This window comes from Ricinus communis, chromosome 7 (genome assembly GCF_019578655.1).
Source record: "Ricinus communis isolate WT05 ecotype wild-type chromosome 7, ASM1957865v1, whole genome shotgun sequence".
NCBI lineage: Eukaryota > Viridiplantae > Streptophyta > Magnoliopsida > Malpighiales > Euphorbiaceae > Ricinus > Ricinus communis.
The window spans coordinates 26,396,072-26,461,227 of NC_063262.1; the positions used below are offsets into that span (position 1 = coordinate 26,396,072).

General features: G+C 30.8%; 8 protein-coding genes and 1 long non-coding RNA gene across 14 annotated transcripts in view; 4 read left to right on the top strand and 5 right to left on the bottom strand.

Annotated features, from left to right (window-relative positions):
* Positions 1–772, top strand: part of LOC125370652 (LRR receptor-like serine/threonine-protein kinase FLS2) — a 1,049-nt gene extending 277 nt beyond the window's left edge. Inside the window, exons 2-4 of the mRNA XM_048376953.1 lie at positions 1–77; positions 181–374; positions 512–772. The exon at positions 1–77 is cut by the window's left edge and continues 84 nt beyond it. Coding sequence (XP_048232910.1) covers positions 1–77; positions 181–374; positions 512–772 — 532 coding nt within the window. The remainder of the gene's footprint in view (positions 78–180; positions 375–511) is intronic.
* A 2,157-nt stretch (positions 773–2,929) lies between these two features.
* Positions 2,930–3,929, top strand: LOC8289767 (chlorophyll a-b binding protein of LHCII type 1). Its single transcript, XM_002524570.3, has one exon. The coding sequence runs from the start codon at positions 3,026–3,028 to the stop codon at positions 3,821–3,823; it is 798 nt and encodes a 265-aa protein (XP_002524616.1). The 5' UTR covers positions 2,930–3,025; the 3' UTR covers positions 3,824–3,929.
* Positions 3,930–13,481: 9,552 nt separating this feature from the next.
* Positions 13,482–17,039, bottom strand: LOC8289769 (protein root UVB sensitive 2, chloroplastic). 2 transcript variants are annotated; one of them, XM_002524572.3, is made up of 10 exons: positions 16,879–17,039; positions 16,634–16,777; positions 15,914–16,002; positions 15,718–15,802; positions 15,406–15,465; positions 15,223–15,316; positions 14,992–15,089; positions 14,598–14,777; positions 14,146–14,268; positions 13,482–14,062 (listed from the first exon to the last, which is right to left on the bottom strand). In XM_002524572.3, the coding sequence occupies exons 1-10, from the start codon at positions 16,888–16,890 to the stop codon at positions 13,637–13,639; spliced, it is 1,311 nt and encodes a 436-aa protein (XP_002524618.1). In that variant the 5' UTR covers positions 16,891–17,039; the 3' UTR covers positions 13,482–13,636. The 2 variants fall into 2 exon arrangements, with proteins under 2 accessions (XP_002524618.1, XP_015578086.1); XM_015722600.2 differs by having other exon boundaries at positions 16,634–16,765; positions 16,879–17,038.
* Positions 17,040–18,197: 1,158 nt separating this feature from the next.
* On the bottom strand, positions 18,198–21,901 carry LOC8289770 (chromatin modification-related protein MEAF6). 2 transcript variants are annotated; one of them, XM_048377095.1, is made up of 8 exons: positions 21,711–21,901; positions 21,530–21,624; positions 21,040–21,140; positions 20,351–20,420; positions 18,845–18,872; positions 18,662–18,722; positions 18,423–18,551; positions 18,198–18,332 (listed from the first exon to the last, which is right to left on the bottom strand). In XM_048377095.1, the coding sequence occupies exons 1-7, from the start codon at positions 21,721–21,723 to the stop codon at positions 18,446–18,448; spliced, it is 474 nt and encodes a 157-aa protein (XP_048233052.1). In that variant the 5' UTR covers positions 21,724–21,901; the 3' UTR covers positions 18,198–18,332; positions 18,423–18,445. The 2 variants fall into 2 exon arrangements, with proteins under 2 accessions (XP_048233052.1, XP_025014106.1); XM_025158338.2 differs by having other exon boundaries at positions 18,419–18,551.
* Positions 21,902–25,748: 3,847 nt separating this feature from the next.
* Positions 25,749–28,068, top strand: LOC8289771 (actin-depolymerizing factor). Its single transcript, XM_002524574.4, has 3 exons — positions 25,749–26,084; positions 26,614–26,879; positions 27,655–28,068. The coding sequence occupies exons 1-3, from the start codon at positions 26,061–26,063 to the stop codon at positions 27,803–27,805; spliced, it is 441 nt and encodes a 146-aa protein (XP_002524620.1). The 5' UTR covers positions 25,749–26,060; the 3' UTR covers positions 27,806–28,068.
* Positions 28,069–28,227: 159 nt separating this feature from the next.
* Positions 28,228–31,584, bottom strand: LOC8289772 (inorganic phosphate transporter 1-4). Of its 2 annotated transcripts, none has more exons than XM_048377094.1 (2): positions 31,568–31,584; positions 28,228–30,097 (listed from the first exon to the last, which is right to left on the bottom strand). In XM_048377094.1, the coding sequence occupies exon 2, from the start codon at positions 30,037–30,039 to the stop codon at positions 28,465–28,467; it is 1,575 nt and encodes a 524-aa protein (XP_048233051.1). In that variant the 5' UTR covers positions 30,040–30,097; positions 31,568–31,584; the 3' UTR covers positions 28,228–28,464. The 2 variants fall into 2 exon arrangements, with proteins under 2 accessions (XP_048233051.1, XP_002524621.1); XM_002524575.4 differs by lacking the exon at positions 31,568–31,584 and adding an exon at positions 30,545–30,636.
* Positions 31,585–31,876: 292 nt separating this feature from the next.
* Positions 31,877–35,522, bottom strand: LOC8289773 (inorganic phosphate transporter 1-4). The gene is made up of 2 exons (XM_002524576.4): positions 35,289–35,522; positions 31,877–33,739 (listed from the first exon to the last, which is right to left on the bottom strand). Exon 2 carries the CDS (start codon positions 33,695–33,697, stop codon positions 32,087–32,089), a length of 1,611 nt encoding a protein of 536 aa, XP_002524622.1. The 5' UTR covers positions 33,698–33,739; positions 35,289–35,522; the 3' UTR covers positions 31,877–32,086.
* An 8,151-nt stretch (positions 35,523–43,673) lies between these two features.
* On the top strand, positions 43,674–47,316 carry LOC8289774. Of its 3 annotated transcripts, XR_007216535.1 has the most exons (6): positions 43,674–43,916; positions 44,035–44,161; positions 44,687–44,741; positions 45,443–45,492; positions 45,699–46,040; positions 46,954–47,316. XR_007216535.1 is itself a non-coding variant. In XM_015722609.3 (5 exons), exons 1-4 carry the CDS (start codon positions 43,870–43,872, stop codon positions 46,033–46,035), a joined length of 507 nt encoding a protein of 168 aa, XP_015578095.1. In that variant the 5' UTR covers positions 43,675–43,869; the 3' UTR covers positions 46,036–46,040; positions 46,954–47,316. The 3 variants fall into 3 exon arrangements, 2 of the variants coding, with proteins under 2 accessions (XP_015578095.1, XP_015578096.1); XM_015722609.3 differs by lacking the exon at positions 44,035–44,161 and having other exon boundaries at positions 43,675–43,916; positions 44,669–44,741; XM_015722610.3 differs by lacking the exon at positions 44,035–44,161 and having other exon boundaries at positions 43,679–43,916.
* Positions 47,317–47,936: 620 nt separating this feature from the next.
* LOC125370689 lies at positions 47,937–50,755 on the bottom strand. The gene is made up of 2 exons (XR_007216735.1): positions 50,177–50,755; positions 47,937–48,428 (listed from the first exon to the last, which is right to left on the bottom strand). It is a non-coding gene; the product is annotated as an uncharacterized LOC125370689 (long non-coding RNA).
* Between the last annotated feature and the right edge of the window lie 14,401 nt (positions 50,756–65,156).

Here is a 65,156-nt window from a genome sequence, read left to right on the forward strand (position 1 = left end):
CATTTCGATATCTACTGCTGAGAAGCAGCTTCAGGGCCAGATATCTCCGTTTCTTGGAAATCTCTGTGCCCTGCAGGGTTTTTTATTTAACTTCAAATTCATTTACTGGGCATATTCCACCTCAGCTGAGACTTTGTTCCCAGCTAATTAGTATTTCTCTCTACGAAAATTATCTTTCAGGTCCAATTCCATCAGAACTAGGAAACCTTCAAAATCTGCAGTATGTACATTTAGGAGCTAATTTGTCGAATGGAAACAATTCTGAAAGTATTTGTAATTGCACCTTTTTGCAATCTTTCGGCGTTGATTCTAACAATCTGACTGGCAGTATACCCAGAAACGTTAGGAACTCAGTTAATTGGCAAGTTTTTGTGGCAAGTGTTAATAACTTAGAAGGTCCAATACCCGTTTTCATTGGAGAGTTGCAAACCAAGTTGGATAAGTTCCCTATCTCTCTAGGTATTACTCCACTCAAGATAAGTTGTTTTCACTAATAAGTAAACCTGTCTAGAGTGGGGTAATACCTAAAGAGATAGGGAACTTATCCAACTTGGAGGTTCTTGAGTTGTTTGGGAATTCCCTTGTTGGGGAAATCCCTTCTGAACTAGGTAGCTGCAAGAATCTTGGCAGGTATCCCTTTGTTAGTGTGAGAACTGAAGTGTTTAAGGTGTTGAAACTTGCTTGTTGTTGGGTACTTGTGTTGTGGTTAGGCATTCATGGGCTTTGGATTTATGAGTTGCAGGAGAAGGTCCTGATCTCAAGAGATCTATAATTGAATTCTAATTGGTTGCTGAAGTTTTACAGGTTTGATTTTTATCCACTCATCATACCACAATTATCACCTCCTATATGTCATTGGTGCTATCACGTATCAAAAATCTCAGCCAATGTTATAAGTTGTACTTGCATCCAATAGAGATATGCCACATCTGCCTCTGGATATATTGCTAGCTTCATAAAATAAAATTAAAAAAAAAAAGTGCACAAATTATCTTGAATACCAACAATGCCAAGAAAGTGATGCTCTTTCTTTTCTTCTGAAATTCAAATTCTGGTGAGTTATTCGCCAAGAGAAATTGCGTTTTGTCCAATAATCATGACCACAAAGACATGCATGGGTGAGAAATTCTTGTACAGGGTTATTCTTGGAGAAGGCTTTACTAATTTTATTGTGATAACCCCTTGTAAGAATGATTTAGTTCTCTTTATCCTAAATTATAAGCCATGACCATCTTTCTTCTTAATTAGACACCTTAGCTCAGCAAATGCTGCTTGTTGCTTGTTGCTTGTTGCTTGTTGGATATAAATTATTTAATAAAAGATAATGGACAGATAATTACGGATTTGCCAGATGAGACCACTTTAAAAGCAGATGCTAAGGTTTAAACCTTATCAAGTTTTAAGAATAAATTGATGTTTTCACTCCGTTTCTTCTTCCAAGAATTTCAAAGTTTATCAGTCGATACTGCTAGTATTAATATTTTTTGGAAAAGAGGAGGTAACAGTAAAGAACCTATTCTTTAGTTTAAATTTCATTTTAAGACATAAATTACCTGTCCATGACTCTGAAAATGATGAAAAAATACAGCTGAAAATGTCAGAGTTTTAGGGTTATACTTTATTCCACGTAAATAATATTCTAATTAGTAATGACAATTTCATCATCATTATAGCAAGTTTCTTGTTTTTTTCTTTTTTCTTTTCCTTTTTCGGTTGATTCATTAGAAGAAGTCTCCAGAAGAAACATATACAGCTACAAAATCTGACTTGAGACAATCAAAGTAATGCTCGGCATGAAATTGAAGAAATTGCTGTCATTCTAGCAGCCACACTTGCAGGTATACTTTGATGAAGCTCTTATTGCTAACCGTTCTTTTCAAGAATTTGGTTCACTAAAAGCTAAGAAAGATAACTCAGTTTTTGAAATCTAACGGACATGATAATTAAGTATCAGCTTTTACATTATATGTTAATGCCACCAACTCAGATTATTTTTTTTAGCAGATATTTTATGCAGGCACCTCCGTAGCCATTCAAAACTACAAGTTTTCTGTACAATGATGCAATGTCCATCATCCTTCACTAACATCACGTCTTTCACAACAAATCTACTGCATGTTTCTTGACCAAAGATATTTACTTTGCTTGTTGCCAGTCTGCTGTGAAAATGGAGTGACCCACCATATAACGTTATATATACGGGAATAAGAATTTAAAAATAAAAACAAAAACAGAGAAAGGGAACAACAACCTCTGATGCATGAATTCAGCCTTCTGATTTAAGTGGACCTGCATCTACATGTGTCACACTCTTTAATTATTGATAATCTTCATTGTATATGCTAATATTAATAATAATCTTATCTGTAAGAATTTTTAGAGGACTGCTTCACCATGTAATATGAACAACTCTTGATCCTGATAATAGTTTTAATTTTTCTTTATGAGCTCAAACATCATATTTTCTAAAATACCTGTCATTCTCTTATTCTCTTATTTATTCAGTGCCGATTCAGGTGAACTTATCATGCATACAATTACCAAATCCCATGAGGTAATTAAGCTTGCACATTGTTGCTTAGAAATAGTAAGATAATGATAGAGAAATAAATTTGGATCACACTTTCCTGCCATTACTATCGTGTTGAATGGTATCCTAACTCCTAAACCGATGATGTTTTAATGTTTTTATTTTTGAATAACCGAAACGTGGCAGGACCACATTAGTTATAATTAAGCATAGAAATGAATTTGACAAGTTGGTGGTCTGAAGTGTGCCAAGTAGAAATGGTACCGACAAATGTCCAAAATCTTCAACTTCCAATGAAATGAGAGACTTAGATACCCAAGATAAGAGGACCCACTCCATAACTCTCTTGATAAGGATATCGATAGTTCTAAGATAAGGAAATTCACAACCTTAACTCCCTATAAGACACCCTCCAAACTCACTTCTATCTTCTACCGCTCTTAAACACCACTCCTACTCGTTCAAGTCTAAAACACTACTCCCTCATTTTTGACAATGGCTACCTCTACAATGGCCCTCTCCTCCCCTTCATTCGCTGGCAAGGCTGTGAAGCTCTCCCCTTCTGCCCCTGAGCTCATGGGCAATGGCCGTGTCTCAATGAGGAAAACCGCCGCCAAGAATGTTTCCTCCGGAAGCCCATGGTACGGCCCAGACCGTGTTAAGTACTTGGGTCCATTCTCCGGTGAGCCCCCATCCTACTTGACTGGTGAATTCCCCGGTGACTACGGATGGGACACTGCTGGGCTCTCTGCTGACCCAGAGACCTTTGCCAAGAACCGTGAGCTCGAAGTCATCCACTGCAGATGGGCCATGCTTGGAGCTCTTGGATGCGTCTTCCCTGAGCTCTTGGCACGCAACGGTGTTAAATTCGGTGAGGCTGTATGGTTCAAGGCTGGATCCCAGATCTTCAGCGAGGGTGGTCTTGATTACTTGGGCAACCCCAGCTTGATCCACGCACAAAGCATCTTGGCCATCTGGGCTTCCCAGGTTGTGTTGATGGGTGCCGTTGAGGGTTACAGAGTTGCCGGCGGGCCACTAGGAGAGGTGACCGACCCAATCTACCCAGGTGGAAGCTTTGACCCATTGGGTTTGGCTGATGACCCAGAGGCATTCGCTGAGTTGAAGGTGAAGGAGATCAAGAACGGTAGATTGGCTATGTTCTCTATGTTTGGATTCTTTGTTCAGGCCATTGTTACAGGAAAGGGACCATTGGAGAACTTGGCTGACCACCTTGCTGATCCCGTCAACAACAATGCCTGGGCATATGCCACAAACTTTGTCCCCGGAAAGTGAGCTTAAAAAAGGAGATTTTTTTTTCCTTTTTTTTCTGTATCACTGTTGGGTTGTGATATAAATTTGTTCAAATGAGAAGTATGGTGTGAATTTTATGTGCTAAAAAGGGGCTTTCTATGTCATTATCTTATGAATAACACTTGCACTGGACAACCAACATTTGAGAGAAAACGCCGCGACAGTAAAATGACAATTAGTGGCAGTGCAACTAATATCAAATTAAAATTAGCATGAAACTTGTGAGATCAGAAAGAGTAAAATGCGCGTTCTAAAGCACCGCTTGTGCCCTGCAAATTCTAGTGGAACATTTCCATCCATCAAAATAGTTGCCGAGATGAGCATGTAATGTTTATAATATGAACTGGACGCAGGGAAAGGAATTAAAGGTTCATTAGTGATGCCAAGGGACTAAAACCGTAGTTAAGATATAATCAATCTGATGTCCTAATTATTTCCCTGTTCATCAGGATTCAACAATGTAAACCGATTTTGAAACTGGAGCGGAATTGTATCGTTGTCAACATCAAAAACACTACAGGCGGAAAAAGAAGTTGAGATTAAGAGTGCTGATACATAAAATATTGTCAGGCGAATCACTGAGATTCTGTCGCTTGTCATGTAAGGACTATTACCGCTAACTTCTGTAAGTGATTTTTTCTGTTATTATTATTTTTGCTTTATTTTTTTAATTATTATATAATAATTTATTATTTTATTTTTTACATCTTGCTCGAGTTTTAGAAACTCGAGTTAGTACTTCTATAATTTTATGTATCAATTAAATAAATATAATTAATGAAATTATAATTTTAAATAATTTAATAAATAAATAATTATTAATTTATTAGACAAATTAAAACTTCAACATACTTATAAATTTAATATGATTTAGGTTAGAATACTCTTTTTTAATATAATATTTTTATTTTTAATATAACTAAACTTCTGCTATATAATATTTAAACGCAATTTAAACAAATCATGCAATACAAATCATCATATCATTATTAAACATGTTAATTCACTAAATATTATAAATAACATAAGGCTATCAAATATAACAACATAATATCTAAAACTCATACTAAAAATTATATATAGATTTTTAAAGTAAGAAATTACAAAACTTACAAATGTAGTTATGCTTACATAATTTTTTACTTATTTATATCTAAATATCATTATATACTATCATATCATAAAAATAATAAAAAAATATCTCTACATAAATTATACATATCATCATATTTATTCATATATTTTACCTCATTTATAACTAACTATAATACAAAAATTTATTACGATAAAAATTATAAATTTTATCGTACTTACAAAACATTTTACTCCTTCGTATCTAAATATTATTATAGAATATTGTAGAAGAAATAATACAAAAATAATTATTACTACAAAAATTATAAATATTATCACAAAAAAAATTAGTCATTCAAATAAAAAAATATTGCACAGCAGAATATTTTTACAAAAATTAATAATATCATCATACTTTAAGAATTTAATTATTTATAATTTTTTAGTTATGTGTATCTAAAAAATCACGTAAAAAAATTCTAAAATATGATTATATAATAACATACAAAAAAAAAGCAAAAAAATAATAACACAAAAATCCATCTACAAAAATTAGGTAAAAGTTCTTACCTTATATAATGAATTTTTATAAACTTCAAGAAAACCTACAAAATTATTATATAATAATACATAAAAAAAATAAAACAGAAAAGTAATAATAGAAAAATTAACTAAAATATTATATTTGCAATTATTATCTTCTTAATTTTAAGGACAAATATTGCATTAATCTTTTCTAAACAAAAGAAAAAGAAAAACTTACGAAAGAAATAAAGAAGGAAGAGTTGAGAGAATTGGTATGCAAGAGAAGGGAGAAACTTTATTCTCTGAGAGAAAAGCTCACGGGTTCTTTATATGTATAGAGCTGAATTTTAATCTTTTTAAAGTTAATTTAGGTGTGCAGCTATCCGCTTGCATGCACTAGCTGCACTGCAATGTCAAGGAATTGATTCCCTGCAAGAAAAAAATAAAGACCCGTCCATCTAAAGCACTGGGTGGACATGGCTGTCCGCCATTCCTTCAGGTGGACAGGTCTTTAATTTTTATTTTTATTTTTTGAATCGGCCCTTTGACCACCTTAGAACTGGGATTTTGCTTCATTATTTTTGTTCTCCAAAAGCACTAAATTGAGACATCAGACAGTATGTTCAAAATGAAGATGATTACATGCGTTTCTGTAGCCAAAGAGAAAGCAGAGGATTACCTGAATGTGGTGCAACTGGGCTTGAGCCAAGAAGTATATACTGACCTCCCAACTCCATCGTTCCTTATATTTCTGCGGCACCAATCTGGTTATGCAGCCTTCCTATTCAATAAAACATAAACGACTTCTAATTCTAAGAATGGAAACTGTTGCATCACAAAATTATGCAGAGTCAAATAACCTCAGGAAAGTAAAGCGTTCACATGGTATTGGTCCGCCCATAATTCGCTTAGAATTTCATTATCAATATTACCATTCACTCTTTCATAATTTTCTAAGAAAATTCAATCCTTTCTGCTTGATTTGAGACAATATCAAAAGTAAAATCCTGATCAGTAAAATAGCATTCTTGCTAAATTTTACACACAGACAACCGAATACAAGAGTTCCAAAGATAAAATGAAAAAAGAAAAGGTAAAAATTTGTTGGATGTTCCTAAGTAGGATTACCAATGGCTGCCTAGCATCCGCAGTGGACAGCCCAAGAAGCCTTCTTGTAGGTAATTTGTTTTCTGCCTTCCCTTGAAGATCATTAGCACCGTACTGAACTTTGAGACAAGTATCAGTCACAGGATTCCACGAATCAGTATCAATTCCATTAAGAATTCCAATGAACTTCTTCGCATGAAAATTAAGAGTTGAATGGAGACCCCTTCCTCCCTGTGAAGAGAACTCAAAAATAGGACATTCCAGACTTAGAAAGTTTAGGACACCGCCATAACAGATGAGGAAGAGCAGCGGGATATCAGAGAAGAGCCCTGCAGTTCTTTGAAATTCTTGAATATACTGATACAGAAAAATAACTTAACTGCAAGCTTATCACATTCTATGTATTTATATGCTTTTGCAGGCACTACCAGAACATATTTTTTAATTTAAGAAAAGCAGAAGATGTAACAGTGCTGCTTTATCAGCCATAGAAGTAATGACTATTTAGATAAATTGCACATAACAGCTGGACATAACATTCAGCAATTTCTTGACAAAAAATTTGGCGTATATGATATGCTTTAATTGATTATTGATATTGAAGCTACTACACGACTTCAGAAGGGCAATTAATTAATTAATCATCTCTTGAAACTTCCATGTGCTCAAGTTATTCAACCATAACATCTCCTGTGAGTGGCAATGTGTGAACTAAAGAACTAGCTACAAGGGAAAGTCCATATCTCAGCAGTCCGCAAACCTTCGGTAGTTAAACTAAATAAACTAAAAGAAACTATCAAAATAGAAATAATGTTCCAATTTTTTATTTTTTTTTATTTTGTAGTAATTTCCGTAGTAATTCCAAGAAAGTTTTTTGAATGAAGTTGCGAATCCAAATTTTGTTTTTGTATAATTTGCCATCAAAATATGATTCCACAGTCACATCTGGGGCCTGCATATGCAATCAGATCATTGAGAATATTCATAAAAAGATATGGTAGTTCAATCGTTCTTCCAGTCAATATTGTAACTCACCCTTAAGTTACCAATACCATCATATTACACGCAATCATATTTAGGCAGAATGATTTCCATGAGGAGTCCTCCTTTTTGCAGTGCTTTGCCAAGACCAGCCACAACATCTCCCAAACCATCAACCTTGTAAGTATGTGAACAAAATAAAATAACAAATGATAAAAATAAGATTATATAACGAAGAAAACAATAAAAGCAAGTGAAAACAGAAATATAAGAAGGAAAACTATGCCCAAAGGACCGAGCTTCTGTTGCATTGGTTGAAGAGATAGTAACATCTACTTGCAACTTTGATAAGAAACTGATGCTACAATATAGAAGTTCAGGAAGTGCACCAACAGTTATGCCCTATGATTCATTTGTGCATGTGTATAAAGAAGATGACGCACAAGAAAAACGAAATGTCTCTGTTTTATCCCCCTACGAGTAACTTGTCAAGAAAGCCCTGCTAACAAACCATACAGGTTTGGGAACTGGGAGTAATAATAAATCAAGTGTTTCACATCACATTTGTTAAAAGCGCCGGTAAAGAGTGTAGAAAAATATGAACCTGATAAAGCAAAATTACAGCTAATAATTTAAGAAAATAAAGATAAAGTAAGACAAAATACACAATAGAACACACAGATTTACGTGAAAAACCTCTAAACAAATTAGGATAAAAACCACGGGCAAGGATAGAAGAATTTTACTATAAGAAAATAATAGGAGTTACAAACTCTCTATTTATAAAGGAGAAAACATTAAAATTCTCTCTTTATAATAGGAGAAAAATAATTGTTTAACTCTCTAATATTTTTCTCTTATTTTTGGGATGATCGAATAACAAGGTGAAGCTTCTATTATATAGGCTTGGAAGGTACCTCAACATTGTTAACTTAGCAATGTGGGAGAAATACTTCTCAAAAATTAATAACTTAACAATGTGGGAGAGATACAAATCCCTAAATATCAACAATCTCCCACTTGAAGATTTGATTAAGGATCAGTCAGATCTTCACACCGTTCTTTCTTCCTTGCCTTTCCATGCTGCTTATACTTTTATCAGGCCACTAGAGGATTGACACCAAATAAATTTATCAGTGTTAACTGCCTTCGTCAAAAAATATGCTAGGTTGTCCTTAGTATGAATTTTTTTCATATCCACAGTGCCCTCTTCCACTTTTTCACGAACGAAGTGATACTGGACTCGTATGTCTTTGACTTTGAATGAAAAGCTGGATTCCTTGCGAGATGCAAGGCACTCTGACTGTCACAGAACAGAGAAATATGCTCTTGTTCATGCTCGAGTTTCTCCATCATCATTTTCAACCATACTGCTTCCTTACTAGCTTGTGTAGCTACTACATATTCTGCTTCTGTTGTTGATGTCGCCACAACTGATTTTGATACCCACTCAGTGAAGTGTGAACACATACCCTGTAGTAGATTTGCTTTTATCAAGATCACCCGCATAATCTGAGTCAACATATCCTCTGATAATAAAGTCTGATCCTCCATAACACAATGCAACATTTGAGGTTCCCTTAACATATCTCAGGATCCTCTTTACAGCATTCCAATGCTCTCTACCAGGATTCGCCATGTACCGACTTACTACTCCCACTGCATGTGCAATGTCTGGTCGTGTACAAATCATCGTGAACATTAACTCCCTACTACTGATGCATACGGTACTCGAGACATTTCCATCCTTCCTTCTTCATTGCTAGGACTCATACTGGAGGATAATTTGAAACTAACAGGAAGTGGGGTAGAGATTGACTTACAATCTTGCATAGTGAAGCGTCGCAAGACCTTCTTCAAATAATTTTTCTGAGAAAGCCAAATTTTTCTATTGTTTCTGTCTCGGTGAATTTGCATCCCTAGAATCTTGTTTGCTGGTCCCAAGTCCTTCATTTCAAATTCCCTAGCCAACTGTGCCTTTAGTTCTTCAATATGATCTTTGTTGGGGCCTGCTACCAACATGTCATCTACATACAACAGTAAGATAATAAAATCACTTTTACCAAATCTCTTGAAATATGCACAAGGGTCTGCATTAAGTCTGTTGTATCCAAGGCTCATGATGAAGGAATCAAATCTCTTATACCAACACCTCGCGCCTGCTTTAGACTGTATAAAGATTTGTTCAACCTATAAACCAAATTCCGCTTTCCTTTTTCTTCAAAACCTTCTGGCTGGAGCATATAAATTTCTTCCTTAAGATCTCCATGAAGAAAAGCTGTTTTCACATCTAAATGCTTTCAGATGTAAGTCAAATGTAGCACACATCGCCAAGACTACTCGGGCAGTTGTTAATCGAACCACAGGGGAAAATATTTCGTTGAAGTCAATCCCTCCCTTCCCGAGCATATCCTTTCACCACCATTCTTGCACGAAACCTCTCCACTTGATCATCACTATTTCTTTTGATCTTAAAGACCCATTTGTTGCCAATGGCCTTTCTTCCTTATGGTAGTGGCACAAGCTCCCAAGTCTTGTTCTTATGTAGAGCTTCCATCTCTTCTTGCATTCGCCATCCAACGAGATGCATCCGAATCGCTTCATTGCTTCTTGGAGAGTTGATGGCTCCCCTTCCCTCGGTTAGAAGGCGATGTCGACATTCTTTGTCTATATCATAATCTTTCCGCCAGTTGGTGTAAATTTTATACGTTTTCCCTTTTCAAGTTCGACACTTCAAACTCAATTTGGTTCTTCCTCTTCGTGCTTGGAAGAATCTTCTTCCCGTAGACTTTCTTTCCACTTGTATAGTTGTAGTCTCCGAATTTTCTTTTGAAGTGCTATCATCTTCTCCCTTCAATTTATCTTCTAAGAAGATTACATCCCTGCCGATTATAACCTTGTGGGCGTTGGGATCCCATGACGATACCCTTCACACCATCAAAGATATCCCAAGAACAAACACTTCCCCGGATTTTGGATCTAGCTTTGTAGTTTCTTGGGTATTATACATCACATACGGGACTTCCAAATATATGGAGGTTTGAATAATCAATCGGCTTCCCAGTCCACATCTCCATCGGTGTCTTTTGATCAATTCTTTGTAGATGGAGACCTAGGTTAATCACATAACAAAGTGTGTTAACGCCTCAATGCCTTATTTAGGCCTGCGAGCTCCCAACAATGCTCTAGTTCTTTCTAACGAGTTTTGTTCATCCGCTCTGCCACTCCATTTTGTTGAGGAGTGTATGCCGTGAAACGCCTCTTTATGCCTTCTTGCAAAAGCTATTAAATTCATTACACTGTGTATTCTCCTCCATTATCTGTCCTCGAACACTTGATCTTATTGCCTGAATCAAGTTCAACCCGCGCTTTATAAGTTTTGAAAACTGCAAATACATCTCCCTTGCTCTTGATAGGATACACCCAACATCTCCTGGAGTAATCATCGATGAAGGACACAAAGTACTTAGCTCCTCCTAGTGATAAAACTGGTGCTTGCCATACATCAGAGTGAACTAATTCTAGAACATTCTTGCTTCTAGAATTGGATGTATTGAACTGTAGTCGATGCTGCTTGCTTTTTATGCAATGCTCACAAAAGGGTAATGACACCTTTGTGAGACCAAAAAGTAGATTTTTCTCAACAAGAACCTTCATGCCTTGTTCAGACATATGTCCAAGCTTCTGATGCCACACCAGTGCAGATCTCTCGCTTGAACTACTTGAAGCAATAGATGCTTCTGCTTCATGCATAGTCTCTCCCAAAAATATATACAAATTAGCAGCAATTTTTTCTCCTTTCATAATTACAAGCGCTCCTCGGCTAATCTTCATGATTCCTTTCTGAACTTTGATAATGCAATTAAGATCATCCAGCTGTCCCAGAGATAACAAATTCTTCTTCAGACCTTCCACATGTCGCACTCCTTGAATAGTGCGGACTGTACCGTCATGCATCTTCAACCTGATGGTTCCAATGCCTATGATCTTTAAGGCATTATCTTCATAACTATACACAGATCCTCCTAAGATAGGTTCATAATGATGGAACCACTCTCTTCGAGAGGTCATGTGATAAGTTGCTCCTGAGTCAAGAAGCCATACATCAGCAAATCTCTTCCTGCTCTCAGTTGATATTGCTGCTTCACAGCACAATACATTTCCATCATCCGAAGTGTATGCCACATTCCCTTGTCTTCAGATGACCTTTCTTACCACAATGGTAGCATTTATAATTCTTATTACTCTTTGATTTTGGTCTACCAAGATTATGACTCCCATTTGGGCCACGTTCTGTTGATCTCCCTCTCATCACCATCAAGGCTTCCACTTGTTGTGAACCTGCCTTCTTGTCCTCCTTATTCTTTCGCCGATTTTCTTCTTCAAGAATAGCGGCTGCTATATCATCAAAGACTAGAATTTCAGTAACAACATTATTTATCAAACTGATGATGAGTTGATCATACGAATCAGGTAGACTTTGGAGTAGAAGTTCTGCACGTTCTTGTGACTCTATTTTATAGCCCAAAGATGTGAGTTGAGAAAATAGAGTATTCAAGACATTAAGATGCTCTGTCACTGAAGTAGATTCTAACATTCTTAAGGTGTAAAGTTTCCTCTTAAGGAAAATTTTGTTGTGTAATGACTTGGCCTCGTACAGTCTAGTGAGGTGGTCCCAAATCTCCTTTCGCTTTTCTTTTCTTCTATCTTGGACAAGATCCCATCTGCAAGTGCCGGGATGAAGGTTTGCAATAGCATTCCCATCCATCTCGTTCCACTTATTATCATCCTGTGAGTGTTGTCGATCGCTCACCGATAGCAAGACAATTGTCTTTTCTCAATCTGACCTTTATTTTTAATTTCCACAGTGAGAAATTACACCCGTTGAATTTTTCAATCTCAAATTTTGCCGCCATTGCTTCTATCACAAACGGTGCCTTTTAGCTTGTAAAATGAACCGCAGTAATGAACACAACTCACTAGGTAAGTTCCCAGGAAAGACTAGAGGGTCACAAGCGGACCTCTTAAGTACCAATCTCCTTAGACAGAATCTTCCCTAAATTGTAAGTGTTCTTACTACTCCACACAAGCTCTTTTGCACCAAAGAAACCTCAAAAAAACCCTCTTATGATGTGAAAGATCAAACTGAGCTGTAACCACCGAAGCTTAAGAAATTTCTTGCCAACCTGGTTCTGATACCAATTGTAGAAAAATATGAACCTGATAATCACAGCTAATAATTTGAGAAAATAAAAATAAAGTAAGACAAAATACACAATAGAACACACAGATTTACGTGGAAAACCCCTAAACAAATTAGAGTAAAAACCACGGGCAAGGATAGAAGAATTTTACTATAAGAAAATAATAGGAGTTGCAAACTCTCTATTTATAAAGGAGAAAACATTAAAATTCTCTCTTTATAATAGGAGAAAAATAATTGTTTAACTCTCTAATATTTTTCTCTTATTTTTGGGATATCGAATAACAATGTGAGGCCTCTATTATATAGGCTTGGAAAGTACCTCAATATTGTTAACTTAGCAATGTAGGAGAAATACTCCTCAAAAATTAAATGTAGCCTCGCGATCCTCACACCCACAAATTCTAATTCTAATGCTATATTTAGTTGAAATCTATAAAAAAAAAAAATAATTTTATTTAAAAAAAAGATATAATAGAAAAAATAAAATAAAAATAATAAAATTAAAAGAAATACTTTAGTGTTACAGAATCTATTAATTTACTAATGTGAAATTTATTTAGAAATTCTATATATTTTAATAAAATTTAATTTAACTATAACAAATTCCATACAAATTTAATTATATAGAATATTAAATTAACTTTCACCCTATTTAAAATATTTAAATTTTAAATTTACAAATAAATTTTGTAAATTTTATAAATTTTAACCAAAAACTGTATAAATAATATGGGTGTGAAAGAATAGTTCAATAAATGTGAACTCTCTGAAATAATACTAATTTATATTGTACAGATCTTGATCTGCTTTCCCTACTCAGTTTTTTTCTTTTTTTTTTTTATTTTTAAATCAAAGAATCTTCCTATCTTTAAGGAGCAGACTATCATCGAAATCTAGAAATGCTACCACGCGAAACGGCTTCCTACTCCATCCAGAAAGCGATCAGTGTGCCACCCTTTGGCCTGCAGTTCAGACAAAAATGAGTCGAACGTGCTGTTCATTTTCTCGTAAGCATCTTGCAAGACACTAGGGGTGCACATGTGGGAAGACTTCTCCATACTTGTAGCATAAGCCGCAACTAGCCATCCCCTCAATGCATCTTCACCAGAAGCATTTTGCTCCAGTACCATGTCAGTCCATGTATTTCCACGATTCAAAAGAAACTTCTCCTCTGGAAAAATATCTTTTAATTCATGAACTTTCGAAGGTGTAAAAGCTTTGTGCAAAGCCCGCCCCACTTTTACATTGCCAGCATCTTCAATGAGTCTCCCCGGAAAAATGAGATCTTCCCGGTACCTTAAATCAGCAGGACTTGATATCTTTCCTGCCTGGGTTTGATTGCAACAGTAAGAATTAGGCAGATGGAAATAAAAAGCAAGTACAGATATACTATTGAGAACTTAAATCAAACCTTGACATAATCAGCTACAATCATGGCAGTCCTCTGTGGGTTCAGTGTATTGACAGGAGCAGCTCGCATTTCTTCAACAACGCTAAAAACATGTAGAATAGAAAGAAGAGGGCCAACCACCAACTGCAAGAAAAATGACAACTAGAATATCAAGATCGTTGTCAAAGAGGAATATTACACGCCTTACAATCCAGAATTTCTTTTTCAAAAGACAAAAACAGAAGAATACTCATTCTTCTCTCTTTCGTAGTAGTTGTAGGTATATAAGAATATATACTAGTTCATGAAAGCAATTCTGAACCTCCAGCACAACATGCTAGTTGAAGAGATTAAATAAGGTTAAACTAACATTTGTAGAAACAAATATGGAAATAACTTTCAATATCAAGAAGATACATTGCCCTACGATAAATTCACAGCCTGATATCAGGGAATAATGATAAACTCCATACCTTCCCCTGAATTGATGAACAAACAGTTGATGCTAATTGAATCCCAACTCCTAATCCAACAACATTAAAAAGTGTTGAAATAGCCTCCCCTTTTGCAAATAGGTCACTTAGATTGCCTTCTTTTGCAAACGATGAATATATCGGTAGTCTTGTTGCTCTCGCTGCAACTACTGCCATTCCCTATCAAATTAAATGAACAAGTAAAATCAACACAGAGAAATGTAACAATGGAAGGCATACAGAGAGACAGGAGATGGAAAAGCATAATTGCAGTGAAAATGGAACTATTAATTGCAAAGCAGATGTAGTACAACTGCAACAAATTCCAATAATTTCCAAATAAGTCAGGTTAACACTTTTGTTCAGATAAAATTGTTCTTAACTAGAAACAGACCTTTGCAAAATTACCAAGGCCAGCAACCTCAAGAAAAAGATGAGGACATAAGGGAGAAAGAACTTCCAAGCCAGTACCCAAGTCATACAGCACGTCAGCTGCAATTAGAGACCATCTAACCATAAATAGGTAATACATGACTTAAAGATAACTCCAGCTCAAAATCAGCAAAAGATGAAACTTGACCACATATACAGGGAGGAAAGAAAGATTATATGGACAAGATAAAACCTAGTATTCTCCAACGTTTAGGCTCTGAGTCCATTCTCGCACCCAAATTGCTACATATTAGCTTTCCCACGTGCTGCATCCCATCTTTCAATACCTGCTCATAAACAAAAAGAATGAAAAAATCTTGACATATTGCTATTAATTAGCCTAAAAGTTTACTGTTCACTTGAGCAATGAACTTACCCAACTGACAGCAGTTGCTTGTGCAGGCGTAGGACGCAAGCCTGCAGCAAATAGCAGAGACTGCAAAGCAGTAAGAAAATAGAGAAATGATCCCCACATTATAGTTGTAAAAGAGAAAAAAATACTGGTGTGCATCATGAAGCTGTGAAAGAGCAGTTTCTAAACGATTAACCAAGAGAATCATACTCAGCAATGAATAAAGAGGGATATTTAGTCATAAGGAATAAGGACTATAAACTTGACAAAAAAAAAATGAAGTCACTATAATGATTTAGAATGTGACAGAGTAGTCTATATGTACTGCAATAAAACCTGAGTTGACAGCACAGACAATGCTGCACTGGATAAGTGCTGGAGCGCCCGAAACTGTGTGTATCTGAGGTATCCCTCATTCACGCTGCATTGGAAAACACCAGGAGCTAAATAAAGAAAAGCCGTCTGCCTTAGCTTTTTGTTTTGCAAGCTGCTAAGAAGCCTATGCTCCAATGTTGAATATCAGATCGCTTACCTGTATGGATATCCAGATGGAAAAAATTTATTCTGGAACGATTCAACCACGCGATGAAACATTGATCTTGAATCATCAATTACCTTCATCTATACCATCATAATTGTAAAAAAAGTGAAAAGAAGGAAAAAGAAAAAAGAAAGGAAGAAAGATACAAATCAGTCATTCAAACAAGTTAAAGAAAGCATAGGTCAAATTTAAAATCAACATAGAAATTGCAAGAAAGAGCAGTGAGCATCTTATATTATGTCCATCGCTTCTCTACGAATGATATAAAGCAAAATAAATGACCCAGTACAAAGTAAATCTTCTATTCTTAAGTGGGGAAAAAAGCATCTTTAGCGGTTATCTAGCTTGGGAGTTCCCTAATCTATTCCAAAAGGCGAAATTATTCTTTTAGGAATTCCCTTTTTCCCAGTCAAGCTAGGCCAAAAGTACAATTAAGATAACAACGCATCAAACCAGTTCTTCATTATTAATACCTCATCACCCTACTACCATATAACTTCAAAAAGCAGCAAATTTTATATCACACATTGGCTTGTTCATAATTTTTTTTTTTTTCAAAAAGACCATCATGAAGTACTTCACATAACCACCATCAAAAGAAAAGGACCTGGAATAGTCGATTATTTCATATGCTTAGATATAATGTACGCCAGACGTTTGCAAAAAGGCGCAGCTCTTTTCAAACGAGTTTAAGGAAAAAAAAAAACTTACAGAGATTCGACCATCTGGCTGAAACTGGAAGTGACGTGAGACAGAATCAGAGGTTTCAATCCAGTGAACTGGCAATTCAGGTAGTGGTGGTGGTGGTAACAGCGGTGCCTTGTCTGGCTCCTTCTTTTGCATCTTAATGGTGTTCTTGTTTTAAGAGAAAAGAAACATCAAAATGGAAACAGCAAAGAAATGGAGCAGAATGAAGAGTAAAGTAATTTAGAGATTTAAGATATAACAAGAATTACCAGCAAATTCATGACTGCCTAAGCAAGGATAAGACTTGCGACTTTCAGCGCAGAGCTACATTTTAGGGAACACAGTCGCTGGAGATGATAAAAAGCAGCGAAGAACATATCACTAAACAAAACGACACCGTTAAGAACTACGAGCGGTCCAAGATCAATGCAGTCAAAGATTGAATTGATGAAGGGAAGTACAGTCTAATCTTTACTCTTATTATAAGTATCAACCTCAATTAAAATAACTTTTTTTTAATCAAATTAAGGTAAAATTAGATTTTAATTCTTTTAGAACTCAACTATACTAATATAAAGATTTTAATTTAATTAAATTTTGCACTTAAATATAAATTAAAAATTAGAATTGTAAGGTATATACAACCGTGCAACTTGATTTAAAATATATTAAAAATAATAATAAATATAATGATTTATGTAGCATAATTAAGCAATTAATTATACATATTATATGTCATCATTTCATTCAATCATATACTTCTATTATTTAAATATTTAATCATTTATTATAATTCTTAATTTTCTCAATTTATTTTTGTTTTTAAGTTGGAGATGAGTCAGCTCTGATTGGCTTTGTTCATCCAAAAGCCCAACATATTGAGTCAGCTCCTATAGAGTATGCTTGTGCTACATTTTAATGGTAAACAGTTATTGGCAGTCTTATTGACACTCTTTTGACCTTGGAGTGTACTAACATTTCACACTCTCTGACCTTTTAAAGTAATTTGAAAACGCAAGTCTCATTTATGCAGCAAAACTTCTTCTTTTTCTTTTCCCCAACAAAAGGGTCTTTTGTATCAGTACAAAGAGAGAAATAACTCTGTTATAGCGGTGAGTTCTAAAAATATAATAATTTTTTTCAAATTTTAAAGATGTAATTGAACTATTTTAAAATTTAAATTTTGTCGATCATAACTTCATAAACCCTAGGCACTGAATATGAGCCATCTGAACTGAAACTAGTTTCCATTGTAAGCACAAAATTTGCAAACTATACCCATGGGAGAGTATAACCAAAAATCCTAAAAGAGAAGAGTCCTTAGATCTAACCAAAGAGAAAGAGAAACATAATTCCTTGGATCTAACCAAACATATTATTGAAAAAGAAACACTAAGCAACAAAAGAAACAACTGGAAAGGGCCATCACCGACCAAGAAAAGAATAGTCAGCAATGGCCCTGAAAAGACATGAAAAGGAAAAGTCAGGGGCCTTTGGAGAGTGAGAAAGGAGGGAAATCGATGAGCCCTTTCTAGTTTCTATGGTTTACTAAACAATGTCCTTCTTAATTGTTTCCAAGAGCACTATGGAGATCAGATTATTCAATTTTGTCATTGTCCAAACAGTAAAGCATGAGCAATTTTACAGTAGAAACATTTCTTTTTACAGAACACAAAACTGTCTTAAACAAACAGGAGCAACCAACAGGATTAGTTCTCAGTGCCTGAACAATGTCAAAGGAGAAGAGATATTAACAAGAATTCAAAGAACCAATTCTGCTCTAAGGTCTTCATTCGTACAAAGTCTCACCCATCATATCATCTGGCTACACCAATTTTACAGAGTCAAATCAGGATCATCATCATAGTCAAAATCTGGATCAGCTGCAGGCCTGGTTCTCTTAGCTTCTCTTGGTCCACCTCTTCCCTTCTTTGGTTTTCCCCTGGCAATATATTAGATATATGTACATGTATTATATTCTACAAAGCATCATTATCGACATTAATAGTTTAATAACATAATATGCAGATTAGTTTAAATTTCAGCACTTACTGCCCATTTGCATATATCCCTCCGCCCCTGGGACGACCTACACCATATTCTGATCTCCCATCTATGATAAACGCAACAGAAAAATAAACAACAAAGAAAACTAAGACAAAGGAAGTTGCCAATACATCTGCGTAAATATGGATTAAGGAAAAGTTGCCTATGCATCTGTATATATGGGCTCACCATCACGTCCCGCTGCTTGCTCCTCAGCCTGACCATAGGAAAAAAACAAGGAGTGCCAGAAAATTTTCAAGAACATATTAGACATAACTTCCTAACAAAATTAGAAAAAGAAGAAAAACCAATTAAAAGGGATCTTCTCCCCCTTTTCTGAAAATAGATGGATTTTAGTGGTGTAGCACAAAAGAAGATTCCTAACAGAAAGCCTTCAATACATATCTGATTAACTTTTCCGCAGAATTAAGCAGCACCATCAACCAAAACCTCCAACAAATTTTGGGATGAAAGAATGAAGAAGTTAAAGGCAGAAGAAGAATATCATCATCATGTACAACACTATTGCTCCTCTCTATTCTCTACTTAGATCATAATGCTGTTTAAGTTGATTAATCCAAACGTTTGTTTCACCAAGTGCTTCATTCTTCTCAAATTCCTGGAACAAGTTCTTTGCGTGTTCCAAAGGCTTTAAGCCCCTTTGCCACAAGGTAAAGTATGGTCAGTTCATAATTTATCTTATCACATCCTGATTAACAAATCCTACAATGATGGTGGATCAGACAGTACATGAAACATTTCTATTTAGATGAGCATGGCATACCATCATCACTTTGCATACTGCAAAAATATAGCACAGTGAGTCGCACATCCCAACAGAGGATATATCCATTTCACCACCACATTCTTACTCTTTCAAATTTGCATATAAAACAAACTCTTTGCACTGAAAGCTTCAGTGCTGCAACTGTGACAGAACAGCAAAATAGAAAACCAAGTAATGTGACCACATCTCAATCTTTCTCATGAAGAGACATCCAATCATGACTCTACTTAAGTTCATCCGTTACTAAGATTTAAGAACTGAACCTGAAACTTTTCGCTTGGAAATGGCATTCACATCAAAACCTCCAAAAGTCCTATCCATATGTTAAATATGGTATTGCAAAAGAATAAATATTCAAACCAACAGAACTTTTAGAGTAGCATGACTACCTTTCTAAATTTAGTCATAAGTATTGAAACGAAATAAGGGAAGTAGTCCTGAGTTTTACAAAAGGCGGCTTTTGATCAACAAGATATATCTTTAAAATGAGCTGCATGTTTCCAAGAGTAAGCAACAGCAGGGGCTATAAGTGGCCTTGATACACATGCACAAGAAGCTGAGATTAAATTAATAATGCATGAATGGACAGATGAATTTAGCAGGATTTATTTTCTCTTTCTCTTTTCTAAAAAGAAAAGTACAAATGCTCATAGATAATCTTTTGTCCCCTTTGAAGTTCAGAAGATGACAGTTCAAGATCAAATGATATTACTTTCTAATTAGACATGCTCATTAAACATAATTAGATAATTGGTGAAAAACTCCAAGCCCTTGCTTTGTCTATCATTGGGAAGTAATTTGATGAAGAGAAGGGGAAAATGGGAGTGGGGAAAGAAAAGAAAAATTAGAAAGAAAAAGAAAACACTGGACATTCTACCGCTACAACATTAAAGATTCAGAGTACATACTGCTGGTGAGGTGACAGAAGATAATGAGAAAAGCCTATCTTCAGGCTGGAACTTCCTAGACCGCTTCAACCTGAAGCAACAAGTGTGAAGAAACTCATGTTAGTTATACAAAATCCAGTATTTACCATGATGCAACTGAATCTGACCTCCAGAAATTCATATACAATCTTACATCATTTTATTAAATGCTAGAAGTAATAGTATTAACTCCATTCATGTGATGTTCCAGTATCTTAACACAAGGAAACTTGCAATAAATTGATTTGATTATCAAGGAGATCTACAACCTCAAACAGACGTTATCTGCAGCAGAAGAAAACCTCTCATGCTAAAAGTTAATGAGATGGAGCATTTAAATCTTAAATAGAAACAGGATCTTTAGTTCCTTTTTCTGAAGAAGACTGTAATGTGGAACAATAATGATAAATGCAGCATCAGGGAGAAACTTTAGACTAAACTGGAAATTTGACAGATTAATAAAGTACTCAATGCAGTAACTTTCTATAAATTAAATAGTTTCTTTTTTCTGGATGAAGCTATCAGCATGAATTTTTATATAAATATACCAAAGGAATAAGGAAAAGAAAAAGGGAATCGAATTATAATTCCAAGTAAAGAGGTAAATGCTAGAGCGACAACTCTCATCAAAGAGGGAAAACAAAGAAAATTGAATAATAGGCAATCCATACAGTGCAGTATTCTTAGATGAAGATAGGAACCCTTCGAAACCTTTCAATACATTGCCACACTGACTTGGATCCTGTAAATAGTTTGTCTCCATATCATAGACCTGAAGATTAAGGAAAGGAAGTATGCTGTCCGTTTAGAATTATACAAAAGGAACCATTCATCATCAAACAAAAGATAGAAGTAAATTTTTTAGCTCAAAAGTGCCATGTGCTTTACTAATGGCACTAACCCCTGAGACTAAAGAAAAACACACATCAATGCACCAAATTGCTAGCTAGAGATGAAAAAGGAAAACCCAGATAAATTCAACCTAATTTTGAACTAATTACTTTAAAGAATCAAACTTCGTAGGCAATGTGACAGACCCAAATAAAATTAAATCGTCTTAGTTACAATAATTAATAATATTCCAAATCTCCAAATCAAAAAACTTTAAGGAAAAAAAAAGAGAAAAGAAAAGAAAAGAAAGAAAAAATTACAAATAGAAACCTGCTTTTCGATGCTGCGAAGCTCATCGTGAAGCTTGTCTCTTTTGCCAATAAGAGAAGCCAGCAATGCAGTTGGGTTTGAAGAGCCTCTCAGCCCTGATTTTATTATCATCACTCAGCACAAACACAAAATAAGAGGCTTTTATTATGCAGCAAAACAACGTTATAAAAAGTAAAGTTACCTTCATGATCCATAATTTTCGCGCGAAATATTTGAACAATCTATGATCAACAGCGTTGGTGATTAGAACCCTAAAACCCCCAAGCCTATTTGATGTTTTTGTCTCAAATTGAATGAATTAACGTTGATCACTTTTTGATATTATCTCCTACAGTAATGTCTATTAGTCTTACTATACACCAACCAGCGGATGTGCTAGATTCGATCCATTCTCAATCAGTTACAAAATAAATAGACTATTAATACAGAATTTTTAGGCCATATCGAATCAGACAGATTTGAAGGTAAATAAATTTTAAATTCAAGCAATATATATATATATAAATTTATGAAACTTAAATATTTTTAATATATATATTTAAATTTTAATATAAATATTTTATTTTAATATTTATTTTTAACATATAAAATTTAAATTTATATATAATTTATAATTTTTTATTAATTTATTAATTGATAAGTTAAAACACTATTTTAATTTTAAAAATAATATATTTACTATATTATCTAATCAGATTATAATACTAATTTTACTCTAAAAATTAGCATATTAGTTATATTTTAATATTATATTAACTATTAATTTTATAATTAAATAATAATTTAAATTCTAAAAAAATATTTTATATTATATTTTTAACATTATATTTAATAATAAAATAATTTTTTAATTATATAATAAATTTTTAATTTTAAAAGTAATATTATTAATTATATCAAATCTAAATTTTTTTAGAAAGATAAGAACATTTGAAAGTAATAATTTACTATTATTTTCAAAATTTTATAAATTAATATTAAATTTTTATTAAATATTAAATTATATTTTATTAATTTAATTTTATAGTTAAAATAATAATAATAATCGTGGAATGCACGAATAAATAATTGATTTTAATTAATTAATTAAATAAATAATTATAAAAAATCTCACAATTTAATTTATTATCATATTTAAGTTAATAAAGAGCTAACAATTCAACATATTTAGATAAAATCAATATTTATAAACATGATAAATAAGGATATATTTTATCATTGCATCCAAGTCAAAAAGGAAATGAATAGCTTCTAATTAAAAATTTAAACTCAATTAGATATATTTTTTTAAAAAAATCATAATATTAGTAAACTTGATCTAATTCTAAATTTTGATAGACTTATTAGTTTTACTTTTATAATTAGTTATAGAAAATAAGTAATTAAAATTGATATTTAATTTAGTTTCAAAATTTTAGAGTTTTTTTCCACCTATATAATTGTCCCCGAGAAAAATTGCATGTAGCATATTAAGTACAAATGATGGCACTAAATTATAAATAAATTTTTAAATAAATGTTTATCTTCACAATATTTTTTTTATTTTTAGGTTTTATTAATAATAAAAAATATGTGATTCTTAACTTATTTAAAAAATAATAATATTATTTTATATAAATGATAAATATAATTTAATAGTTTGTTGGATGGTTTTTTTCTTTCTTTTAATCCCTTTTTTAATGTTGAATTGGGATTGTAAATCAAAATCATCCCAAAACCGGTGTCGAACCAAAACATTTAAAAAAAGAAGTACCGGACCGGTCACAGTTTCTACCACTTCCCATCGAGCCAACACGATAACCTTTACCGGTCAAACTGTAAACAGAATACGCGGCGAGCAGACAAAGCTCCAAGTCCTTACACGTGCATGGAAGTGGGGTTCGCGAATGCACGTATATAGAGAAGATGAGGAAAAGGAAATGGATGATGATCGAGCAAGCACTGAAGATGGACGGTGATGATGATGTGGGTGGTGGGGATGGAGTGGAGAGTAGAGTAGGAGCGGTTCCTGTAAGGTAATGCAATAATACTTAAGATTCTGTGGTGAGCCCCTTTGATCAAGAAGTCGGAGTCAACGTCGGGCAATTGGTGGAAAATAATAATAATAATAATAAATAAATAAAAAAAAAGGAAGCGTCAATACAACGCACCGCCCCTCTCTCCAACTTTGTTCTATTATCCTTTTTCTTTTTGTTTTGGTAGACAGCCCTTTTCAAATGATTTTGCTTTACTGTTCTATTATTCTGTTAAATTGATTTCTTTTAAGAAACATTACTATAAAAAAAAGAGTCGGTTCAAAATGTATTATTCCAGTTGAAATGAAAAATAAAATAAGAAAAACCATAAAAGGAAATCTGATTTAACAAAAGAAAAAAAGAAAACAATTAATGATTATATTATTATTAATAAATATCCTAAAGATAAAAAGGAGCTTAAATTTGGGCAAAGATTGGGATTGCGATATGCAAGTAGAGACTAGAGAGGACCACGTCAACTTGCGGCATGTGAATTTGATTATTAAATAAATATTATTATTAAAAAATATATATAATATATATATATATATATAGCCATGATAATAACAGAAAATTTATTTATTAATCTAGCAGGAAAAAGAGGTTATTATGGGACAGACAAGTAAAATACATGCAGATATTTTAATCTTATTGATAAAAATAATAAATGTTTTTATTGTCTAAAATTTAATTTCTTTGGTTGGCTCTAAGGATCTATATATTTATATATATTAATTTATGAGATCTATAATTTTTTTGATATATATATTTAAATGTTAATACGTTGAATTTTTATTTTAATATATGTACTATTTTTGATATATAGAATTTGAATTTATATGTAATTATATAATTTTTTTAAATTTATTAATTAATCAGTTATATTTTTAATTAAATATTCGTTCTAATTTTAAAAAATAAAATATAATTAATACATTAATTTTTTAATTAGATGATAATTAATTTTTTAATTAGATAATAATTATTCTAAAACTAATATATATTAATTATATTTTACTATTATATTAAATAATAAATTAGTTTCTTAATTAAATAATAATTCTAATTATAAAAAATAATATTTTTAAATATTATATTCACTAATAAATTAATTTTTAATTATATAATAATTTTTAATTTTAAAAAAATAGTAATATCAAAATATTAATTTAAATAATATTAGGATTAATAAATAAATATCTTAAAAATAATTTATTGATAGTATTAATTTAAAGATAATATTGATAAATAAATATTTTATTAATTACAATAATATAAATAAGATTTAAAAAAATTAAAATAATTAGTTTATTATTATTTTTAAAATTATTTAAATTAATATTAAATATTAACAAATTAATTAAATTATATCTATAAACTTAATTTATAATTAAAATAATAATAACAGTCATAAAAATTAATACTTGATCCCTTCAGGAAAAAAATTATATTAAATTGTACTAAAAAATTTATGATTGATAATTTTGTCAAAAAAAAAAAAAAGAAGCCATAGGGCTGATGGTAAAGAATCTCTTTTTATAACTTTGTATAATTTCCATCTTTGTCGCAATTTTAAAGTCTCTCACATCCTTTTATTTAGGAAAGGAATTAGTAGAGGATAAATGAGAGATAATTTTATTCACTTAATATGTAATTTTAACACATTAAAATTAAATTGTAGGAATTTTATGTTAAACACAATTTAAAATATATTATATGGTAAATTAATATACAAACTTATTCTAATTCGTTTGTTTATTATTTATATAAATTTGTTATATATGTTTTATAGTATTATAAATATTATTAAAAACAACTAATTAATTTAAATATTATTTAAATAAATATATTATACATATCCTTCAAAAATATATATATACAGTCATGTTATTATTTAAATTTTATATTATATTAAAATTGAAATATATAAATATAATTAATAAACGGATCTTAATTGTGATGTCTATGATTATGTCCAACATCGACCAACACAATCTATTAATTCAATTTGACTCTCCCAGGAGAGATGAGAAAATGAGGTAGAGAAATAAAGAAATTATAATTTTTTTCTTTCACCAAAAATTATTATTTTTTATTTTATTGAAAAGTGGGAAAAATTTGAAGGAAGAATATTTTAAAAAAGTAATTAATAATCAAAGAATCTAATATTTCCTCTCTTTCTCTCCCTCCTCTTTCACCCACTTCCAAACATAGGGTTACCATTCAAGAAAACATTAGAGAGAAGAAGAGAATACCATCATTGTTCTTTTGGAAGCATTCAATTGCCATCTACTTCAAGATTTACCAATATTCCTTCCCATTTCTAAATCTATTTTTCTTTTTCTTTTTCTTTTCTTTTTGCCTTTTACGTCCAAAACTTGGCCACTCCTTTCTCTTTTATAACAACTGCTGTGGTGTGCTTATCCTTCTTAAATTGAAGCAAGCTGTTCTCTTCATTGCTCATTCCTTATTCTACAGTTTGCTTTACTTCTTAATCTTTCTACTGTTCTGTTAGCATGTCTTTCAGGGGAATATCCCGGGTAATTCTCTCTCTCTCTCTCTATATGGGTGCTCTTGATTTTAGTTCTTTAGCTTGTTTTCTGTTGTAAATTTTGATTTTTTCTAGTATTTGTTGGTGGGTAGTTTAAAGTTCTGGACTTTCTGTGTATTTGTTAGTGACTAGTTCAACCGGAAGCTTTTCTGAAAAGTTTGTGATTTATGGGCTTGATGATGAGTATAATTTTATTATTTCTCGAGTAGATTTATGATGGAATTTAGATCACTTCTTTGGTGTTAGTTTAAGCTCAGACGGACGAGAAACGGTTGTGCTTTTATTGAATAAGATACCCAGTTCTTGATCTAGTGGTTGCTGTTATAAAACAAGTTCATGATCAGAGATGTACAACTTTGATGTTTTAATGTTCTTGGACTGATGAAATCGTTGATGCATGTGAACCTATTTGTGATCTTACGCAAAATTGAAGAAACTAAAAGTGGAAATATAGATTTTATTGTGTTCCACTTGTCGTAAATCTGATTAGATCTTTTTGGTTTGTATTGAATCTCCAGCCTAATGCAACATCAGGGATGGGTGTTGCTGATCACAGCATAAACACATTCTTGGAGCTGCAGAGAAAGAAGGTCCACCGCTATGTGGTGTTTAAAATTGATGAGAAGAAGAAAGAGGTCGTGGTAGAGAAGACTGGTGGCCCTGCTGAGAGCTATGAGGATTTTGCTGCATCTTTGCCTGATAATGACTGTCGATATGCTGTTTATGACTTTGATTTTGTCACTTCAGAGAATTGTCAAAAGAGCAAGATCTTCTTCTTTGCATGGTTAGATTTTGTTTTTGATTACTTCAGCTTTTGCATTTTGATTGATTGGTTTCTTCGCATTTCTGGATTATCATCGACTCTGTTAAATCGTAAACGAGCCCGTGTCTCCCTGCAAATTTGCACTACTTACATACCCTTGCCTGTGCAGACATGTAAATAGATGCTTGTGCAGGCAGGTTCTCTTAATATGTTTCTGCATGTTCTTTTGATAATTCATTTTTACAATCAGATGTTGAATTTTGGTTCGTCTAATTGGATGTTGTATTCATCTTATAAGACGTGGAGGTGTCCCTTTCTGCTCTAATTTAATCTTAAAGTTTGAGATGATGTTGTTAGTATCATGTTATCTTTACCATGTCTTATAATTTTCTTGCTCATTTCTCTTATAATTGTTTATAGTTCTTCACTCATTCTAGTCTCTAAGGCCTTGATGTTTAAGTTCTTGGATGCTGAATTTTGAGTTTGCTTCTGATATATGTGGATTCATAATCACCTAGAGGGAAAGAGAAGGAAGAACCCTTCCTTTTGAGAAGGAGGTATTAAAAATTGCAGTAAACCTGATCATACGGGCAAGAGCAGTAGTTTGTGTTCATGGCTCTTTTACTTAAGACTCTGCATCTTTGAGGAATCAACTTATGGTCTTTTCTGCAATTATTTTTATGCACATCTGCACATCCTTTATTGGCTCCCAACTGTACATTCTTCTAGCTTTAGCAGTTGTAAAAATTGTCCTTCAGGATCTTATTTACAGTTATTCATTGATGATATTTATCAGGTCTCCATCAACCTCTAGAATCCGTGCCAAGATGCTCTACGCCACATCTAAAGACAGGTTCAGACGTCAGTTGGATGGTATCCACTATGAGATTCAGGCTACTGACCCGACAGAAATGGATCTTGAAGTGCTTAGAGATCGCGCAAATTAAGCTTGCGCTGTAATTCCAAGGTTTCTTCCACACAGAAGGTTATGCTATAGTTTTGCAACTCATGAATTATGCCTCTTGCAACACTAAGCAGCTAATTTGCAGAATCCTTTTCTGGTCAAGATAAACTGCATTTTTCTTGAATAACTAGGGAGAGACCGATAAGAAGCTGTATCTACTCTTTGCTGCTGATCAGATGAAGAGAAATTTATTATTGGGTACTTGTATTTTTATGATATTTTATCATACAAATTCGCATTTAGATATTTACGTTCTCTTCTTTGCTTCTTCTTTCTTCTATTTTTCGAATGTGTTCTTTCTATTGCACAGAGATAAGAGTATTGGATTGTTGGTTGGTGAACACTGTTGGGATCAGTTTTCTTTGGAAGCTAAGATAGCCCAAGTGCTTGGCTAGTAGAGATATATGTAAAAAGAAATTCTTTTATGATTCTAGAATGAACTTAATGAAAGTTACATTTGAGGTTGATCAAAGAGGAAAAAGGCAAAAAGGGAACAATCTGCCGCTTTGTCCATTGGAATCGGCAATAGATGAGGAGAAATCGAACTAGCAAGGCTTCCTTTACAAAATCATGCTAATATAGGATAACCTACACAGCCAAAACAATCCTTTCCAGTTGCACTTCCAGTTTTCCTGGATGCAGCTATTCTTCACTCTCTACCTCATTTTCACGGGACATCTCCTCCAAAGATTTTCCTTTGGATTCTGGCACCAAGAAAGTAAACAGCATGCCTAATAAATTGACTATACCCAACAAGATGAGTGAATTCTTCACACCAATTCCTGCAGGGTACCCTGCATCTGCCTTGGACTTGTCCTGGTTCTGAGCCAAATACAAGAACCCAAATGCGCCGACCATAGCCCCAAGCTTCCCAGACGCTGCTGATATACCATGGCATGTAGACCTTAACCTCGCGGGGAAAATCTCCGCTGGCACTATGAATGTGGTAGAATTAGGTCCAAAGTTTGCAAAGAAGAAAGTAAATGAATACATTACCACAAATCCAATTCTATTTTCCTTGTGTGTCCAGTGATTGTAAGGAATGGCTAAGGCAAACATAAACACTGTCATGAAGAAAAATCCCATCATTTGGATGGCAAACCTTCCCATTTTATCGATGAGAGCCACCGTGAACCAATAGCCCGGGACAGTACTGCATAGAGCAATAAGTGTTTGTGCCCTTGCAATTCTAAAAACCTCCTGAATAGCATTCATTGATTTTGCTGAAGGAATCCATCCAATGGCACTGAATATGTCCTTCTGGAATAGATTTTGACTGTAAAATGCAATGTCAAGTAAGAACCATGTACTTGTGGTTCCAAGTAAGTGAAGTCCATGGCGACGAAGAAACTCTTTTGAAAACAGACCAAAAGAACTGGTTGGCTGCTGATTCGACCTCTCAATCTTCTGAGGTTCTGCCTCAATATTGACCTGCAGAACCTTGGACATATCACTTGCTGCCTGCTGTGCATTCTTTGCAACTAGAGCAGTGTAGCGAGCAGTTTCAGGCATCTTCAATCGCCAGTAATAAGTCAGTCCAGCTGGTAATGCTCCAACCATAAGAATAATTCGCCAAACGTAATCTGCTTGAGGGACAGTCGAACCGATTGGATCAACTTCATAAGCAGGAGCACTGAACTTGGAGTCAAATGCAGATGCTACGATAATAGCAAATATGCCTCCTGCTAAAATTCCAAACCCTTGCATCGCAAAGACTGCTGCAATGAACGCACCGCGAGTCTTTTTGTTAGCATATTCAGACATGATCGTTGCGGAAAGCGGGTAGTCACCGCCAATACCAAATCCAAGCCAGAACCTGAAGAAGCAAAGGGTTGCCATAACTGCTTTTGGATCCTTCCCGAAAGAAAGGCCTGAACAAACAGAACAAATGACCATAAGCATCAGGGTAATTCCATAGACCTTCTTTCTACCCATTTTGTCACCAAGCCAACCAAAAAATAGTTGGCCTGACAAAGTTCCAACGAATGCAACACCATTAACAGCTGCTGATACATTAGGAGGCAATGTGCCAGGTTTCTCTGCACCATCAACATGATAGTATATGCGGCCGAGCAATTTCGTTACAAGGGATATGCAGAATAGATCATATGCATCAGTGAAGAAACCCATTCCAGCAATAACAACTGCAGTGAAATGATAAAGCTGTGTCTTTGCCACATCAAGTTTATTAAGAACGTGCAAATGATCGTTGGCCATTTTCTTGCAATGCCCACTAATTAACCAAAACCTTCTCTTGCAAATATTTGGGTTCTACCTGAAAAGATTGAACAAGAGCTATGGTAAGAACATTCACTCTTGTAATCGAATAGTGCTTATCAACAGAGTACACAATGGGCAAACCAAATTATTCAAAGAAAGGACACTCGAAAACACTAAAGAAATTGCGTAATTCTTGAATATGTTAGACGTCCATGAAAGAACGATTCTGATGCCATTGAAAAGATTAAATATGTGTATATATATGCGATGCGTTCAAACACTTTTACAGGCGCAAACTCGGAAAGTCTTGTGGACTGATTTCACGTAATATTTTACGTTTCAAAATAGCCACAAAATACTAATCACCACTAAAATAAATTCCTTTCAGCTACAACGAAATAAATATATAAATAAATAAATAAACCAAACCAAGCTATTAATCTATAAGATATTCGAAACAGAAACTCATGCATGAAAGAAAGAAGTTAACTTTGGCACTGACCTGAAAGTGTGTTTCCTTGAGAAAGTTAAAAGAGAGATATGGTTGGTGAGGCAGGTGAGAAGGGACTTTGGCAAATTTATACATAAACGAAAGAAGAACAAAAAGGGTATCCTTAGCAAACAGAATATATCATCAGTATATTCCTTAATTACGTATTAATGAGTGTGATTAGCGGTATTTTCTGCCCAGCTAGCAATATGCAAATCTTTACTGTATCTTAACCAACTTTAAACCTCTTTTGGTACATTCCCTGGTATAATTCGGCATTATCTTACTCATTATTATTTACCACTAAAACCAGAAAAGGAAAAACAATTGCTATTTTTACCACTTAATTATATAATAATAACAGAAATTTTACATATTTAAATAATATATCCAAACTTTTAATGCATTCATTTGAATCCCAACTATTCTTATCAGGTCCTACTTGATAGTGTTATATATGGTCATTAATTTCTTCATATATAAATTATTGTTCATAATTGGAAGCTATATCAAAAGGAAAATATGCACTATCTAGTATTAGTAACAACAAATGTTCAATGTATCATTTCTTGAGCTGGTGGTTCAACCAGTCAAATATCCAATTCCATAAAATTTTGGCATCTGAGTTTATGAATTCACAAATCTTTTGGTTGGCTCTTTTATTTTTTATTTTTATTCTTTTAACTCATAGAAAATTCAACCAACTGTAAACTATATAATAAAATATAGTATTTTTTTTTTTTACATTGGCCGTTGCATGAAAACTCACCTAATTTTAAAAAAAAATTAACTTAGACTTAAAATTTCTTCTTCTTCCAAGAACAAGTGCTAAAGTGTGCCTTCTGATTGCCTTTAGTTTTAGGCTGTCAACAAATTCCATCTATCCAGCTGTTTTGAGTTCATGTGAAAGACAAGTGCTATTTTAATCCGCAATCAAATTGTAAGACAAGGTTCTGACGGCTCTTTGTGAAGCAAGAACGATAACGTAACAAATAGATTCCAAAGAAAAAGAATCAAATTTCTGTATGAATTTACCTTGGTATAACCAGCTTCGCTTGATAATTTTCTGTGGGGAATTTGGTAAAGAGAACTCAGTGGATGTGATTATGAGAGTGATAATTGGACAACGAATACATAACAGATGGTGAAAAGAATTTGTGCGCTCCCAGTTGAACCTTGAATTTTTAGGTATAGAGAAATAGGAGTGCTGATTCTCCTTATTTTTGAATTGCAGTGAGGAGACTCTCGTTTCTCCTTGTCACTGTCGAACTAAACAAAAGATAAAATAGCTATGCAGCAAAAAGAAACAGAAGCCAAGAAATTGCAGAGCATCACATCAGAGAATAATGAAGAACAATAGCGAATGTCTATTATATTCCTGAGTTCCAGCAGGATATGACTACAATAAGTACAAAATTAAGGAAAACAGAAAGTGGAGATAGAAGAACTACAAGATAAGGCAAGCAGGGGGAAGAAAAAAATATCAGACTTTTCTTGCCAGAATCAAGAAGACTTGTACAACTTTTATTCTGGACAACTTGCTTTTGGACTAATCTAAACTGGAACCGTCCTGTTATTATGTGAACTTTGCTCCTCGTTCTCGTTATCTTCCTCGTGCTCACCTGACATCTCCTCCAAAGATTTTCCCTTCGATTCTGGCACCAAGAAAGTAAACATGATGCCTAAGAAGTTGATTACACCCAACACAATAAGTGAGTTCCTCACACCAATGCCTGCTGGGTACCCTGCATCTGCCTTGGCCTTGTCTTTGTTCTGAGCCAAATATAAGAACCCGAATGCACCAACCATGGCCCCAAGCTTTCCAGATGCTGCTGATATACCATGGCAAGTGGACCTTAACCTTGCTGGGAAAATTTCGGCTGGCACGACAAATGTGGTGGCATTAGGTCCAAAGTTTGCAAAGAAGAAGGTTAATGAGTACATGACAACAAATCCAATTCGGTTGTCCTTGTGGGTCCAGTGGTCGTAAGGAATGGCCAAAGCAAACATGAACACTGTCATGAAGAAGAATCCCATCAACTGAATGGCAAATCTTCCTATTTTGTCAATCAAAGCAACTGTGAACCAGTAGCCTGGGACAGTACTGCATAGAGCAATAAGTGTTTGTGCCCTTGCAATTCTATAAACCTCCTCGATGGCATTCATAGTCTTTGCAGGAGGAATCCACCCAATTGCACTAAAGATATCCTTTTGGAATAAATTTTGGCTGTAGAATGCAATGTCAAGCAAGAACCATGTGGTTGTTGTGCCAAGTAAGTGAAGTCCATGGCGACGAAGAAACTGTTTAGAGAACAGACCAAATCCATTGGATTGATTCCCAGAGATCTGTTGAACCTTTTGCTCTTCTGCCTCGAGATCCACCTGCAAAACTTTGGACATATCAGAAGCAGCCTGTTTTGCATTCTTGGCAACAAGGGCGGTGTAGCGGGCAGTTTCAGGCATTTTCATCCTCCAATAATAGGTAAGGGCAGCAGGAAGTGCTCCAACCATGAGAATTATACGCCATACATAGTCTGCTTGTGGGATAGTTGAGGCAGTTGCATTAACCTCATAAGCTGGAGCATCGAACCTGGCCCCAAAAGAAGATGATATAATTATGGCAAAAATACCTCCTGCTAAAATTCCAAATCCCTGCATGGCAAATACAGCAGCGATAAAGGCACCCCTGGTCTTCTTGTTAGCATACTCAGACATGATGGTGGCAGAAAGTGGATAGTCACCACCAATACCAAACCCAAGCCAGAACCGGAAGAAGCAGAGAGTTGCCATGACCGATTTAGCAGTATGGCCAAAAGAAAGACCTGATGCCACTGAACAAATCACCATGAGCATAAGAGTCATACCATAAACTTTCTTCCTCCCCATCTTGTCACCAAGCCAGCCAAAGAAGAGCTGGCCTGCAAGAGTTCCACAGAACGCCACACCATTAACAGCAGCTGATACATTAGGAGGCAAAGTTCCAGGCTTCTCTGCCCCATCCACATGATAGTATATGCGGCCAAGCAATTTAGTGACCAGAGAAATGCAAAACAGGTCATATGCATCGGTGAAAAAGCCCATTCCAGCGATAATAATTGCAGTGAAGTGGTACCATTGTGTTTTCGCTACATCAAGAGCATTAAGAACTTGTAATTCCTTCCCCATGGCTATCTAGCACTCAAATTCACAACTTTTCTCTCTTTTAATCTGCAAAGATTGATAAACAAAAGTAAGAACTGATATAATACCACCAAATTATAAGAACATCTTCAAATAGGACAGTTGTTGAGAATCTGAACAGTTTTCCTCAATTCAGTTGTCCAGTCAAGTTGATCAGTCTAAGCCAAATTAAATTATCATGAAAGAATCATATTGGGTGTACAAACACAACGATGATGAAGCAGAGAGAGTTTAAACTATAACATATGCTACATATTTTCCGAGCATCTGATTATTTTCATACAAATTTATTGGGTGAACATAACATTAATTTCCACAAGATTTTGGACAACTCAGTTTAGTCGGCTAAAGAAAAAACTGGTGGGTCCAACTGCTGCATAAGTCCTTGATCACTTTTGGAAATTAGAAAGGCTAGCTACTAAGGCTTCAGGTCCGTATATAAAAATCAGCAGTACCCTTCTGAGTAATTTTGAAAAGTTCATTAATATTCTAGTAAAGTTAAAATCTCCATGTCTACAGGAAAAAGGAGAATAAAAACAAAGGAAAAGTCCAAAGATAATTCTGCATCTTTCTTCACTTCTCAAACAAAAAGTAATCGTCACCCACATACACATTGCCCCACTTCAACACACAACATGGGTGCCTACTTACTTTGACTTAGATAATACCAACAAAATGACATAAGATTATCAATTTCGAAACCTTTATCCATAGAAAACTACACCCTTGCTAGAAGCTAAAAAGGATTTTACTCGATCCCTTTAGGTTTGAGTTATCTTTAGCTCAAAAATTTTAGACATGCTTAACCTTCTGCACTAGGAGATAGATATATCAACCAACCGCAATTAGAATATACTAATTCTAATTTGCTTGGTGAATTTTCGAGACAACAGCAGAAGGGTAAAAGAAATTGCTACCTAGTTATGGCAGCTGAAAAGTTGGACCGGAATTAGCAAACTACAAAAGGGGGTTGAAGGGTTTGATGGATCACCAACTCTTTGAATACAAATTTGTTTGCAGTTGCAAATGGCAATCAAAATTATTAAGAAAGATAAAGTAAGAGTGAGATCCTAGAATCAGGGAAAATATTATATTTAATATTTTAGTAGATTTAATTAACAATGATTACTTATGCTGATGTACTGCACCCAACCTAATTGAGTGTAATCCAGCCGGAGTAGTTAATAGATTTTCCATTTACTAACATGCATGAATCAAGAAAATCAAGAATAGCCTACGCTGATCATGGCAAATCTTACGGGTGCAGCGTAGAGGATAGTGTACATATGAAAACACTATAAGCTCTGATTTTGTAATTCCATTTCTATTAAGAAACTTGCGATCTCTGAGATTTTAAGGGAAAAAAATCATTACAAAGAAAGAAAGAAAGAAAGAAAGAAAATTTCCAATGCACCATGAGAATGGAAATCATGAAAGAGAGAAGAACAAGGTTTTGTGCAGAGTCCTTTCTATTTTGGTTGCATGAAAGAAGTGAAGAAACAAGAAGATAATAAGAAAGAACACGCACCCATAATAACAACAAAATTCAATTTATAATGAAGCTTATGGGACTAACCTTCTGATGATTTCTTCTTCGTTTAGAAGAAGAAAAAGGAGAGAGTGGTGATCAATGTGAGTGCAGAAAGAAAGAAGGAAATCACAAGAGGAATGCTTGTGAGAGGGTTAAAAAATTCAACTTAAAAGGGGCAGCAGACGTTCGTTGGTATTTATATACATATGCAACGACTCTGCAGCAGAAGTATCGCAAATACTTGTGGAGGGTTTACCCAAATAAAGAAAAAGAACAAAAATATTCGACCGGCATATTCCCCTCCTCTGTCGCTTCCCATCCTCACTGCTACAACTACTTTCGCCGCTTTTGCTTCCTTCTACACTTCTCTTCTTTTTGGCATCATTAATTGCTCAATTGACTCATAAAATAAATCTTTTCTTTTTCTTCAAATAATCTTTCTTTTTTCTTTATTAAATACTCATGTTAAAACTTTCTTTCATAATACTAAATAAATTATCTTTTTAAAAAATCTCATCTGATGTCATAAAAATAGTTATTTTCTTCTTTTCTTTGACCAAATATTTTCACTCTTATTTAAAGAGATAAACTTACATTAATAATTTGATAAAATATTAAATAAAATAATCTCAGATTTATACATATTCAATTCTCAAAAATAAAATATAAACTATATTAAAATTATTTTTGATATTTTTTTATTATATGTAATTAATATTAATCAAATAAGATATTTCTAAAAAATAACTATAATTATATATACCATAGGTCTCAAATCATATTAAAATAAAAAATTAAAATGACCTATAATATAAATATATTTTTATTATTTTTTTATATATATTAAATTTTTGTTTTTAAAGAATCATTATTATAGAATAATATTTTAATATAATTTTTATTTTTCAATATAAAATAAAAGTTTGTTTAATTCTTATATAGAGTCAAATTTAGTTTTTTTTTTGTTTTATATTTAATAAATATATTAAACATTTAACTGATTAATATTTATAAAACTTTTTATTAATAAAAATAAAATAAAAGATTAAATTATTCTATTTGTATCTTTAAATAATATTTTAAAATATTTTTTAGTATAAAAGTTATACTCTTAAAAACATTAAATGTCTAATTATAAATTTATCAATTTAAATAAGTTTATTTAGATTTAGGATCCAATTATTTAAAAACGTTTTCTCATCTCTTTTTATGAAAATTAAACGATGATAATATTTATTTAAAATCTACATCAAGTTATGGAAAAAAGAAAGCTTTTCTTCTTCCTGGGAAAGAGAACATTTTATATGTAATTGGTGTAGGAAAAGTCAAATCTGGCTCTACATAATTGAACACTTATTTAGGATTAAGAAGTTGTCAGGTTTTTTTTTTTCATTCCAACTTATATGATCTGTCTTTTTAATAAATATAAATTCTTGGTAAGGTTTCAATAGATATAATTGAATACATAAGATGCAATTGAATAATAATAAAGAATTATTTCTTCATTAGGAAAAAAAAATAAAAAACTGATGCAAGAATGTCCAATTTGTTGACACCTAAGTCCAAAGTTTCCGCAGTTTGTTACATAACATTTTCATACAATATAATTAGAAAAATCCAAGTCAACCGGTATAAACTACAACTGTCTGACGCGTATGATCAAGGGCAATTTTGTCATTCGTGCGTTGAAGTCGGACCTTCCCGTTCCCACGAGCTTCGGTCAACGCTCTCCCGGATGTGCCTTGTCCAGTTAAATTTAGACTCTTTTTTTTTTTTCTTTTCTTTTCTTTTTCTTTCCAATCTTCTTACAATAAAATAACAAATTCACAATCAAAACAATTAAATTCCCTTTAGAACCACCTATCAAATATCAATCCAAACAAAATCCTCTCTTGCACATTCTTTTAACTTTGAAAGAATCCAACAAAATCCATTTCAAAAAAAAGAATAGATATATCATGATTGGATCTTGTCTCTTGCTTCTCAATTTTTTATGATTCTGAATATTTACAAATTATAGCTGGTGTTGCAGTTAGGGTTTGCTAGTTATTAACAGAAATTCTTTTGTTCTTATTGTTGCCTAGTTAGAAATCTGAAGTGATTTATGTGGTGTCGAAATGATGTCAGATTTTGCATTGTATTATTATTGTTGATGAAGATGAAACGCGGATATTTTATCGTACGGTAAAAGCAAATAATAATGATAATGAAATAACGGATAGATTTGGCTTTTTTTTTTCTTTCTCTATTTTGATATTGAGAATAGAGTTTGGATAAGAATACATAATTCAATATCTTATGGTTGTGATGTATGTGCCGCTAAGTTTTCATATGTGAACTTTGTAATTCAGGTGCAAAGTATAAAAAAGAACAAGGTATGACACATGATCAACTGACAAGAATTTATAATTAAAAGAGACAAATTAATTAGATGGTTGTGAACAACATTCTATTATCACCATAGAAAAGTAAAACTAATTAAGATAATTTATATAAATTGAAAATATTATCAATTGTTCAGATAACTTTTATTAAGAGCGAGCGAGTAAATTTTATAAAAATATCACAGAAAATATCATACATCTAGAATCGGTGTGCTACTATAATATTATGGAATTATTTATTAGCTAATATAATATTAAAATAAATATGCTACTATTTTTTAAGATATAATTAATATTATTATCTGATTAGAAATTATTTATTAGTTAATATAATATTAAAATATAATTAATATTATATCTCTTAGGAGTAGAGTCGGTATTTAATTAGAAATGTAATTTATTAATCAATAAATTAATAGAAAAAACTATAAGATTAACATAAATTTAAATTTCATGTGTCAAAAATCATACACATATTAAAATGAAAATACTATATATTAAAAATTAAACATACGTATCAAAAAAATCTTAAAATTTAAAAATTAATTTATATATATATTTCATTAAACAATACATATCTCAATTATAAACCTTGACTGCAACCAAAAAGAAAAAGAAGAAATGTTATAATCCTCTTATTTTAATTGTGATATAATAATTGGGTTAATTTATAATCGTCAAAATCTTTGAACGTCACCAAATATGCCTTTGTCGATTCAAGGATCGGTACACAATTAGGCCATAATGTGTTAATTTTCTGTGTTCCTCCTTGCATGGCAGTAGGATAAGAAAGGAGGGCAAATTCGTATGCAGAACAAAAACCCAATTAATTTTTGTCAACAGAGGTGAGCTACTGATTTATGGTCCCATTCAGCACATGGAAAAAATTTTCAAAAAGTTCGATGGGCTTTGGCTCTCATGGTCAATGTTGATGATGCTTTCTAAGTTGTCCATTCCGTTGACTGCCCATACGCCATCAAGCAAGAGGCCATTTTCGATTGGTTCTCCTCATTTACTTGACTTCCTGCTTCCTATGCCTATAATTTCCAAAACTGAATACTTTTCCTTTACATTTTGGGGAGTTGAATGTGTACATATATATAAAAAAAGTGGATGTATATCACTAAATTTCATACTTCGCTTTGATTCCACTATTCAATGCACCACCCAAAACTTTATGTGATTATCTACACTATTTTTATTTGATGCTTTTTTAGTTGTTGTAATTTCGATTCTTGACTTGAACATAGGATTTCGAAAAAAAAAATCCACACACACAAGACTCGACAAAAGATCTCAGAGTGAGTTGCTCGGTGAGAAATTTCGCTATGCTACCCGACTTTTCCGGGCATTGGTCCAAGCCAAGTCCATAATTTATTTTATTTTAATTATTTAATTTTAATTATATTTCTATTTAATAATTTTTTTTAAAATTAATTCGGCGTAAAAATAATTATTTTATATATATAAAATAAAAACTTTTACTATCAAAATTTAATTTCTTTTTATCATCTAAATTTAATTCTTTTTATCTTATACTCCATTATTTTTGTTCTTTTCTCATGGAATAAAATTCTATATTTTTTCTTAAATCTCGTTTGACGTTGAGGTTAAAAAAGTATTTTTTTAACTTTAATTTTTATTTTATATTATCTTTAAAATTATTTTTGCAAAAACTAGATGAATTAATGTTTTTCTAAAAAAGACAATTTACAATAAATTAGAAAAATAAATATAATAAATCAAAAAATTCTAAACACAAACAACAATTCTAAACATACTCTTAAAGAAAGAGAGAAAAAAAAAAAAAAAAAGAATCTCATGGATCGTGAAAGCCTTGATTATGTTTAGCCATAGACTCACACTTCCCTAAATTAAAAATTAGATTGGGTAGAAACTCATGTCTTAATTTATATATTTAATGAATAAACTATATAATATAACCAACGGTCGGAGTTTAGGAGGCATTTATTTTTGCGGGACGGCCTAGTCAGCCTCTCAAGGTATGCACATGCCTTGTTTACTTTACCTTATACGCATATAGTATTCATCATTTTTTTTTAAAGTAAAATTGTGTAAATCTAATTATTTTAATGATCGAATATTAATTATATTTTAATTAATGTTATCTTTTTTTTTCTTTTTATTTGAGATGAATTCAAACATTATTTCGATTATATATTTATAAATATATAACTATCCTCCTTCGTTTTCAAATTAATATTCATGTAGGTTGGATAAAACTTATTTTAAAAGATTATTTTATGAAAGTAAATAAATGCGTTTTGACATGAAATATATAACTACATTAACCATCAATATTGATAAATATATATATATATAATTTTTTTTGTAGTGTCGATAAAATAATTATTTAGTTGTAATCACCAATAAAAAATGTGCTCTATTAATAGATAGATATATTAAGGGCAACCAACTCCATAAATATCTTTAAGCAACTTTGATTATGTAAAAATTAGATTTAATAAACTCAGTTCTTTTCTAAAAGAATAACCAATTACCTCTACAAAGGAATAACCATAAAACTCCAACAAGGAACAAAAATTGCCGATGACAACAATGGTGAGCAGTAGTTTGGACTGAACAACAGACACAAGAGAACCAAAACTTAGAAGTAGGCTAGCCCAAATACAAAATCAACAAGTCCAAATTTTGTTAGTTAATGTTATTAATTTCTATAACATTATTTGACGATATATTTTTGAATATTTATCAAAATTATAATTTTAAAGTAAAAATTTACAAATTAATTATTTATAATAATATTTATATAAATTAATAAATAATATTTTTAATCATATATATATAAAGCTTTAGAAAGAAAGTCAACAAATGGGCTCTGGAGTCTAAATTCATTGATAAAGTCTTTCATATAACAAATTCAATTTGCAGCAAGTCATTGCTGATGCTGACTTCCCTTGGCTAAGCAAAAAATTATCGTATATGCGTATCAGACTATATACAAAAGAAGACAAAATGATTTTTATTTCATTTTTATAAAGTATGAAGGTGACAAAGTGGACTTACCAAGAGATTTAGTAATCTTTTTACTATATATATATATATATATATATTAATAATCAAACTATACAAAAAACAATTTTAACTTATCTTAACAAGTCAATGAAATTATTAATAATTGAAGAAGCGGCCCAATAGCCATGGTCTAGGTTGTCTATTGCAAAAATGTGGTCACTTTTTTATATAAAGTTTATATGCCACCATGATTACATTCCCATTACAAATTAGACACACAATTTTGTTCACCTATAGTGGCATGTATAGTTAAAAATAATTAATAAACTAACTTCTACGGTGGAGAGAAATTCTAAAAGTAAATCTGTATGATTAAAAGTTAAAATCATTACATGCAATTGCTTAATTAGAATATAGTATTTAAAATAACTTATTAATTCATGTAAAATTAGAAATATAACTAAAACATTATTTTATATAATTAGAACATAGTTTAGTTAGAAAAACAATTTATTGGTTTATTTAAATTTTACAATAAAAATAAAATTACATATCCAGTATAATATTTAATGTCAAAAACAAATAAATAATTTTTTATATGTAAATAGTAAATGCACACATTGTAAATTATTTATAATTAATATTAAAATATAATAAATATGTTATTTTTTAAAACTGTACAATTTAGAAATTAATTTATTAATTAATATAAAATTAAAAATATAATTAAAATTTTATTTTTACGGTTAAGAATTATATTTTAATAAAAAATAATAAATCAATTATAGAATAAATATAAAAATATAATTTTTGTATTAGAAATCATACATATTAAATATATATATATTTAAATAAATATACATGTTAATAAAATTTCGTATTCTATGAAAACCTATAGTAATAGCATGAAAAGTGCTCATAACTCGAGGACTATCAGAGTAACCTCATTCAAATGATGGTTACAACAAATGGTCAAATATAAAAAAAAAAAAGAAAAAAAAGAAATGACATTCTTAAAGCAATTTCTTGAATCACAAAATGTATTATTATTTATATTTAAGAGCCGGTAAAAAACATCGATCCACAAACCACGTGGCTTAGGGAAAAAAATACTATGCATAGGCGGTCCATTTTCTGGGGCCAAAATTTAAAGTGGGTGATTCTTGATCTTTATCATCATTAATGCATGTTCTTGAAGAGAAAATAGTTAAGTTATTTTTACTTTGAATAAATAAATAGATATCTTATAAAATGATAAGTATCCCCACTTTCATACCCTAGATCAACATTTGATTAGAGTCGTTGATTTGGAAAAAAATGTACACCATTAAGAAATTTTTGTAGTCTTTATATATTCATAATCAGTATGAACAACGATAAAAAGCTATTCAAATTAATTCATCTTGACAGTTTTTGGTGAATTAATAATATCCGGTTTAAAAAATCTAGAATTTAAATTTCTTCTTATAAAAATTTTCATTTTATGATAATAAATAAAAAGTTACGTTAACTTAAAATATTCATTACTTTTTCAAAGAAAAACTCTCTAATGCTAAAGTTAAACATCCACTCTTTTGAGTTATATTTTTGTGTATAAAGCCTACGAGTGTGCATAATTATTCCTTAATAGTTAATTAGCACGGCGCATTGGACCTTAACAGTAGTCTATTGGCATACATGAACTGATGCTAATTTTTCTTAATCATTGAATTTAATTGGAGTTAAACACATATTTAAGGGTACGATTTAAACTTTTGTAATAGCTTTTACAAAGTTGAGGAATTATTCCACAATCTCATGAAAATTAAAGAAGCATTTAGCGATGTGGGTTCCTGGAAAGTCCTAAAAGGAGCTACTATATACTATTGTGTCAATGTTAAGCACTATGCCAAGAAAATATCATTGACAAAATTGATGTAGTGCGTGCTTTGGTTTCTTTATGTTGGCTACTTAATTATGTTGTAGTCTGAAAAGGACAAATGCACTGAATTTAACCTCAAAAGTTGCTAACTGTGTTCATTGGCTGCTCATAAGAGCAAAAAAACAAGAACATAACTATTCCAAATTCCAATGGAGAGGTAATGCCAAGGAAAGAGAGCGACAACACGTAGAGTATAGTAGTAGTATAACTTTATGTTTACAGGTTAATGGAAGAACATGTTCATGGTGCCCTAATAAGAGATCACCAGATATTTTATGTCTAGAGAAAAAAAATAATGGCTACTGTTTCTCAATCTGAATATCATTTGGTTGATGGTGATTAAACAGTTCAACTATCACTATTACTTTGCGCAAAAACAAAAAAAAAGAAAGAAAGGAAAGAATCTGAAGAAATAGTGACACCACCTCATATGATTCTAATACATACATATATATGTATATTTATTATATTTATTCAATATTAATAAAAATTATAAAACTTAATTATCAATCTTAAATTTATTACTAATTAATGTAAGATAATGTATTTCTAGCCTATAAATATATGATAGATTACATCAACATTGTATAATTCACAACTTCTTGTAAAAACAGGACAAAAATGTTACGAAAGTAAGATTATTTTATTTTATTGGTATAATATTGAGAATTTGGTCTTATTTGAGTATATCAGAAAGTGGGTTCAAATTCATTCTGTCATCTAGATTATAGTTCTCTGTCAGCTTGAGATTTATATGTGCTAATAATAAATAATCCTTTTTAAGAGTATTTTTTTCTCTAAAATAAATAAACAGTTTGATTAAATATCTAATAAAATCCAATCGGCACTTAAATTTATGAAATTATAAATATTAAAGTATAAAATATGGAATTTATTGGATCTGAAATTAATGAATGAATTATGTATTAAAAATAATTTTAAATTAATAATTTAAAAAGAAAAATAAATTATAATTTAGAACGGATTAAAAATAATAATAATTTCTTAAAACAGTAATTAATAAGACGGATTAAAAATAATTATTTGAAAAGGTGAAAGTATTTTAAACTTGTTAATGTTTTACTTTCGAGTTATTTATCATTTTCTTTTCTGGTACAAACTTTTGGGGTTATTTTTCAATGATAGCTTAAATGGTTTCAGGAGAATCAAGAAATAAAATAAGAAGATGAAAAAGCCCAGTCCTTCTCTGATAGGTCCAGTCTGTCTGCATTAATTCGGACACGATTAATTCCGTTGTTGAAAACCCTGAATCAAAATAAACCTCTAAAGCCCGGATTTTCTTAATCTCTCTCTACTCATAAAAATGGAAGATGACACTGACATAAGAATGAAGAACCAAATCGTTTGCAGGTAATAACACATTAACACCATAGATTTACATCTTGTAATCTTCTACATGTATATTTATGGCTTTTTTTTGTTTGTTCCTTTTCTTTTTTTCCCTTTCATGTTCTTGTATCCGTTTTAGTTTTAGGAAATAAGCAGCCCAGACAGACAGTGTAGCTTTAGGTTTGCTTTAGAACTTGTTGGGTTCTTTTAGTAGAAAAAGAAATCAAGAATTGAAGTTAAAGACGGTAGCTTAATATTTGTTCAAGGTAAAAGGTTCTTTCTTGATTTATTAAGTGATTATATGATGAATGCTTATCACTTTATGCTTATCTTGGTGTTAACTATGGTAATTGGTTGCTATTTGAATGGTATCGTGACCATGTTGGTGAAGAATGATTATGATGATATATAAATTAAATGGGTATGCGAATTAGCCCTGTTCAAATCGAATCCTAGCTTTGTCGCATTCTAAAAAAGTTTCAATCTTTCCATAGATTGCACCAGTCAGCAGAATTATATTCTCATTTCGTGCTCCAACTCGTAATTGTGGAATTTAACTTTCTTATACGTAATTTGTGATGAGGTTTGTGTATAGAGTAGTAAGGAGCAATATAAAGTGGACATTGATGTCTTGGCATACTAGCAATCTTACAATCAAAAAGCAAGAAAATAAAAAACTTGCTAGCTGGTTGGGACCTATTAACTCCTTGATTTTTTCTTTCTCATTTGACTGCCTTTTATGTATCTATTTAATTTTACTCTTGCTTACGTAGATTGCTGCTTGTTTCCAGAATAATTTTCAAGGACTTGTTGAAAGCAGTAGATTTGCCACGCATGATTCTTCAGGTATGTGTTCTTTTATGATATCTTGCTGCTTTTGCAACCATTTGATATTGGCATTTCTTTGCTGTAGATTTGTTGCACCTTAATCTACGTTGATTTTGGCTTAGTTTGTTAGAATTTGATTTTATGTGCCCAATTGACTTTTAGTCACTATGTATGAACTTGTTTTTCTTGTTTTGACTTGTGAGAATCAGAGGTTTAACTCTGTTAAAACAATGCTAGCTTTCTAACTAATCTGATTGGACAAGGCATTCCATGGTTTGACAATTTGCAAATGTGCAAATTAAATCATCTATGAATTGATTTTCGAAAAGTATTTGTTAAACACATGTAATATGGCATCTTTTTATGAGCTTCCTTGGAATTTAGGGTAATACCAGGATCGCACATTCCTTTCAACTTATGCAGTTGTCGTACTGAGTTTTGCCAATTTCTTTGTGATCTTTGGAAAGAAGAAAAGGAGGAACAAGAACTGATTTAATGCTTAACAAAATGTTAGCTCCTTCTATTTATGATTGATTAAGGGACTAAGATGAGTAAAATATAGGTCTAAAGTGTCTTAGGAGTGCAGCATATTTTTATTACAGGAAAAACTAAATCAAAGCTAAATGAGGTCATTCGAGATGTGAATAATATAATTTATGTTTGATATTGCACTACTTTAATGTTTCGTAGTTGGAATTATAAATTCATTTAATTGACAGATTGCTGCTGTTGATGGGGATGTTATTTTTCTCAACATGAGGCGTCCGAGGTTTGCACATGTGGTTTCTTGTTTCTTGCTTTGTTATTTTCTTTTTTCTTTTTCTCTTTTAGTTATGGTGGGGGGATTGGGATTGGGATGTTTAATTTTGGTTGAAAGAATTTTATCTTAATGATGATATTATTATGTACCATGTGGCACTACATGTATTATATGATGTGTATTGTGTTCACCAGTCACTATTTTGCTGCATGCAGAGACATGGTGGGAAGATTCAGTTTCAGGATGAATATAGAATTGCTTGTTGGATTTTTATTTTTTGCTTTACAGATATTTTATAATTTGATGCACAACGATCACATGAACCCAACGAAGAGGACTGTGCTCATCCTATTTGTTATTAGCGGGTTCACGTTGTATTTTCTTATGCTTGAGTTGTACCTTAGCATTCCTAGGGGTTTGCCAGAAGAAGAACGTAGGCGGGCGCGTCTAATTGGATGGTTTCAGGAAACAGTGATGATTCTTGTGCTTGTCCCAATGGTGTACTGGATCCTACAGAAACCAGTTTTAACATTGATGCCTACTCCCACATAATTGTGGTAATTCCTACACCATGTCTTCATTTTTTTAATTCAGTCAATACCTAAATGAATTGTGCTGTTAAAGCTTGAAAATCTGGTAAGAGTTTATGTCCTTCTGCCTGTTTCATATATAGCTATCTTGACATATCTCTGTTTTGTCTAAATGTTGGATCTTATTTCTGTTATTTATTTATTTTTCCTTTTCTTTTTAAATGGCCTCTCACAGTTTGAATTAGAATTTAACCAGGACTTCTTATGTTGAGTGAGCTTACAATAGAAATTGTAGGCTATCCTGGTTAGCTTCATATGTTTCGTTCATTTGGAAGTGATTACCTTTTCTCCTCCATTTAGTTAGCATATTGATTCTCTTTGACCATCCCACACTCTTTTTACGTGTGAGATATCACATTGTTCGAGAGTCCCTAGATGCTGTCGCAGTAAAGGATTGTCAACAAGGACCATTTGTTAACGTCTCCCAGTATTTGTGCCTAGAGTTCTCCAAATGAAAAAGAAACCTAAAGTCATATCCAAAATGAAGACATTTTATTTACCAGTTCGCCCTTGCTTGTAATAGTTGTATTTCAAGTTCATCAACATTATGCCCAGAATTTTCTAAAAAGCACGGGTGTAGCTAGAGGAAACACTAGCTAAGCTTAGCATCAGTTTGTAATAGGAAACCTATAAATCCCCAATCAAATTCAGTTCAAAATGAATTGGGCTAGCTCCTGCTAGACTGCTTATAATGTTGACTATTGCTCTCTCCCAAGTCACTCTGTAGCTCTTGAATATATTACACTCAGGTAGGTTATGTTCTTAGACAGTGGTGTAAATATATGTGGTGCTGGTATTTCATTTTAGCTTCTCATTTTATCAAATACTTTGTGCTTCCAGGATGGTTTTGATGCTGTCATTTGCCTTTTATGTTTTGCAGCTGTGTTGCAAGAATCAAAACGTTCATATTTGGCAAAGGCATTGACTGTATAGGATCTTCTCTGAGAAAACGTGTGTAGCAATTTCAAATTAGTCATCCGACTGCTCTGCAGTACATGTTTCTAATCTGGGATCAGTTGAAATATAATCAGCAGAATGTATATTTTTTCGCTTGTGAATCTGAATTCATGATTTGTAAATAACATTTTTTTGTCTGGGAATTCAAGTCTATATTCATCTTTGCTACCATGAACATCAAGATTAATGAGTTTAATCTGGGATCATCGGCCCGGGTTCACTGTGACATTTTATAATGTAATTCAATCTAATCTGCAGAGATAAGAAAAACAAGTCCCATCAATTTGATCCATTGCAGATTGAATTAGCTAATTTGATATTTTTCTTTTTGTTAAAATAGTTCTTGATTATAGATAAAATAAGTTACTAATTTATGAGCAATTAGATGTATAATTTAAGTTGTAGCTATCATATATATATTAAAAAGTAAAAATTTATTCAATCAATGACTGTAATTTATTATTTAGATTAGATCAGATTTTGTGGATTGAGCACTTCTAATCCAAGCTATGCAGGCTTGTCTTTGTTCCCAGCTTTTCATATGCAGGCATGTCCAAAACTTTGAGTTTTATACTTGATTAATATGCAGCCGCTGCTAGAACTCTTCAATATTTGGGCCGGGCTTGGTCCAGCTTGAATTCTTTTAGTTTTGGTCTAAGTCCGGCCTGATCCGTCTAATACCAGTGTAAAATTTTAATTAAATCCAGTCTATTTCTAAAAATATATAAATCTTTATTTATAATTTTTCTAGCCGGCTGGACTTATTAGATAGGTCTCAAAAAAAATAATATTTCTAAGTCTGTCTAAAATATAATAAGAGTTTCAGATTCGTATTTTGAACCGACCTAAACTAAAAATTATATTTATAAATTTAAAAATTCAAATCGATTTAGACAGATCCAGAAATAAAAATAACTATAATTTATTTAAAAAAATTCATAACTACAATAGCGGTGATCCTCTGGGAACATATAAACAAGACATTTAGAGAGATTTTTTAATCACAATAACTATAATTTATAAGAAAAATATTGCAATACTACAAGAATATATGCTTTCTTACTCATACAGAGAATATGGAGCCTACTTGTGGGATATTTCGTATAGTAATTTTTATGGCTCATTGCAGTAATTGCATTAGATAACCAGAAGTAATGTTTAGTTGGGAGAGAATCCAAGAAGCTCTTCTCATACATACATAAAGCTTTTCCCATACATACATAACTTCCACTTTCCTTTCTCTGTGTAGAGTACAGGTTAGCATCTATATTCTTTGTGTTTCTATGTATAATATTGGTTGATTAGTTTCATTTAACCCTTTTCTTTTTCATGGTGTATTGTAACATACTATTGGAGCCTGGCTTGACTAATCTTGTGCTTGAATGCTCACTCAGCATGCTGCAGTAGACAGAAGAATAAGGCACAACAGTTATTGGTAGGCTTAGCTAATGAAAATTGACTTGTTAAACTAGAAGACATGTCAGGTTTGATCAGGATGAAACCATCCTGACTTAAGATTATACTCATGGAAAAATGAAGATAAAAAGATGTGAAATGCTTGTGGACATGCAAGATATTATACAATGATGCTATAATGCATTTATAAACAATATAGACCTACTTGGAAGGAACCCTTTTCCTCTTCTTTGTTTACTAATCTATCTTTTCTAATTTCTATTCTTATAATTAATTACCATTGAACATAGAGAATCATATTAAATTTTATATATACAATACTACGTGACAAACATTGGTTAAATAAAAAATTGATTATTTTTATATATAAGTCTAAATTAGCAATGTTTGAACTGCTTAAATTTAGCATGTTAAAATATGCGAATATGTATGTCACAGTTGACTTTAAATATATAAATCATTTATTTCTCTATAAATGCATATAATAATGTGCTTACATGTTTATTAATAAAAAAATATTATTTTAATATACAAATATGTATTTTATAAGGAGTGAAATGTGGCTCGAATCTAGAAGTAGCTGGTTCTCCCTGAAATTTAGGTACAATAATTGACTATATATATATTCAACTGATTCATAGAATCATACAAATACTATGATTTTATTCAAATGTATTGACTGATTCACAGACTCACAAATAATATGATCCCATTCAAATGTGGGAAAATGATATCATATTACATTGTATTGGTGGACAAATAAACTAACCATTTCTCAGAATTCCATCTTAACAATTTCCTTTAGCTACTTATTATTGTTTTTCATTGGAACCTCCATATATTTATAATCTTGATCTCTTATAAATGAGTTTCAATCCTATAATTGCTAACTACAATTAAATTATCTGAAAAATCAAAAAGTGGGAAACAAAGACTAGATAGATGAAAAATCTATTTAAATCAATAACAACTGAAAAAGTATAAAATTACATATTTCATATAACTAAAATTTAAGATAATTATAATTGCAAATATGTGATCATAGTTGTCTATGTACATATACACTTAATAGCTTATATATATACAACAAATACATGTTTGGAATCATCTTGATATATCATATATATACTACTAACAGTGAAATAAAAATTCTATATTTTATATATATATATATATATAACAGATATATACTAAAAATTATTTCGATAATACGAACATAAAAATCTTAATTGATTCTCTTGCTGTACCGACTTTTGGAGATATTTTAACTTTCAAATATAATATCATATCCAATATATTTGATAACAGATCAACTAATGTAAGTAGAAATTTTAGAAATTTGGACTGTAGGAATTAATCTAATTTCTAATTAAAAAAAAAAAAAGCACAAGCTATTACTTGTAGGAACCATTTCATACATCACTAAGATAAATTCAGCTAGCAAAATCATATATATGTGTCTTCAGTTTGATATGGAATGATAACGAATTCATTCCTCCTAATCTGTTCTATAATCTTTACCAAAGCTAACTTAATGGATCAGTATCAAAAATTAACCAAATAACAGATATGTTTGGTTGACTATAATGTGGGTTTTGAGTTCTCCAACACAGAATCATATCGAAATATTTGCATTAGTATTCAGAATACAACAAACCCATAACAATTATTTGGAGAAACCAAAAGATATTAAATCACAAAAGTAGAAGCAAAAGAATATGTCTATGTACCTGGTTTTATATAATTTCTTTTCTGTTCTTTAATTTTTCATTATTGTGATCTCCCATTTCTTCGATCGAGCTCAATATGGGCACCCAAGAGACAGAAGCTAAACAAGAAATGGTGAAGCCGAAACAAGAAAATGAAATCATTTTACACAAGAAAATGTATGGTCGGATCAGAATTTTACTGTACCTTTCTATTGAAGATCTTGAGGATGCATTTTTTAATTAATAAAAAAGAAAAAAACAAGGGGAAAAAGATAATCACATAGGATTATAATGGGTTAATAATGCAAACTGCATATGCAATAGCCCTAGATAGAATTCATCCTTTTCCATTTTCAACTTTGCCTTCGAAAACTTTAGAATTGTATATTCCAATCCACCAGGTAAAAAGTATAAATTGTTTTATATTTCCAAGGAGGCAGGAAAAGGAAGGAAAGTTAGACATTCTATACCTAACAAGTTAACACTACAAGACAAAGCTTTGACGGCCACTAAAATCCATAAAATAGATAATATTTGAATACAGATTCTGAAAACCTTGTATATGTACTTACATGGCTAGCCCGACTGTGTTTATTTTGATTTAAGTAAAGTCTAAAAAGATAAAATCTATATTTCAAAAAATAAAATAAAATCTATATATATTTATATATATATATACTAAATAAATTTTTTATGCATAACTCATGTACCTATGAACCCGTCAAAGATTTCATAATACATATATGCGTAATATTGACTAATAAAATTAACAATCAAGAATATAATATTATAATTATGAAATTGCTCATATATTTGCACATATATTTGTAACTAAACATAAAATAAAATCTCTATGTATATTTATATACTAGATATATAATCTTTTTAGGATAAATTACTATGAGGTTGTGTTGATCTTTCATCTTTTAATAATATACTATAACCTGTTTGAGGTTTGTTTAATATATTATTTCACCCTTTTATCAAAATTTAAGTAATTATTTCATTAATATTTTAAAGTTACTTTCAAAAGAAAATTACTATTTCCCATTATGATATAATATATTAATAGGTTCCTAATTCTTGAAATTAAAATTACGATATTATTTTATTTTTATTATTAATAACGAGTCAAATAATATTAATATAAAAATAAACTATAATAAAATCTTTTATGATATTCTAATTTCTTATACATAATTATAATAAGAGCTTCAATAAACTAAGATATAAGAGTAAAAAAATTTAATAAGTAATTTTAAATTCTTAATAAGTTTATTATAATATATTTTAAAATTTTATAAGTTTCTTTGTAATTTGTTAAATTATTAAAATTTAGTAAATTTAATATCATCATTACAATATTTATATCACAAATAAAAAACTTACAAGTGTAACTTTATAAATTCCATATATGATATTTGATAAAAAAAATTTAGTTGAAAATTAAATTATCAGAAGTCTTTAATTTCTATTTTGATTAATGAAAATAAAATTGTAAATAGTATTAATGTAATAATTTATTAATTTCACAATTAAATTATCATAAGATTATAATTTTATAATTTTATAATTAAATTACGATTTGTTATTCTTAATATTTTTTTTCTAATGTTAGTTTTGTTCAATTTGATTTACCTATTATTGAAGTACTTCAAATTGCCATTCAATAATTAATAACTATTTTTCATTACTTTCTTAGTGTTCAATTTTTTTTTTTTTTTTTTACTGTTCATTTTCAGTTTGTTGAATTTAGTTTATCTAATAATTTTTATTAAATTGCGAAACACGTTAGTTTTTAATTAAATACATACAATTATATCTGAAAAATTAAATTAGACATGTAAAGAATAAGAATAAAAGTTATTAAAATAAGAGGAAATTATTATCACAATTAAAGTGAGAATTAATCAAGTATATTAGAAAGTAAAGTGTGCATACTCAAAAGCATGTTAAAAATTAAAGTGCGTGATGTTAATTATTTGCATTCTTCCTTGCTGGGTCTGCCAATGCATATTTCATTTCCAATTCTACAGCACAAGCTTGGGCAAAACTTGGCAGCTCTGACGATGATATTTGTGTCTTTATTGAGAATGAATGTAATAATTGGCTGCATAACCTTATATTTTTCTGAAAGTAATTGACATCTTATGGACACTATACTTACATAGTTGTACCTTTTTTTTCCCCTTGATGCTCTTTCCTGGTAAGTTCTTTCCAGCAAGGTTTTTTTAGTGAGACAGCCTTTTGAAGTGCTTTTGTTTGTACCAATCATTCCTTAAATTTTGCATACTTCAAAGATTTTTGCTTTCTTACTCGTACAACAAATATGGAGTCTGCTTGTGGGATCTTTGTTTGTTGCTGTATTGCTGTAAATTCTGTTTTCCTGTGAATTCTATCATATATGTTCGCGAGAATGCAGCAACTTTGCTGATAATCTACTATGCAAATCCAGTAAATCGTTTAGTAGATTTCATAGCCTGTATTGATTAATTATAAGGTTTCCCTGTTATTTTCTCTCTTACTACACTCTAATTAATAGCACAAAGGCCCTTAGTTTGGGTGTACTGGGGATTGCCTGATGGCATCAGATAGTTCAGGCCACTTGTACTTGCTGTTTCTGTTTTGTAATCCAACAAGCTTTTCTGACCTACATATCTGACTTCCTAATTAATGTCTACCTTCTCAATTAAATTGTTGATTTCTTTTCTCTTTTCCCTTTTTTTCCCTGGTGACATGACATGCATACTAGTGGAGCCTGGTCTTATTGATCTTGTCTTCATTATGCTGCAGTAAACAGAAGAAGAAGGCAGAATGGTTATTGATAGGTTTAACAGCCTAAACTTTGAAGTGTTTCAATATGGGAAAGTATATGTTACAACAAATTACTAAAAGTATCTATATGATATGTAACAAATAGTTTAAATTTAAGGTGTTAATATATGTGAATATGTGTATTACAGACTATTTTAAAAATATAAATAATTTATTCTTTTATAAATTCATACAACGAATATTCTCACATATAATTTTTTCATAAATCAAAATACATAAAACACTTTTTTCCTGTTGCTAATCAAATGTTAGTTTTACATAAATATCTTTTGTATGTAACAAATTTATTATAAGAGTATCATAATATATATGTGTAAAATTGAGTAATAAGTTAATAAATTAAATATATAGTTATTATAATTATAAATTATATAAAAAATTTAAAGTACCAATAAAAATATTTTTTTTATTACTATACTTCTTACAATAGAACAATAATTATAATGTAATGAAATTTATTTTTATTTTATTTTAAAAAATGTCAGACTGTTTTATTTTTTTCGTTATTCTACTCAAATTGCACGTCTTTTCTTTTACACGAAATTTATATATTTCCTTTGAAATTAGTTTCAGCTGATCTATTTTACCATAATTCTTAATCATTGTGATCTTTAAAAATTATAATATTATTTTGTTTTAAAGAATATTTTTTAGTAAATCTGTCTGCTTACTTGTGATCTATCTTCAATTGGTTCATATATATTATGATTCAATTATAATTCCATTGTGGGGAAAGGAGTAAACAAACCATTTCTCAATCCATTATAATTCCATTTTTAATCATTTATATTTAGTTACTTTTTGTTGTTTAGCATTGGAACCACCCCTATATTTATAATGTTATCTCTTACATAATTATTTCAATCCTATGATTGCCAAATAGAATTAAATTGATTAAGGAACCAAAAAGTGGGACATAAATTTTCTTGCATAATCATTTTATTATGCCTTTACAAATTATTGTACTAGTGTAGGTAGCATCTATATATCTAATTAATTAATTAGTTAAAAGTATTGTCAATTTCTTTTTTTTTCCCCTTTACCAATTCCACCATAGATCTAGAGCCTCATTGATCTTTTATTTTTCTCAAAATGCAAGGTATTTTCTGTATTCAATATAAGCATGAACAAAAACAAAATCGAATTGGATATTCATTTATTGTGTGTAAACACTAGCTAGATGACAAATCTATGATAAATACAAAATTTATATTATTTCAAGCAACTAAAATTTTAGATAATAAAATATGCGAAAATGTCTGTCACAGTTGTCTATGAAAATAAATATTTAATAATTCTATACATACGACAAATGCATACTTAGAAATTGGAATCTTTTTAATATATAATAGATAATCTCTCTGTACATCACTTTTTATATACAATTGACAGTGAGAATAAATATTCTATATTATACATATGTACACAATAAATACATATTAAAAAATTATTTTAATAAAAAATATAAAAATCTTAATATATTATATCTCTGCATTAGCTTTCTGAAATACTTTGACTTTTTTAATATAATATCATATTCAATATATTCGATAAGAAATGAACTAATGTAACTTGAAATTTGAGAGACTTGGATGGTGGGAATTAATTAATATAATCTCTAAACAAAAAGCACAAGCCATTATATTAGCTGTAGTAACCATCAAATAGATGACTAAGACAAATTCAATTAGCATTATAAATATGTATATTATCAGTTTGATTTAGAATGCTTAACGAACTCATTCCTCCTTTTGATTTTTACAAGTCTCTAACCATTGCTCCCTTAATAGATTAGTATCAAAAAATTAAGAAATACGTTGGGTTATTTATATAATGTGGGTATTTTATATATATATATTTATATAATGTGGGTGTTTTATATATATATATATATATATATATATATAGCTAGAAACCTTTGCATACAACAAAACGAATAACAATTATTTTCACAAACCAAAAGCTAAATAACATACAATACAAGAGAACCAAAAGACCTACCTGGTTTTATTTCTTCTCTTCTCTCTTCTCCCATCTCAATTAACAGGCACCAAGAGAGACGACCCAAACAAGAAATGGTAAACTTTTTAAACCAGAATGTGAAATCATTTTAACACTATCAAATGTATGGTTTGCTCAGAATTTTACTGCACCTTCTTATGAAGATCTTGAGGAGACACTTTTTAGAAAGAAAAGCGAGTTTTTATTTTTTAATAATATAGTATTTAATATTAAACTAATAATGCAAGCTATTTATGCAGTTGTGCCCTAGATGGAGTGCTTCCTTTTCTGTTTCATGTTTGCTTTGGCAATTTTGAAATTGTGTATTCCAATCCACCAGGTAAAGTATTAATTGTTTTATATTTTCAAGTTGGGAAAGGAAGGAAAGTGAAATACTTTATACCTAACACTAGAAGACAAATCTTCGACGGCTACTAAAATCCAAATTCAGATATTTATATAAAAAAACTTTAGAGATTTTGTATATATATGTGAATATGTGTAATATAATTTGAGTATTTATATTTATATTTATTTTTTCTCTCATAATTAAATGGAAATTATTGTGCAAAAAGAAAATAGAATTCAATAGATATCCTATTATACTGAAAGCTGAATTTTTCCTAGTTAATAATATTATTCAAGTAATTATTGAGAAATATGATTAGTCGTTAATCAGAATCTAAATTTCTCAATATTTAATTATATTATAGTTTTCACTTTAAAAACTAGTGAGTCATGATTCTCATTTCGTGCAAGAAATGTTTTATATATAAGTTCATAGAAATATATTATCTAAATTGATTCATACATAAAAATAATATATTAATTATCATGCATTCTATTATTTATTACACATGTATGTGTTTAAAATCAATGCCCAAATAATTCAACTATTTAGTTAGTAACCGGAGCCTATGAAATTTATTCCAAAAAGTTTGTAATACCATTTATTAAAGAAAAATTGGTCGCAAAATATGTGATTAAAATATTATTTAGTTAAAAAAATTAGTGTTTCTCCAATATTTGATTAAGAATCTTGTTAATGCCATACATTGAACTAAATTATGATAGAATAAAGTAAGTATCTTTATGTTTAAATTCTTCCTTTTCATTTATGAAGAGAAAATAATTATTATTTTAATTAAAGAAATTACTTTCAATAATATTAATAGATAACTCCTTTTTATTTAGTTTTATTGATCTTTGAATAAAACCTGGAATTTGAATGGTTTAATCATTTAGTTCCGGTTATTATTGTTCAGATAATTGTTACCAAGTTGAAGATCTATTGAATTAATAAAGAATTATTTGAAAAATCAAGACAATCATTTTTAGTAATTTTTTTACTTAAAGCATCTAGTTTTGAAAAAACAAAGAAAGAAACCTATGCTCCATTTATAAAAAGGATAAACATTTAAATTGAAAATGTAAATTCCTGTATTAAAAATGTCATTTTCAATTGGAAAGTAGGGAAATCATCTTCCAAAAAAAGAAATTCTCATGTGCAACTTTGAATATTATTATAATCACAAAAGATTTTATTTATAAAATAAAATAATAATAATTCGAGTTTGAGATATTACTTAAGTTGAAATAAAGAGCTACTATTACACTTGTTGCTGCATCCTAATCAGTAATCACATAATGTAACAAAAGCATAAATTTCTTAAGCATTTTAATTAGGTTAACGAGGATAAGAATCTCAAACTGTAGTGATATTTATTATTTCTGATATTGCTTTTATTCATAATACATTGATTATGAGCACATATCATTATCATCAATTCAGCTGAAGTATATTGCAATCACCATATAGACGAGTGCAACAAGTGTTGGTCTTATGGCTAATGGGTAGTGCCAACTTTATTGATTCTTTCCCCCCATATTATTCTTTTCTAAGCAAAACGTCTGTTAATCATAAAAGAAAATATGTATTGATTGTGATGAACTGAATCTGTCGAGGTGTTTATGATAGGAAACATTTTCTTTTGATGAGGACATAATTTATAAACAATGGCAAGCACGAATGCTTATTCTAATTTTAGTTATATGCTTACAAAAGAAGAAAAGTGAGAAAACCAAAGATGTAAGACAGAGAGGAACCCTAGATATTGCCGGGACCGTAGTGGATTAAGTGAAGGACTATAATTGAATGGGCTTTATATAATAATAATAATAATAATAATAATAATAAACAAAATCAATTTATTGCATGCATAAGATAATGTTGTATATAATATAGTTGTGAAGGAATCAACAAAGGTGGAAGAGAAAACACTGCAAAATGTTTCCACATTTGCATGCCTTGAACTCTGGAATTGCACATTTCTATCCACCTGGTAAGGATAAAACTTTTGTATATTCAAGCAGGGAAAAGACTGAAAGTTAGATGCAGGATATGCAACAAATTAAATACTACATGACAAATCTGCCACCCTTTTAATTATATTTATAATAAAATTTAGAGAATATAAATATAATTATATTATAAATTAATGTGTAAATAGAATTATTAGTTTTTTGTTTATCTTTTCTTTCAGTAGATAGTATTCGGGTGGGTACATTATATATCATCAAAACCACCTTTTAATTTCAGGGTCCCTGTCTTAACCACAGTACCAAACCTAATCAAACCTGAGACTTTCAGTTTATGTCATCCCCGTACTGGTAAAACACAGACATTATTCTTCTTAATTATCTACCCACTCTCATAGCACAAAGTAGTGACAAAAATAAAATATATATATGATAGTGAGCAGATGTGATGGATAGATTTGCAGATGCAAGCTCAAATTGATTCAATTAAAATGGAAGTAGTTAGAAGGGAACAATAACCTGCTGCATTGGTATTTTGTTGAGAATAATCCAGATTTATTTTTAGGGTAAACGAAAAGGCAATGGATTAACTAATTGTGATCAATGGCGATGAGGACATTGACAATTTTACCAAGTGAATAAGTAACACATAGTACCATAATACCAAATCAGCTGTTAAACTCTAGTTTATATGGTGAAAAAAATTGTGGTTTAGTTTCATACTGCAATTTCTTTACTCAAAAAAAAATCCTCCTAACCCTGCCTTTAAAACCCCTTTAAAAATACTTATTTTTTTCATTTACAAATCATTTGGATTGAGATATTTTAAATGAAATTCTTAAAAAAATATATAAATTTAATTTAAATTCCTTATTTCACAAGCAAAAAATGGTGTAAATGCATAAATTTTAAAAAATCATTTACCCTCTAAGATTTTTCATTTTAATTTTTCACTTAAAGGGTGGAAAATTTTAAATTCACACTTTTAAAAGAATGATAGATTATTATATTTTTTTTTATCTAATATTATTATTAATAAATTTACATTATAATAAAAACTGTCTTTCACTTTAAATGAAATTCTTTTATTTTTAATCTAAATAATAATAATTTTAAAATTTATTATTTTTAAATCCATAAATTTAGGCTAAATCCATAGACTCTACAATCTGTGAACCGATTTTAAAAGTTTTAAATTTTAAAAATTTTATCATTTAAATCAAACATACAAATTATAAAATTTTAATTAAAATTAATGATAACTTCTAAAATAATATAATATAAATTTATTATAGTGATATTAAAATAAAAAGGTATTATATTTATTTTATTTATAAATTTTAGAATTTTTCATATTATAACTGAGAAAGTAAAACCCTAATAAAATGAGAAATTTAAAAAAACGAGAAATTTTTTAAAATTTTAGCTTGTTATTTTACTTGTCAGACAGTATATTCAATTTAAATTTATAAATTTGATAAAATCGTTCCATTAAATTTTTTTTTTTTCCATGAAATGAACCGAATTTTGCAGGGAGAAGTGGCAATTGTAGAAAAAGTTAATCCATGACAGCTACATACATGCTGTCCTGGATTTAATCGAGGAATCATTAACGTGGGAGAGAGATATATAACCTTTCCACGTCTTTGTTTCTTTTATTTTTCTTTTACGTTTCACAGGTAAGTTTCAGGATCAAGAATTTGAAAAAAAGAAGAAGAAGAAGAAGAAGAAGAAGAAGAAAATACAGAGAGAGAGAGAGATGTAAATGTTAATGAAACAGAAAGCATAATGGATCACTGCCATTGACAACAGCAATGAAATGCTTCCTTTTGTTTTTGACATCTTGAAAAGCCATGAACTCTGTATTTGTACAGTGTTAATTATCGGGTTTTTGTAACTTTTGAAAATTCACAAAAAGAATCCGTGAACTAGAAGCGAGGGACACTACAAGACAAATTTGAGGCGGCTACTAGAGTCCAAATTTGCTTATCTATTGGTAATATTTCAAAGAGGTATATTTTACAAAATATATAAATCAAAATAATCCTACGAGTGATTTTCTGTACATTTAAATAATTATGCATACGAAATTACTTTATTCTAAAAGTTATAATATACGAATATGTGTATCAAAATAATATAATGAAATTCTTAAATAATTATTCATACACTAAAATAATTATACACGCTGAATCATTTATGTTTAAAACTATTCAATATATGTTTTAAAGTTTCAATTATGTGTTAAGATTAGGTCTAATATAAATTTTATATCCAATTAATGTTTCAGTTTATGTCTTTGCCCTTCTTTAATGATTCTGAACAAAAAAAAAAAAAAAATTTTGGATTGAGGGATTTTAAAGAAACAAAATACTATATATTTCTTGTTGGCTCCAATTGGGGATTTCATTTTCTAAATCAGTTTCTTTTTCTCATTTTTTTTGAGGTTTAGGAACTCTTTTAATTAAAGAAAAAAGAAAAATTGATATTTTCTAAAAAAATTAGCAAAAAGCATTTATAAGAAGTCAATTAATTAAATAAAAAAATTCTCACGTAATTATTAAGCTAATCTTAATTAGTTAAAATGGTTAATCATTGTCTAAGTAATAAAATAAATAGCAAGTAGAGGAATAAATTAGCTTAGATTCTCAACAATCTTGGCGTATTCCGAAAGAGGAAAACTCGAATGATTTGGTGCCTTTCTGACATCAATGTGATGTCACAACAATTTGACCCATCACAGTGTTATTAGTATTTACTGCATAACCATTCTATATTTTCTTTTCTCTTTCTTCTTGGTTTTCAACTGCTAAAATCCAATTGACCATAAAACGCCATTGTTTAGGGGGCCTTAACAATCTGAGAGTTGATGATTTGTATATTTTGAGGTTTTCTCCATTGACAGAACTTAGAACTGCAGTTTAATATCCATTTCTTAATTGATAATTTTTTAAGATGATTTTACGATTCATATAAGATCTTACGAATGATAATAATACTGAGAGTATGTAAAAAGAAAGTATGTGAATCATTTTATAATAAAAATAAGTAAAAGTGATTAAATAAAACTGTCAAAATATATTGAATTGACACAAAACAAGATCTAAATCATACATGTGAACTTTTCTCTGAAATTTTAAAACCCTAGATACAGTGCCACACCTGTGTCACTAAATAATGTCTCCACTTGAAATTTTCTAGTTTCCTTAGTTTTGTAAGACTTTCATAGTTGTTTTTCCTTCTTTATCCTCAAATGGATCCTAAGATACTTGCTGTCTATAGAACCCATCTTATCTTTCCTTTCTTATACATTTTCCTGCCAGGGGGCATTCCCCTTGTCTTTCGCTTGATGTACCATGTCAACACCTAATTAATGACAGTATATTTTAGGTTTCAACATATATGGACTTCACATCCACCTCTCCACCCTCACCATTATTAGAGCATTGTTCCTGTGTTTTATATAAAAATGGAGGAATTGCCCTCATCTTAGCTCATGGCCGGGATATGCACATGCATACACCATCTGCAACTTGAATTCTTCAATTTTGAAACTCCTTTGACACTAGAGCATAAATATATGTAGTTTCGGATATTAGAGTGGACTTCAGAATTATAGAAACCCACAATTTAATAAATAAAAACCTTATCGATGATGTACAATAAGAGAAACTTGTGTATTCAACTTAATTGAGACATTGTTAAGATGTATACGAATTAATTAGAACATTGTTGTGATGACTTTCACATCATATATACCAAATGAATAAAATAAAAAATCTAAATCAAATTAATTAACTTGTAGCTGAGATACCAAAATATATCTTAATTTTGTTACTTTTTAAATATGATCAGCAATGAAAACAATTTGGTTAGATTTATTTGTTTATCTATATTGGCCTTGATGAATTATTTGCTTTTAAAAAAGGGAAACCTCGAATAAGAAAGGGGGAAAAAAGTATTTGACCAATATTGGACAACAGAGAAATTGCAATTTGCAATTCTGCAAAAGGAATTTACACCAGAAGAACACAGTTGTCATTAGTATTCAAAATGAAGAGAAAAAGATTAATGGAGACATAGACTATATGCCCATTAGAGAAAAAGGAAAAAAAGAAAAAAAGAAAGATAAAATGGTCAGCAGACAACCAGATCTTTATAGTATACAACAGTTGTTCTTTAATTTCAATTTCTTGTTCTTTGTTTTGGAAGTGACTCCCATGATAGCATCAAAACAAAGGTATATAAAGAATGGTTTAAGAATTGATAATCTCATACCATGATAAAGACTTTTCTGGAGATACTGGTGTTGAATCAAACAGAAGCCATTTTTGAACACTAGCTAGCTAGGGTCAATTTTCCTTCTGTTCTGTTCATTTCTTTGACTTGAAAAAAGTTTTGAATGCACCCATTAAGAATGGAAGGAAAAAAAAGAGAGCAAAAGATTAAAATAAAAGAAAGATTATAACTATTTAAGGAATGAACAACAAAATTTCGATAGATCTGCAATTATTAAAATATAAATTAATCAACAAGAAAGAGGTATTAGGTATCAGAAGCAACCTGCAAAAAATTTTATATTCCAAAGCCAAGGAATTAATTATGTGAACGAATTTCAATGGCTTTGATGCCTTCTACACTTGAAGAACATGATCAAAACTATACTCATGACAGCTCTATATATATGTTCTGTATATAAGCAATAAAAAAAGTAGGTTACAACCAAACAAAATTTTATTCTATATTTCTTAATTGCAGCATTATACTATTGAAGGTGTAGTTTTTCTGCTGATCTCAGTACGAAAAGTAAAAAAGAAAAAGAATGAAACTCATGATCTAAGTAAATATTGGGAAAAAAGAAGTAAGGAAGAGATCCAAACATTCAGCGCAACACAAGCTATATATTATAAAAATGCATTAAAATAATTCAATATAAGTTATGTAGGGACAATCGTACAAATACATAATATAAATCAATACATATGACTAATCAGGTCAACTTAAGAGCGATCGAATATGCGAATACGTGTATTACAATAAATAAATAAAAAACCACATATGTTATTTATTAAAATAGATAGATAACAATGAAAGAGTGCAACAACTGTTTTATTTTATTTTTCTTCTGTTATATATATATATATATATATATATATGTGTGTGTGTGTTGTGGGTGTCGTGTCTCTGTGGTCTACTCTCATAGGCGCAGTGAAAGTTCATAAATAAATCCAATGTCATGCTCAATAGATTTAGTTAACAGATATGATAAAGACAAAGGGCATGGCTTTCTTAATTAGTTTATATATGTTGCCTCTAAAAAAAGACATGCCACTACTACTCGAAACATTTAGACGGTGGAAAAGTATATAATATTTATGTAAAACGTATGGCCTTTGAGTTCATCACTTTTCATACTTTGCAGTTTCTGCTCTTCAAACTAATGCCGACACTGCAACAATCTGTTCCCTTTACTAAGTATTCTGCAGCTGATAGGATCCCATTATACTGTAATCAGATATTTAAGCTTCCATCTCTGTAATGTAAGAGTGCTATTTAATCCAACACTATTGTGTTACCTAATATGGCATTGCAACGTTAGGAATCAGTAGATGTTGTTTCTATAATTAAACAGTTCCCCTTTGGGAAGGATTTATAACAAATAAAATAAGTATCCAATCAATTGGTATAACAATTAAGTTGATAGAAATGTGTTGGAATTTTTAATGCATACAGGAATATAATCAGTAAATCACTCAAAATATATGCTATGGATTCAATATGTGGAGTAGCCAAACATTTCTCCAATTATAATTTATTCATGTAATAATACTACGACTCTTTCAATTACAAAAACTAGAGTTCATAGGGTATCAAAGTTGGCCACTAATAATCAAAATAACCATTCCCAACTCTCTTTCTTCTACTCCCACTAATGCTAATCATTTTTATTTTGCTCTTAATAAGCTTACCACCAAAAACTATTTAGCTTTAGATGATTATTATTATTATATTTGTAATATGTTCATATAGTGACGCAGCTGAGTTATTTTATTCAGAACCTCCATATTTAGAGCCTTATTTCCAGGATAATTTAAAGAATAATTAGTAGCTCGACTATCGAGTATTAATGAGCATGCATATAATCTGAAGCTTTTTGTTTGATTTGCCTGTACAATTTTTTTGATAAATTTTCTTTTATATCATTTTTAAATGGGGAAAAACATGCGATTGGAAATTAATTAATGGAGGTGAAAAAAGAAATTTGTGGAGTTCTTTTATGGAAAGGCAACGTACCCCATCAATGAACAACGTCAAGGTGATGTGCAAATATATATTCATATACGTATGCATATTTCTTGCACCCACTCCACTTTCATTTTTATTTTATTCATTTTATTTTACTGAAGACATTTGTTGATCCATGCTCGCCCTCATAGGCAAATAATAGAATACATTCCGGACCTAGAAATTAAAAACCCAAATTCATCCAATAGCAAAACATTTAATATGGATACAACTATTTCTTAAATAATACGCAGAGAGTACAATTGAAAACCTATTACAATAGTTTTTTTTGGGTCGAAATTATATTGCAATAGTTACTCCATCGTGGAACTTTAAAGTTCATTTTCTTTTTTTATACATTAACAATGATGATATGATGATGTTCAAAGTTTCCCAGTTAAAGAAAAAAAAAAAAGAATTTGTAATAACAATAAATTTATAAAGAAGAACACAAATTTATATTCCCAGTTAAATATAAATACTTTTAATAAATATAAAATCTGTAGTATACAGGGTTGTTTGATACTGAGATTGGAAAATTTTTATTTTATTTTCTTATAAAAAACAGATAAATTGATACTTCTCTCAAAAGTAAGTTTGAGAAAAAATAATTTCTGAATAATTAGATCAATAATATTAAATTAATTTACACTTATTTTTTCAATACTCAACACCACTTTAGTCACTTAAAAACCATCCATTTACCGTTTTGTTTTATGGTTCATTTTCACATTCTCAAATTCGATTTAGGTTTTCTTGGAAATTAAAAAAAAAAAAAAAAAAAAAAGACTAAACCAAAGGAAAAAGAAAAATGGTGACTGCCATATCTCCAACTAAATGTCGTTGTCACATTATAGAAGGAAAAAATAGACAAGGAAACATAGTATTGTTCTTCATATGAGATCAATATGACATATCAACTTCATGAAATAGTGTTTGTTCTTTTTCTTTTTTTGGAAAAGTTTCATGAAATAGTGTTAAAATTTATCAATTAGATTAATGATTAAAAAGTTAACTTAACCCTTTTTTCTTCTTTTCAAAAATTATTTTTCTTGCCCGAGTCCGGATTTAGTAATTGGATTCGTAATGCTTAATTTATTTGAAAGAAACCATGAACTTTTATCATTAATTAATTACAATATCAAAATTTGATTAATTACTGTACAATACGAGACATGACGGTCCACCCTCTTGCTTGACTGCTAAGAGTTTGATTTTTTTTTTTTCTTAAAAAAAATGAAATAAAACTATAGGAACAAAAGTGAACTAAAATCTAAAAGTTCAGAAATTCAAAACTGATTTCTTAGGGTCGTAGCTTGATCAATTGAGAGACTATGGCTGACTCACCTAAAAATATGATGTTAAATTGACGTACATATCTGAGGAAACTAAATCCAAAAAAGAAAGGAAAAAAGAAAAAAAGGAGGTGCAGAAATGATCAGCATGATCTTTTGATATTGACATTTCAAGAAAATTAAGGATGGTAAACTCCTATTAAACAAAGAATTACTAACCTTAATAAGTATTATGCACCGATTTAATTACCAACTTGTAGTTGTTG

Bases quoted from the DNA above. Each gene is read 5' to 3' on its own strand.
- LOC8289774 (XM_015722609.3), top strand. From the start codon at position 43,870: ATGGAAGATGACACTGACATAAGAATGAAGAACCAAATCGTTTGCAG. The intron at 43,917-44,668 runs GTAATAACACAT...TTGCTTACGTAG, and splicing joins AAGAACCAAATCGTTTGCAG to ATTGCTGCTTGTTTCCAGAA. The intron at 45,493-45,698 runs GTTTGCACATGT...TGCTGCATGCAG, and splicing joins CTCAACATGAGGCGTCCGAG to AGACATGGTGGGAAGATTCA.
- LOC8289772 (XM_048377094.1), bottom strand. From the start codon at position 30,039: ATGGCCAACGATCATTTGCACGTTCTTAATAAACTTGATGTGGCAAAG.
- LOC8289771 (XM_002524574.4), top strand. From the start codon at position 26,061: ATGTCTTTCAGGGGAATATCCCGG. The intron at 26,085-26,613 runs GTAATTCTCTCT...TTGAATCTCCAG, and splicing joins CTTTCAGGGGAATATCCCGG to CCTAATGCAACATCAGGGAT. The intron at 26,880-27,654 runs GTTAGATTTTGT...GATATTTATCAG, and splicing joins AAGATCTTCTTCTTTGCATG to GTCTCCATCAACCTCTAGAA.
- LOC8289767 (XM_002524570.3), top strand. From the start codon at position 3,026: ATGGCTACCTCTACAATGGCCCTCTCCTCCCCTTCATTCGCTGGCAAG.
- LOC8289770 (XM_048377095.1), bottom strand. The intron at 21,141-21,529 runs GTTTCTATTTGT...CTTAATCTTCAG, and splicing joins TTCGCAGCATCGAAAAGCAG to GTCTATGATATGGAGACAAA. The intron at 18,723-18,844 runs GTGAGCCCATAT...CGTTTATCATAG, and splicing joins GCAAGCAGCGGGACGTGATG to ATGGGAGATCAGAATATGGT.
- LOC8289769 (XM_002524572.3), bottom strand. The intron at 15,090-15,222 runs GTTTTATCTTGT...CTCTAATTGCAG, and splicing joins TAAACGTTGGAGAATACTAG to CTGACGTGCTGTATGACTTG. The intron at 14,063-14,145 runs GTTTGATTTAAG...AATCAAACCCAG, and splicing joins TTGTAGCTGATTATGTCAAG to GCAGGAAAGATATCAAGTCC.
- LOC8289773 (XM_002524576.4), bottom strand. From the start codon at position 33,697: ATGGGGAAGGAATTACAAGTTCTTAATGCTCTTGATGTAGCGAAAACA.